Source organism: Pinus tabuliformis, chromosome X (assembly GCF_031772625.1).
Source record: "Pinus tabuliformis cultivar Carrire ecotype Pingquan chromosome X, CPIR1, whole genome shotgun sequence".
In the NCBI taxonomy this organism is placed as follows: domain Eukaryota; kingdom Viridiplantae; phylum Streptophyta; class Pinopsida; order Pinales; family Pinaceae; genus Pinus; species Pinus tabuliformis.
Genome location: NC_142308.1, coordinates 317,354,244 through 317,426,332, shown reverse-complemented (window position 1 = coordinate 317,426,332; position 72,089 = coordinate 317,354,244). Strand labels below are relative to the sequence as shown.

General features: G+C 36.9%; 2 protein-coding genes across 2 annotated transcripts; one reads left to right on the top strand and one right to left on the bottom strand.

The window, feature by feature from the left end:
- Positions 1 to 52,579: 52,579 nt before the first annotated feature.
- Positions 52,580 to 53,110, bottom strand: LOC149139703 (uncharacterized). The gene has a single exon (XM_089450794.1). The coding sequence runs from the start codon at positions 53,108 to 53,110 to the stop codon at positions 52,580 to 52,582; it is 531 nt and encodes a 176-aa protein (XP_089306920.1).
- Positions 53,111 to 57,615: 4,505 nt separating this feature from the next.
- Positions 57,616 to 58,275, top strand: LOC149139702 (uncharacterized). Its single transcript, XM_089450793.1, has one exon. It carries the CDS (start codon positions 57,616 to 57,618, stop codon positions 58,273 to 58,275), a length of 660 nt encoding a protein of 219 aa, XP_089306919.1.
- Positions 58,276 to 72,089: the final 13,814 nt, after the last annotated feature.

Genomic DNA, 72,089 nt, shown 5'->3' with positions numbered 1-72,089 from the left:
ATTAACTTTTATTACATGAAATTTTCAGCAGGGTTGTTACAAGCAATCTTTAAAATGAATATCAATAGGTGCACTACTAAAAGATGATTAGCTCCATGTCATTTCTCTCCATGCCATTTCTACTACAACAACCAAGAATATGATTTTCAGACTGATACTTCGCTTCAAAAATTTGAAACATACTTTAAATTTTCTCACTACTCTTCCATCTGGAGTCATGTACTAATATATCTCCTCTCATAACTAGGTCCGAAGCATCCTTCCTATTCTACAACCCTCTCACTTTCTATAACACTCAACCAACCAAATCTTATATCCAAAATGGAATATATATAATATGTTGGGAGAATTCCACTTTTGGACTAGGATCAAAGGTGCACAAAGTTGATGAAATCCAACCATAACCATCACTACTTGTGCACTAAAGGTTTTCAAACCCAATGGAGGAATTATTTAACCAACTTCGACCTTATCTTATTAATTTGAAAGCTTCTAGAAAATTCCAAATCGAAAAAATCCTGATGTGCAGGAGGAATGCAGAGAAATTCTCTTGAAGAAGCCTGGCCACTTCCATAGAACTAGCATATCTCGATTGCAGTCACATGCATAAGGTTTCCTCCATGTGGACAACTGCCTCTAGTCACATGCACATGCCTACCTCCATGCGGTTATGGAAGAGTATATGAAAATCATAAGACCTTCACCTTAGAACCTTTGCCAATTGCTTGCATATATTCTCCAACATTTGAAGACACCTCCAAACCTTTTCTAAGTCCTATGATACCTTTGAAAATAGGCTAAACATCTCAACCAAGTGGCACCACCAAGTTGACCTAGAAGCCAACAAGACAAGGGTTGACATAAGTGTCAATAAGTCCTCTACTCTTCTTTGACACCTACACACAACATTATAGCACCTCTGCAACATCATCATCATGAGGCCAATCATCCTTACGACAAGTTTGAACATGAACATGAACATGAAGACCTAGTCTAGCACACTCATTAACATGAATGAACACCTCTAACATCTTTCCATTATCAACAATATGTTAAACAACCTCCAACACATGTAGAAGAAAATATATGCATCAAAACATATCAATGCCATCATCTATACCAAATCACAATGTTGACACCAAGAATCATCAGACCAACATAAGGTTGACATCAATACCAAACAACCAGCTGCAACCAATCAAACCTATGCATGACTAAACACTGCAACACATGCCACCATGTTACAAGGTTTACATCAATGCCAAACATAAGCTAGTTGCAACCATGAACACAATTCCAACAATAGCTAGCTACAAACATGAAATCCATAATGCCAACAAGCATCCCCCCTTTTGCATTGATGGCAACCACACACAATCTCCAGATCAATCTCTTCTATCACTCCCCCTTTGACATCAATGGCAAAGGGTTAACACCATTTGATAAGGTAGTAAGAACTGAAGCACAAGAATTGGAGCATCTGATCTATACATGGCTAAAGTAATAATGCATATCAGAAAGCATCCACATCTCTCATATCAGTATCAAGCAACATATCGAGACAATCATCAAAAAATCTCCCCAAAGAAACATGTCCAACCATCAACCTCTAGCAACAACAACAATATGCAAACGAGGCAACCATAAGCATCAATATATACTCTCCATAATATCAAACAACAATGGTCAATCACATCCTCTTTGCTCCTGTAATGAGGTCAAGAGCCCCAACAATCAAAGAATAACATGAGGCACACCATGAACTTATCCAAGCATATCATAATTTCAACAATGGATGATTGAAATAAGCAACATTCCATCTCCCCCTTAACATATTCCATCTCCAACATCACTCCAAGTTGTAATGTACCACTTCTGCTGCAAACAATGCTTTCTTTCCATAAGCAGAAGCCCAATGTGGATCAAAACTCCACATGTCCCTAACTGAATGACATAAAAATTAAAATACATAGTTGTAATAGCAACATAGGACCTCATACATGACTCACATATGACCTCATGACTCATGACTAGAAGACCCAATGGAAGATATCATACAAGTACATGGCTTCATGAGCATTTACATGGATTTTACAATGAAATACATTGTTTCTATTATCATCTCCTGTGGACCAATGACTCAAAAACATAACATATCATGGTTGTTACATCATCATTAGCCCATACATGTGGCTGCAAAATGGCTCCATAAGAGTCCAAAACATGTCTATCACCATGATAACTCAACTCAATAATGATCAGACTCACAACCAACATAGGACAACAAATACATGGTTGCAATAAAAGTATATAACAACCTATAAATGGCTGGTCCAAGTCTCAAATCACCTCTATGCATGGTTGTATAATTTTTCAACCAACTATCAATGAAGATCATGAGCATATGGAGGGATGCAAAATGAAACCATTCACTCAAGAAAAACATATGTAAGGCTACTAAATATAACTAAGTGAAAACAATAAGAAAAATATCAAATAACTTAGCAAATCTCATACCCTGCATAACTCCCCCTGAGCCCAATATACTTCCAATAAGAAATTTGATCATATTGACCTAAATATGCATGAGGCTCAAATGAACTCATCATATGTTGTTGCTACAACTCATAATCATCAATTTTCCATACTTATACCATACGATCTCCCTTAGGTTATGCACCTCTCATGAACTTTTCACTCTACTAATAATATCCATGATGTAATCATGGACTACAGAGGGGGTTGATCTCACTACCTCACAGGATGTTTCTCCTGCTTCCTCCACACGATGCTATATTGCTTCTTTTCTTTATTTTTTGGTTTTTTGGTAGCTCCTCTTTGATTTTGTTTATCTTTCTAGATTTGACATGAATAATGGGACAACATGAATTCTCTCTCTATATGGAAAAATTGTGACATGTATAGCACTCCACATGACCAAGATAAGAAGAAAGAGGATTAAATTTCTTGATGCCCATGCTAGATCTATACCTTGCACGCAATGCACTTCTCCTCCATTGGTTAGATCTGCAATCAATTTCCTTATGGTCAAACGGGTTACATGAGTAATAATAACCATAAAAATCATGATTATTCCTGATGTCCAAACTCCTTAACTATTGATAATGTTGCAAGCTTTGTTGATTAGATCTATACATTATGATCCTACAGTTAGATGAAATATGTATAAACTTATGATAGTTGTAACATTCTATATTATGCATGAAAGGAACAAAAGGACTTTGATTCCTTTGAAATTTTACAAATCTGCCACAATTCTCTCTTGGAGAAAAATATCTTCTAAATGTAGATGTTCCTTGAGGTTTTCTTCGCTTTTGTTGTTGGATCTGTTGCTTGTTTCCTTGATCACTATGTTTGTTGTTGGTATTGTTCGCTATAGGTTCTTTTGGTTCTACTTTTTTATTTTTGTCTACATGTGAACTGGACTCACCCTTTTGAAATCCAAGGCCATATCTATCCAATGGTGATCTCTATATATCAAGAAAATTGGCCAAGACTATAGTTATCTTCTCCATCTTCAGCTACTTCCTCATGGACATTACTTCAGCTTCTAATTTTTCCCAATGTTCTTCCTTTTCTTTGTATTGTTTCCTCATACCTTCTTCAACTCTTTCTAATTCCACTAATTGAGTCCTTAAGATAATTATCTCCTCCTTGAGCTTTCCCCCTTATCATCATAGATACACAAAAAAAAAATCTTGAACCTTGCATGTAGTTGTTAGTCTTCTAATATGAGCTCTAAGAACCTTAATATCATCCCCATCTTCACTAGGAAATTTAGCATGACTAGAATCTGAACCATCTAAAGCATAACTCAAAATAAAATCATTATTGTCTATACCTTTGGATTCATTTTTTTGCAATACCTTTGGTTCCTAATCTTATGATTTTTTCACATTATTGGCTAAACCACTTGCACTAGGAATATGTGGCTCTTGTGGTTAAGCTTCTTGTTTTTGAAGGTCCTTCTTCTTTTTCTTCTTGTTTCTGTTTTTCCCATTCTCTCCATTGTTTTTTCTTCCATCTCCAAACCTGGTCTCTATCATGTCCCACATTTATTTAGTGTATTTCAAACCTACTAGCTTCTTCAAATCATTATCATGAAGATTCTGGTAGATTATGCATCTAGCTTGAGAATCCTCTATAAAACATCAGGTGCAAGTGGATCCTTGCCACATCCTTCACATACTAGTCTCCAAATTCTAGATCCACAAGAAAATTTTTGAGACTTAATAGTTTTGTGTCATACCTTTAAATTTGCAGTAGTGATGACAGATACTTGAGAAGTCATTCTAAAAAAATAAAAAATTTCGCCAACAAACCCTAGATCTACCCTCCAACAATCAAGCTACAACCAAGAGCTTCACTTTGATGCCAATTGTTGGAAACCTTGAGAAATGCTGGGGGGGTGAATCAATATTGTGACTTATATTTTTTTTACCATTTATTAAGCTTGCACTAAATCATAATGTATTAGCAACAACTCATTAATAATTAGCATATCTATGCATAACCATGAACCATAAGAAACATATCAATGTACATAATCATCAATTCATATAACCATGAGAAGAAACATGAACACAAAAGCATGCACACATAGGGACTCAAGATATTTGGTGGAAAACCCCTCTAGTACACAAAACCACCCTTGTTGTTATTGCACTACTTTGAATCTTTACTATGTCAAACAAATGTCTTTTACATAGATTAGTTGATACCTATCAACTAGGAGACTCAATCTCATAAACAATTAGCTAACACCCATCAGGCAGGAGACTCAATCCCAATGAATAACTAGGAATAATCTTCTCACACGACTCTACAAACACCCATCTGCTACAAACCACCACAACCAACGAACCTCGCCTAGACACCACTAAACTATGCAACCACCATTGAATGGACAAAATTCTTCCAATATGTTGTCACCACAAAATTGTTGCTCCAACTAGCAAACACCCATTTATTGAAGGCCACTTCTCCTCTACTCTATGTAGACCTCGATTTCATTCATTTTCAAACTGGATCCTAGACACTATGCTCAACTAGACCCATCTCTACAATCCAAATCTCAACAGCAAGAGAATCTCAACAAATCAAATCAAATAACCACAACAACATGCTCTCTACTCAAGCAAAATAGAAGCTCCAATACAGTTATCGAATCTACAACAACATAACTATCAACAACATAAATAAATATCACACTCATCCATAACATCAAATGCGCAATATATTTGCAATAGAAAAATAATCTTCCATATGCTCTATCAATCCTACAAAACAAATGTCGATAGGTGCACTGCTCAAACATGCTTAGCTCCATGCGATTTTCTCTCCAAACAAATTTTCTACAGAAACAATGAATTTGATCTACAAACTAGTACTCGACTTTAAAAATCTACAGCATACTTCAAATTTTCTTAATACTCTACCATATACATTCATGCAAAGAAGTATCTCCGCTCATAACTAGGTATGAATAATTATTCCTCTTCTGCAACCCTCTTACTCTCCATAACACCCAACCAATCAAATCTCTTATCCAAAATGGAGTATATATAATATGCTAGGAGAATTCCACTTTTGGACTTGGATCAAAGGTGCACAAAATGGAATAAATCCAGCCATAACCATCACTGCTTATGCACTAAATGTGTTCCCACCTAATGGAGGACTTAGTTAACCAATTTTGGGCTTATCTTATTAATTTGGAGGCTTCTTTGAAATGGAAAGTAAAAAAACTCATGATGTGTGCGAGGAATATAAAGAATTCTCATGAATAATCTTGGCAACATCCATATAACTAGCATATCTAGACTTCATCCTCATGCACAAGGCTTCCTCCATGCATCCAGAGGCATCCAACCACATGCACAAGCCTACCTCCATGCGGCCAGGGTAGAGTATAGGAAAAAAAAAGGCTTTCTCCTCATAACCTTTGCCAACTGCTTGCACATATTCTCCAACATTTAAACACAGTTCCAAACTTTTTCCAATTCCATTGACATGTTTTCAAATAGGATAAACATATCAACCAATTTACACCACCAAGTTGACCTATAAGCCAACAAGACAAGGTTTGACATAAGTGTCAACAAGTCCTCTATTCTCCTCTGACATCTGCACAAGTTGCAACACTTATACAAAACACTATAGAACCTCTACAACACCATCATCATAAGGCTAATCATCCCCGCAACAATTTTGAACATCAACATGAACATGAAGACCTAGTTTTCCACACTCATCAACATGGATGAACACCTCTGACATCTATCGATCATAAAAAATATGTCCATCAATCTACAACACCTATAGAAGCAAATATCTACATCAAAAAACATTAATGACATCATCTAGGCCACATCACAACGTTGAAATCAAGTATCATCAGACCAACATAAGGTTGACATCAATGCCAATAAAACTATCTCAATGGCAAACAACCAGCTACATTCAATCAAACATACACATGACTAAACACTACAACACATGCTACCATGCTACAAGGTTGACATCATTCCAAACATAAGCTAGCTACAACCATGAACACAATGCCAACACTAGGTGGCTACAACCATGAAAGCCATAATTCCAACAAAGAAGTAAGATCTAGAGATTACGTGGAAGCATGAGATGTTTTAGTTCTAGAAAGATGAATTTCAATCCTTCTAGTGACTTAATTTTAACCCCTATATTATTACATTAAAGATGATAAGTTAAATGTTTTAATTCTTATCAATAACTCTAACTATGAATCCAAATATGCATACCTTATTTCATCTTCTTCATGCAAACCCCTATCTAATAATCCAATCAAATTCATTACCAATTTAGTTACCAAAGGAATTAAATCATCATCCTTGAACCCTTCTATTTAGAGAAGTCTTATTCCTCAAAACCTTCAAACCCTAAAGATATATGGATAACCTAAAAGTTATAAAAATGGAATCCCTATTAGACTTATAATAAGCACTATAAGATCCCCCATGTATGACTTGGCTCACTTCCTTGTTGATAAATTGCAATCTTTCGTTGCAAAAAATCCTTCATTTATCAAAGATTCCTCTAACGTCATTCAAAAAACTCATGAAAAAGACATCATGGTAAGTTTATATGTGGTTTCATTATTCACTAAGACATCAATCTACTTTAGTCACCTTCAAAGGAGTTTTCTATGAGCAAATAGAAGGAACAATAATTGGGTCCTCCTTATCCCCTATGGTTGCAATATTTTTATGGAACATTTTAAGGCTTTAGAATTAAATAGCTTCTATCTAAAGCTAAGGTGTTGGTTCCATTTTTTTGATGATACTTTTGTTGTTTGGTCTCTTTGGGATACATCCATGAATTCTTTATTTTCCACCTTAGTAGTATTTCTCACAAAATTCAATTCACTATGGAAAAATGAAAGGAAAAACGTTTTTTTATTTTTATTTTTTATGTTCTCATCTCTCATCATCCTATTGGTACCTTCACATGCCAACTCTATTGAAAAAGGTACACATAAATCAATACCTTCGTACCCACTTCAAGCACTACCAAACCAAAACAATGTCATTCTCAAGACCCTAGTTACTTGAGTCATTGAAATATATACTCCCCATATCCTCGAGAAAGAAAAATAATATCTCAATATCACCTTTATACCCAATGGCCACTTGATCTCCTAAATCAACAAAAGCTTTCACTCAGATCTTCATTCTAGATCGAGAACATCTCATACCTTCACATAACTTCTGGATATTATATATCTTCCCTACATACAAGGCATTACATATCATATTTCAAATATTTTAGCCCAAAACAATATCAAAACTCTTTTTAAACCCCATAAAACACATAAACATATTTTTAGAACCACTAAGAATAAATCTAACCCTATTCCTAGTCAATGATTTCACGAAACTCCCTACTCTTGTGCAAAAGCCTACATTGGCCAAACTTGTAGATGCATTAGAACCCACCTCAAAGAGCATCTAGTTGAAACATCCCACAACTAGATATCTAAGTTAGTTAATGTAGAACAATCTAAAAATTCAAAACACCTTCTCAATTTCGACCAAACCAAAATTACATCAACACCATATTACTCCTCATGTACCCTTCAAGAAGTTCTTGAAATAATAAAAATAATATTAATAAATATGGATACAAACTTAGCCAATATTGAACACCCACTACCCATTACCTAATTCATAAAGTTCCCTCCTCACTCTTGTACCCCATGAATATTCATCTCTCTTCCTTATTTTATCCTTTCGTATGTCTTCTCCACCCCTACCTATCCTTCTTACTTCTCCATTCCCTTGTGTTCTTATTATTTTTTCACATCTACTATAACCCCCTTCTTCTAAAATTCAATATTTTAAATTAAATTAAATTAAATTTCTTCTTTAAACCTTCACCCCAACCATCCTTTTTCTATAACTTAATCATTATGCTATTTAATAATGGACATTTACATATTTACTAAGATTTATTTATTATTTCTTCGCAAGGCTAGCTTGATGATCCACAAATTTTCATCGATATTCCACTAGACAATTTGTCACAACAAATTTACTAGAATATATTAGAAAAACTAAAATCTACATTATGAGGGTGTATTTATCCTTATATTTTTTGATATGTTAATTAATATTTATTGTGTATGCATGAAAATTATAATTATGCAAAAATTATTGAACACTGAAATCGAAACTCACAAACCACAATTGACACAACATATATCCTAGGAAACCCTTTCGAGAGAAAACCCAACTAGAAGGCGAGGTCACTCTGCTCTCTTTTTCTAAATAGAAAATGGATGCAAGTACAAAGTAGTTATGCTTGTGGCATGTGGGCTACTCTAGTGCACAAATCCTCTTGATTACGCTCTCCTTATCCCTCTCATCTACTATGCTCACATATGGAAGAAAATACATTTGAATTGAATGGAACCCCTTTTCTCCTAGTGGCTTGGTTATAAAACATCCTAATAAAATACCTATTATAGCATCATTTATCACCCTTATATACTTGATGCTTTGAGTCATGGCCTTTGGCAACATTTTCCCTTCAGACTTGATCCAATTATTAAAAAACATTATTTTAAATTCCATACGGGATTCTGCCCTTCAAAAAGTGCGTGCACACGCGGGTCCAACTATACCCAACCCGCGTATATGATTTAAAATATGAAAAAAAATATAAATTCCCTATTTTATGGGAAGGTTTTATGGGTTACACCAAAAGCCTACCTACAAGAGCTCGTGGCCTAACTATATCCCAACTGAAAAAATTGTTTTGGGGTGATATAAATACACCTCATGGGAAGGCCTAAAGGGAGGAGAAAGATACGATATTGATATTATATCCAATTTAGTCCCAATCAAGTCTGATTTATCCCTATGCCTCTTTCACTCCCAGATATACGAAACCCTTCTTTCCTCATAGAGATGTCCATCTCCTTTGTATGGAATCTATGTGTATGCTTTTGAAAGAGCTTGGGTTGGATGGATCCGGAGGAAGGTCTCCCTTGGATCCATGAACAAATAAGGTTGTATTATTCCACATTCTTTTGCAATCATTAATAAAGAAGCTCTGTCTTGTTCTTGAGGTTATGATCTTAATTCTTTAATTCATGTTATGATCTATTTATCTATGATTTCATGATTTATACTTATATTCTTACATGATCTAACATTCATATCTTGAACATGCTTTGAACTACTACTAGTATATATGATTTTCTTGAATGAGTTGCAGGTTTTTGAGACATTGGAGGAAGCAAAGGGTTTGGACCCTACGGGAACATCCTCAAACGTAGGACCTTTGGGTAATATCTCTTCATCCTACTTTAGTAGCTTAAGCATTAGGATTGTTTGTTTGCTTGCTTCTTGTTGATATATGCCCTTTGATATTTTGGGGCTCTCAACCCAAACCCTAGGGTGTAATATTCCTATAACAGAATTGGCGACTCCACTAGGGATTACAATCTTGTATTTCCTAGTTTGGATTGTTTCTATTGATCTGGGCCTTCTTGTTTGGTTTCTTGGTTCCAGTATCTTTGGCTTGTTTTCAATTTGGGAAAAAAGTCTGATCTTCAGGATCATACCTAGATTTTTATTTTTCTTTGCTAACATTTTTATATGTGAGTTTTAGTTCACACAGTTCTATATACACGTGCTTTTTTCCAAAGAAACACTAGTATACATGAGTTTCCTTAGGTACATCCACATATACCTGCAGGTCTATCACTGCACAGTCGTGTATGCTTGGTTTTGAATGAATTTTTCAAATGTTGAGTCTAGTAAAGGGTTTTTCCTGATTTTTCTTACTCCTGTCTAGTCATTGATTGTCTGGGAGAGTCTTGCTTTTTGTAGTATTTCAGTTTCCTATCTCTCTTTGTGGAAAGACCTAGTCAACATAGGGTTTGTTTTTTGGTGAAGTTTTGGTTTCTACGTTTGGGTTCAAGTATTCTTAGTGAACTTATTGGTTGTTCTAAACTTTTGGAATATGGAATTGGTTTCAATTCATCTATAACTAATCTAAATTTGAAACTACTTGAAATGCTTAGCAAGGTATTCAATTCAGCAAATATACATGTTAACATGATGTACTTGTCTTGCAGTTAAAAACAAATGAAATTTTCAGCTGTTTATGACCCATTTAAGTATAGCAGAATTATTTCCTTTTTCTATTTAACACACTAAAACAAATTTTTTCTGCAAATAACTCAACCACATATGCAAAAGAAGTTGATGAAGCAGTTCACCCCTCCTGGGCTACATCTGTTGGGTCCAAGGCTCCCAAATGGGCATGTCCTTGATTTGATTAAAAGCTCAAAATGATTGTACAACTGAATACAAGCCTTAACAGGTGAAATGGACTGTAAAAATGGATTCAGAACACTCAAATCAATCAGGAATGACTACTGGTTCTCATCCAATGGGTACCTGCAACCCTATACAGCTCCCACAATACTGGGCCCTAATGGCTCCTAGAACTTCCACGGAGAAAATATACCTACAAACGACCTCTGATTGCTCTCTAACCTATGCCAATGGCTTCAGCATCATTTGATTACTCAAAATCAAAAAAGAAATCATCCAAAAAGGACCTTCCTAGCCAAAGTTATGGCTCCTTTATTGAACTGCCAGTTTGCCCGAAAAAGACTCCAGTTAACTATCTATAGAAGTGTAGATATTCCTGCCAAATATGGCAGGACCGCCCAAATTCAGTGCTCCACCAATATTCCTGCCAATCTAACTATGCTTTAACTGTTGTTGGTTTAATGGTGCATGTGAACATTTTATGGGTCGACGGTTTTACATAGGAGTTAGTACCAGAACATTCGGGTTAACTAGTCGTTTGATTTAATACAAACCTGCCAAACCTGCAATGTGACCACAATACACGATGACCGTTTAGTTTTTTTGGCGCGCGGTTAGGAGTTAGGCCCCAGTTCTGCGCACTGTGGTCATATGCATGGGGGCTGGCCCTTAGGGGCTGCCCCCCTTGGGCCCCGCCCTTAACCAAAATTCAAACTTTAACACAATTTTGTTCCACACTTTAAACAAGTCTGGTTCTCATGGTTCAATGGTAAAGCGTGGGAGTGTTATAGGGCAGTTCGCGTGTCCAAAACTCTCCGCTGCCAGCTTTTTAACGTATGCCAAAAAACTATACCGACGTCATGATGATGTCACCTGGGCCACGTGGTGGCCTCGGCCCTACCACATGGTAGCCTGCCATTCACTTCCCACAATGGAATATTTTATTTTAATTTTTTTTTGAAAAAATTCAAAATTTCAGTGTTATTGGGTAATTCTTCTTTTTGGCGTAACTTCCTCATACGGAGACCGTTTTTCGAACCGTTCACGGCACCAGAATTAGGAGGACAAGACCTATCCGGTCGTTCAGGTTTTGAAATAGTTCTAAGAATTTTCAAAATTGAGTATTTTTGACACTTGGTCTTGAGAGGCTTTTGGTCCCCAAATCTTACTGAAATGTTGAACTGAACTGTAGTACAGACAATGAGAGAATGAAAATCCTCTTCTCTTCAGCCCTTCAAACATTTTCTTTGCATGCCAAATGACTTTGAACCACAAATGGAAAGAAATTGACATTTCCCTTCCTGAATGCGCTTGTCCTCCTGTCAAGAATTGTCTTCCTTGAACTCATTTATGATTTACAGAAGGTAGCTGAACATCGCTTCCAAGCCACTTCCATGAAAAAGTCACAAATGTAACCATGGTGACTTTTGCTGCTGCAAATATTCTTTTGTAGATGATTTCAAAAGAAGATAATAACTTGATGAATAAATTCTTGTTTCGACAAAAGAAACATCTTTCACATCCTATGAATCAACATTGGATCTATAAATCATGTTTACAAATGATCGACTAAATCACAAGTCGAAAAAATCATGCCTTTCAAACATTTGACCCTTCAAGTCAAGCATGTACAAAAAGAATTTAAACGATGCTTTTACAAAGATGAAACACTTCATCATTTCTCCTCTTTACAATCTTGGAGATCAAATTAACTTTTTCCAAGTCAATATTACATTACATGCATGGTTAAAAACAAAGTAATCAACCCTTCAAGTTAATCACACATACATGTTTAAAATACAAGGAAATCATCATGATCCCTGTGCTCATGCATATCATTCTCATGCATGCAGTTTATCCTTCAACTTTCTCTTAAGTACAATCATAAGTACAAGATCCTCGATCACATGTACATGTACTTTCAAATCTGAAACGAATATAACTTTCACTACGATAGAGTGAGTCTCATACTCAACTTTTCCATCCTGCAACTTGCATTCCCTTAACAAAGAAATGCATTCAATCAAAATACATGCAAATTTAATTGGATAAGAATTCTAACCATTTCTTACCAATCCATTTCAAAGGCGCTTCCTTTAACTGCACATCGATATCAACATGTGTATCACCCTGACACATATCAATGATGGAAACTTCCTTCCCATTCTTACCATACTCTTTCTCCAATTTCTTCAACATTCGTGGAAGCATTGTTGTATTCAGAGTCCAACACCTTTCAGCAGTATGTCCTTACTTATGGCAATAAGTGCAACACATGTTCATCTTCTTAACAGCATGATTTGCATTGTTCAATGGAACTTTGTCTTCTTGCCTCCTTTCCTTCAAAATTTTCTTGTATGTTGCCATTCTTTTCCAACATCTAGAAACACTATGGTTAACCAAACCACAAAAGAACATGCAATTCTTTTCCAATGCTTGTGTGGAAATTTTCCATGCTCTACATGATTAAAGGAAGTGTGATGGAAATCAGATTTATACCTTTCTCTTTCACCTTCATTACCTTCATAAGGAGGTGAATCGAAAGAAGAAGAAGCTACCTTTGGAACACTATCAATCCCTTCAATGGTTTTAGAGCTTTCATCACTTTCTTGTTCAAGTGAATGCTTATGCACACCTTCTTCCTGCAAAGCATGTTTCAAACTATTACATTCCTTAAGGATACAACCTTTACAACATTGAGATAGAGAACCTGAAATGAAACTCCTTCTAGGAACTGTTTCAATTACCCCACCCTTAACCAAAATTCAAATTTTAACACAAGTTTGTTCCGCACCTTAAACAAGTCCGGTGCTCATGGTTCAATGGTAAAGAATCGGAGTGTTGTAAGGTAGGTCGCGTGTTCAAACCTCTCCTCTGCCAGCTTGTAAACATATGCCAAAAAATTGTGCTGACATCATAATGATGTCACCCGGGCCATGTAGTGGCTTGCGAACCTGCCACATGGTAGCATGCCATTCACTGGCCAAAACGAAATATCCATGGAATATTCTATTTTAATTTTTTTTTGAAAAGAATCAAAATTTCAATGTTATTGAGCAATTATTCTTTTTGGCATAACTTCCTCATATGGAGACCGTTTTTCGAACCGTTCACGGTGCCGGAATCAAGAAGATGAGACCTATTTGGTCGTTTAGGTTCGAACTAGTTCTAAGCATTTTCAAAATTGAGCATTTTCAACACTTGGTCTTGAGCTCCTGATCAATAACCCAACCTTTACATTGCTTTGCCTTGCTTTCTTGAAAGTTGACATTTTTGGTTTTTTCTTGGTTTTTTAGAACATCCTTCTTGCAATCTTGAAATTTTTTCATGGTCTTCTTGAAATCTTTCTTGTTTGTTGGAGTTTTTATGCTCCTATTTAGATCCATTTGTTTTAGTTTGTAGCCTCTTTTCACTTTAAGTCTTATCATTCTTATCATTCTTATGGATTGTGAAATTTGAGGTGCTTTATTCTTGAATTTGGTCTTGGAGTCTTTATTTGGCTTTTGCTTTCTCAAGAAATATTTGTGTCCTTAAAAAGAAAAAAGATAAAAACATCTTGTTGTTGACATTATTTTTCTTTTTGGTTTTGTTTTTGGTCTTCTCATCATTTTTGTAGAAGTGTGAAGTATTTTCATTAGGTTGAATTCGCTTGATTTTGGGGAGATTTTTTTGATTGAATTTGTTCCTCCTCGTTGTCAAGTTTTGGCCTCTTGATCTATTTGAGAAACAGATTTGATTATTTTAAGAGAAATCCTTAGAATATTTCATTAAGCATTTAGTTTTCATTAGGATAGTTGCATTGTAAGCATTTTTAGTCTTTTTGTAGATTTTGAGTGTGTGAGCGTGTGTTTTGAAAAAGGAAAAATAATTTTTTGCTTTCATAGTTTGTTCGTAGAACCTTGTAGAAATCTCTTTCATCGAAGAAAAAAAGTTGCATATACATGTAGCCAAGTTTTATATTGATTTCTTTTTTTGACGATAACATCATAAGTTGCACCTCCATTTTACCCTTGACTTAAAGAACAACCATTAAAATCAAGCACTAAAATTAAAATGAACTACAATTTTTTGATTTTTCATAGTTACACCAACTATTCTAGGTCATATTAGGGCCTCGGAATAGGTGTGTGGAGAGTTAACTCTCCGAAGCCACTCTGAATTTAAACATAGAAGTTGATTAAAAGAATGAAATCTAGTGTCATTAAAGTTGTCCAAGAAAGTTCTTCTCTTCTGGGAGTTAAGCACGAGGGCGAGTGAAGGCAGGGAAGAGAGATACCCCCTCTTCTACTTGTTGGATCCCAACCAAATATTGTTCCGCCCAAATTCTAATGCAAACTAGTGACCTTAGTTGTCATTCCTAGTGTTGTAGTGTTTTCTTCTCAAAGATGTATGAAAAGAACCCAATTAAGATTGTGGATGAAAAACAATCTCAACAATATAAATGGCTGCTAAATATTGAAGATTTGAAACAATTGATAGAAACAAAACCTTCCAAAGTTTGGATCTACGCCACAATCATAGCTAAAAAATAAAAAGAAAGAGTAATAACTCCAATCATCCAATGGAAACCAGGTATGTAAAGAACAATTTTATTATAACACCTGTGAAGGGAACAAATAAATGTTAACAGTCCCCCTCTATGGGATGGGTTCTTGGATATCCTCAAATGTTTTTAGCTTGTGTAGAGTCTCTCTCCTCTATGATGTGAAAACCCAGCAAAAATATGGTGTGCGACAATGAAAATAATCAGAGTTACAACAGTGAGTGCAACAATGAAAATAATCAAAAGTGAATAATGAATGGAAAACCCTTCTACTTATAACAAAATATTGAGTTATCCTCAAATAATGAGAACTAATCAAACATTATTGATCCCATTCTTGGAATAACCATCTGGAATATTTTATTATATTTGTTTAGGAGGGAAAAAGTATTTAAACTTTTATTTAGAAATAATAAATAAATGAATGATTTATTTATCGTCTCGAGGGATTAGTTAAGGAATAAACAAATAAGGATTTATTTAATTATTCCTAAGAAATTTAGTGAAATTTAATAAAGAATAATAATTAATTAGTGATTAATTAATTTCTCTTAGAGAAAAATAAGAAAAATAATGATTTATCTGTTTATTTTTCACGATTGGGTCAAATTTGACAAGGAATAATAATAAAACAATGGTTTAATTAATTATTCCTAGAAGAAAATAAATAAATAGTGATTTATTTAATTATTCTTCATGGGTTTAACTATAAATTACTTAATAAAGGTGGTTTAAGCAATTTCTCACAGTGAAAGCAATTTTACTATGTTAAAATTGGCTTTACATGGTGTACTTCGATCCATCTAGTAATTAGGCTACATGATCAATTTTTTGGTGATAACACCTAGGGAGCACATAGGTGAATGTGGAGGGGAATACCTATGGTACTTGAGCCAGACATTGTATCACTCTCATTAGTACTTCTGGAGGGTGCCCTTGCGAAGCTTGGCTACTTACACTAGAAAATGATTTTGATTAGAGGTCATCGTAACTATTTATGTTACCTTTGTTGGTAGGCTTGGGCCCTGATTATCCCAAAATATCTTCGGAAGTTCCTTTACTTCACTTTCTTGTATTTTGGTGTCTAGTCCTAATTACCCGGAGCAGAAATACCTGAAAGTAGCTTGATTGATTGTATCTTTAGAGACATTTTAGTGAGTGTTCTTTGCTCTTAGATTTCCATAGCTTTATAATTTTTTGAGTCTTTACAAAGTTCTCTTAATAATTAAAAGTGGTTGATCGACTAGTTTTTCAGTCCAAGAGGCTTCATGGGCTCTCACCTACAAGTGCCGAGCCTTCTTCTAGAATGTGTGGGAGCAATTCTGCTGGTGATTCTCGATCAGTAGTAGTGAATGCATCAAATATTGATCCTCCGCTTCAGGATATAGTTTCACAGGGTGGACCTAATGTAAGTCATGATTTGGATAGGAACACTCTTTTCCTTTCTAGGTTTCTCTCCCAGATGGAAGACGAAGTTGAGGTTGAAGAGATTCCTGCATCCACTGTGACTCCTTCTTCACCTCTTCCTCCCAATTATCCAGACATTCTATTATACGTTGGGACCTCGACTCATAGGCTAGCAAGTCCTAGTTTTTATCGTCCTTTTCATTTTATGGCCACTGCGAGGAGCACGAATCTTGCTACAAGTGCTACTAGTGAGCATACTCCTTTTTCAGTTCAAGGAGGAGGTACTATTGACATATCAATTATCACTCCTAATATTGCAATATTTGGCTCTACCTTCATTCCATCTTTGAGTGGGGACACCCAAGCTTTTTCTTCCCACATTGGTTCCTTCCCCTTTAGAATGCCTTCTAGTACAATTCCCTCAGTTCCTCTATTAGGTCCCTATAATACTAGTGATTACCCCATTACTATTATAGTTATACCCCTTATTTATATTGTTGTGCCCTTATTACCCCCATATTGTTATTTCTGTGCCCCATAGAATCCCTCTATTGTTATTTTTGTGGCTTTATATTATTATTGTTAGGTCGGCTGGATTATATTGTGACTCCTTAGACTTCTATATATAGAAAGGAGGTTTTGTCATTTGTATCATCCAAGAATTGTTCATTTATGTAATGTAAAGGAGGTTTCCCCCTCGAAGAGGCTGAATTCTAAGGCGTTGATCTTTCTTTTCTATCTTTTCTTGAGCTGGTTTCATAACATTTGGTCTCAGAGCTTTGGATTCTAGGGTTTCGCTGCTCCAAACAGGCCATCGTGGCATTTTCGCTATAACGTTTTTTCTTTGACGTTTCAGAAGTCGAAAAAAAAACCCATTTGAGAAGAAATCGCGCTGAACCTTGGGTCCGAATTTTATATCTTTTCGCGCGACATTTGCGGAGATATGCTCTGAGGAAGTTGGTCTTTTTGCAGACTCCTGAATTACATTCAAAACAGGTGACCTAGGTAAAATCGTCACAACTTTCTCTCTGTGGATCGGATTGAAATTTCGTAAGAAGGTACAGAAAGAGGACGGACTTTAGTTTGTTGTATATCTTTTTTAGAACCAAAGGTCAAATATTGTACACGTGGCACTTCATACAAGTTCACTCTTCTGGAAAGGTCTATAATCAGGTCATCTTGGGAGATTGTGCATAACTCTTTCTTGGAGAATCCAATTTGGATCAGACTGGTGGCATTGGAAAGAGGACACAGAGAGCTACTACAGGTCACAATTTCAGAACTAGATGATTGGAAAGTACAGAGATACATCAGAGGCAATATCAAGCTCCTACAAAGTGAAAAAAGGTGTGTAGATTTTTTTAAAATTTTTGCTTAAGCTTGGTTTGAAAATTTATTTTGAAGAAATTCAAAGGGAATAGTAGAGCATTATTATCGATAACTGATGCCCCGAGGAAAGAAAATGCAAACACCTAGTAAGGAACCTAAAAGCTCTAGCATGACTCATGAAGAAGAGGAAGAAATGCAACATGATATATCAAAATTACAAGACCAAGTGCAACAACTGTCCCTTGCACAAAAAGGAACAGAATCTAAGATGGATGGTTTAAAGAAAGATGTAGAAGCTAAGATGGATGGTTTAAAGAAAGGTGTAGAAGCTAAGATGGACTGTTTAAAGAAAGGCGTAGAAGCTAAGATGGATGGCATGGAAGCTAAGGTGAATGGCATGGACGCTAAAATTGATGGCATGGATGATAAGATGGAAGAATTGAAGATAAATATGAATAAGTTGCTACAAGAAATGGTCACTAAGGGTGAAAGAGTACTAAAGGAAACTCATGATGAGAACAAAAGAAATGTTAATCATGATTCCATAGACTCTAATGTTGGATCAAAGACTCACCAAGTTCCAAAAATCGATATGAGGAAGTTTGATGGCAAGGATCCCGCCACATGGATATTACAGATGGAGCAATTCTTCGATCTCAATAATGTGCAAAACACACAAAAGGTACGTATGGCAACTTTATATTTGGAACCAAATCAGTTTGTATGGTATCAATGGCTTTGTTCTCGTAAACAATTTATCACTTGGGCAATTTTTACGGAAGAATTGATAGCACATTATGAGGATACAAAAAGCAACACTTTTTTTAGCCAATTGATAAGTCTCAAACAAAAGGGTTCAATAATGGAGCACATTGAGGAGTTCCAAAAATTGAACATAAGGGTAAAAGATATTCCAGAGGAGCATAGGATTGATGTGTTCATAGGGTCTTTAAAGGATAATATCCAACATGATGTGCGCCTTTGGGAACCTGATTCATTAGAGAAGGCATTCAGGTTAGCAAGAAAAATGGAAAGCAAAATTATGGCAACTAGGAAGCATACCATTCACAACTATAAATACGGAAGTGTTGTTGCCCATAGTCTTCCACAACCTACAAGGTTGACACCACAACAATTGGAAGAAAAAAGAGCAAAAGGGCTTTGTTACAATTGGGATAGCAAATACACAAAAGGTCATAAGTGTGCTGAGAAGAAATTATTCTACATAGATTGTGAAGAGGAAGAAGAAAAGGAGCAAGAAAGGTCAAAAGAAGAGGATATATTCCAGGAACAAAGCCTAGATGAAGAACAAATAAATCCGACCATATCTTGTAATGCATTGGCGGGAATTACCACTCCTCAAACCATCAAGATAGAAGGACAAATCAAGAAGAAAAAGGTAATAGTGTTGATTGATTCAGGAAGCACCCACAATTTTATTCATTGTAGGGTAGCAAAAGAATTGAATTGCTTCCTATATCCAGCACCAGAGTGTCAAGTGATGATTGCAAATGGAGGAACAATAAATTGTTCTGGAAAGTGCCATAATATCAAGCTATCCATGGGAGAATATGTATTGACTAGCCCAATGCTTTCCATTCCAATGGGAGGTGTTGATGTTGTACTAGGAGTCCAATGGCTACAATCCTTGGGTACAATAGCTTTTAATTTTCAAGAACTTTTCATGAAATTTTCTGTGGAAAGAAAGGAAGTTGAATTAAGGGGTATTGCAGGGAAACCAGGAAAGATAATCAGCTCTAATGGCATGACAAAGCTTCTAAAAAAGGAGCAAAGAGGTGTAATTGCACAATTATGTTCGCTAGATGTTTCCACATTGGAATCATCTATTTCTCCAGATCTCCAAAAAGTCCTGGACAATCATTCCAAGGTATTTGAGACTCTCAAAGGTCTCCCACCTATGCGTGATCATGATCATGCTATTCATCTGATTCCAGGAAGTGTTCCTCCAAACATCAGGCCGTAAAGATATCCATATGTCCAAAAAAGTGAAATTGAACGTATGGTTGCAGAAATGCTAGAGGCTGGTATAATTCAACCGAATCAAAGTTCTTTCTCAGCTCCAGTAGTATTGGTGCACAAGAAGGATGGATCATGGTGCATGTGTCCAGATTATAGGGAGCTCAACAAGCTCACTATTAAAGATAAGTTCCCCATTCCTGTCATTGATGAATTACTGGATGAATTGCATGGATCAATTTACTTCACCAAGTTGGATCTTCGTTCGGGATATCATCAAATCAGAATGAAGATTGAAGACATTCCGAAAACGGCATTTAGAACTCATGAGGGTCATTATGAATTTTTGGTCATGCCTTTTGGCCTTACCAATGCACCTTCAACATTTCAAGGTTTGATGAATTCAATTTTCAAACCATTCCTTAGAAAATTTGTGTTGGTATTTTTTGATGATATACTAATCTACAACAAGTCTTGGAAGGATCATGTTGAACATGTTGACAAGGTGCTACAACTATTGGAGGAGAAACAATTATATGCAAAAAGATCCAAATGTTTCTTTGGAGTCCAGGAGGTGGAATATTTGGGTCATATTGTATCTCATGAAGGAGTTAAGGTAGACCCTAGCAAAATTAAAGCCATTAAGGAATGGAAAATCCCCACATCCATAAAGCATCTGCGAGGATTTCTTGGGTTGACAGGGTATTATCGCAAGTTCGTTAAGAATTATGGGAGAATAGCAGCACCTCTAACAACATTATTGAAGAAAGATTCATTTTCATGGACTCCGGAAGCAACAAAGGCCTTTAAACATCTTAAAGAGGCAATGTGCCAAGCACTGGTCTTAGCTACACCGAACTTCACAAAAACCTTTATTGTGGAATGTGATGCTTCAGGAAATGGAATTGGTGCTGTTCTAATGCAAGATGAAAGACCCATTGCTTTTGAAAGTCGTCCAATCAAGGGAAAATTTTTAAGCAAAGCTATTTATGAGAAGGAAATGTTGGCAATACTCCATGCACTTAAGAAATGGCGACCCTACCTAATGGGAAGACACTTCAAGGTAAAAACGGATCATGATAGCCTTAAATACTTTTTAGAACAAAGATTATCCTCTGAAGAGCAACAAAAGTGGGTCACAAAGATGTTGGGTTATGACTTTGAAATCATCTACAAAAAAGGGAAGCAAAATGTGGTGGCAGATGCACTCTCAAGAAAGGATGAGGATATGGAAGCATTGTTGTGTGCCATTTCTATTATCCAACCAGATTTCATAAACGAAGCAAAGGAGGAATGGAAGAATGACGAAGAAGCGTGGGCACTTATTCGAAAGCTACAACAAGATTCCAGTACTTCTGATACATTTAGCTGGCAAAATGATTCGTTATGGTACAAAGATCGCTTATACCTCTGTAAGAATTCCCAGCTAAAACAAAAGATTCTTATGGAATTGCACACTTCTCCCTTAGGAGGGCACTCAGGATTTTTAAAAACTTACCACAGGGTTAAGAAGGAATTTTTTTGGGATGGCCTTAAATCAGATATTCAAATGTTTGTGGCGGAATGTTTGGTTTGCCAACAAAATAAAGTTGAAACAATTAAGACACCGGGTCTATTACAACCTTTATCCATTCCAAGCCAATGTTGGGAGGAGGTTTCAATGGATTTTATCACAGGTTTACCCATGTCTAAGGGAAAGAGTGTCATCATGGTGGTAGTTTGTTGGGTCCCTATAATACTAGTGATTACTCCATTACTATTGTAGTTATACCCCTTATTTATATTGTTGTGCCCCCATTACCCCCATATTGTTATTAATGTGCCCATAGAATCCCTCTATTGTTATTTTTGTGGCTTTATATTATTATTGTTAGGTCGGCTGGATTATATTATGACTCCATAGACTCCTATATATAGAAAGGAGGTTTTGTCATTTGTATCATCGAAGAATTGTTCATTTATGTAATGTAAAGGAGGTTGCCCCCTCGAAGAGGCTGAATTCTAAGGCGTGGATCTCTCTTTTCTATCTTTTTGTGAACTGGTTTCATAACATTTGGTATCAGAGCTTTGGATTCTAGGGTTTCGCTGCTCCAAACAGGTCATCGTGGAATTTTCGCTATAACTTTTTTTCTGTGACGTTTCGGAAGTCGCAAAAAAAACCCATTTGAGAAGAAATCGCGCTGAACCTTGGGTCTGAATTTCAGAGCTTTTCGCGCGATATTTTCGGAGATATGATCTCAGGAAGTTGGTCTTTTTGCAGACTCCTGAATTACACTCAAAACAGGTGACCTGGGGAAAATCGTCATAACTTTCTTTCTGAGCATCGGATTGAAATTTCGTAAGAAGGTCACTGCGGGAGATTGGGCATAACTCTTTCTTGGAGAATCCAATTTGGTTCAGACTAGCAGCATTGGAAAGAGGACATAGAAGGCTACTACAGGTCACAATTTCAGAATTGGATGATTCAAAATTACAAAGATACATCAGATTCAATATCAGGCTTCTACAAAGTAAAAAAAGGTGTGTAGTTTTTATTTTTTATTTTTGCATAAGCTTGGTTTGAATGAATTCAAAGGGCATAGTAAAGCATTATTATCGGTAACTGATGCCCCGAGGAAAGAAAATGCAAACACCTAGTAAGGAACCTGAAAGCTCTAGCATGACTCATGAAGAAGAGGAAGAAATGCAACATGATATATCAAAATTACAAGACCAAGTGCAACAACTGTCCCTTGCACAAAAGGGAACAGAATCTAAGATGGATGGTTTAAGGAAAGATGTAGAAGCTAAGATATATGGTTTAAAGAAAGGTGTAGAAGCTAAGATGGACTGTTTAAAGAAAGGCGTAGAAGCTAAGATGATTGACGTGGAAGCTAAGATGGATGATTTGAAGATAGATTTGAAGACAGACATGGACGAATTGAAGATAAATATGAATAAGTTGCTACAAGAAATCGTCCCTAAGGGTGAAAGGGTACTAAAGGAAACTCATGATGAGAACAAAATAAATGTTAATCATGATTCCATAGACGCTAATGTTGGATTGAAGAATCACCATATTCCAAAAATCGATATGAGGAAGTTTGATGGCAAGGATCCCGCCACATGGATATTACAGATGGAGCAGTTCTTCGATCTCAATAATCTGAAAAACACACAAAAGGTATGTATGGCAACTTTATATTTGGAACCAAATCAATTTGTATGGTATCAATGGCTTTGCTCTCGTAAACAATTTATCACTTGGGCAATTTTTACGGAAGAATTGATAGCACATTATGAGGATACAAAAAGCAACACTTTTTTTAGCCAATTGATAAGTCTCAAACAAAAGGGTTCAATAATGGAGCACATTGAGGAGTTCCAAAAATTGAACATAAGGGTAAAAGATATTCCAGAGCAGCATAGGATTAATGTGTTCATAGGATCTTTAAAGGATAATATCCAACATGATGTTCGACTTTGGGAACCTGATTCATTAGAGAAGGCATTCAGGTTAGCAAGAAAAATGGAAAGCAAAATTATGGCAACCAGGAAGCATACCACTCACAACTATAAAGACGGAAGTGCAGTTGCCCCTAGTCTTCCAGAACCTATAAGGTTGACACCACAACAATTGGAAGAAAAAAGAGCAAAAGGGCTTTGTTATAGTTGTGATAACAAATACACTAAAGGTCATAAGTGTGCTAAGAAGAAATTATTCTACATAGATTGTGAAGAGGAAGAAGAAAAGGAGCAAGAAAGGTCAAAAGAATAGGATATGTTCCAGGAACAAAGCCTAGATGAAGAACAAATAAACCTGACCATATCTTGTAATGCATTGGCGGGAATTACCACTCCTCAAACCATCAAGATAGAAGGACAAATCAAGAAGAAAAAGGTGATAGTGTTGATTGATTCAGGAAGCACCCACAATTTTATTCATTGTAGGGTGGCAAAAGAATTAAATTGCTTCCTATATCCAACACCAGAGTGTCAAGTGATGATTGCAAATGGAGGAACAATAAATTGCTCTGGAAAGTGCCATAATATCAAGCTATCCATGGGAGAATATGTATTGACTAGCCCAATGCTTTCCATTCCAATGGGAGGTGCTGATGTTGTACTAGGAGTCCAATGGCTACAATCCTTGGGTACAATAGCTTTTAATTTTCAAGAACTTTTCATCAAATTTTCTGTGGAAGGAAAGGAAGTTGTATTAAGGGTTATTGCAGGGAAACCAGGAAAGATAATCAGCTCTAATGGTATGACAAAGCTTCTAAAAAAGGAGAAAAGGGGTGTAATTGCACAATTATGTTCGCTAGATGTTTCCACATTAGAATCATCTATTTGTCCAGATCTCCAAAATGTCATGGACAATCATTCCAAGGTATTTGAGACTCCCAAAGGTCTCCCACCTATGCGTGATCATGATCATGCTATTCATCTGATTCCAGGAAGTGTTCCTCCAAACATCAGGCCGTACAGATATCCCTATGTCCAAAAAAGTGAAATTGAACGTATGGTTGCAGAAATGCTAGAGGTTGGTATAATTCAACCGAGTCAAAGTTCTTTCTCTGCTCCAGTAGTATTGGTGCACAAGAAGGATGGATCATGGCGCATGTGTCCAGATTATAGGGAGCTCAACAAGCTCACTATTAAAGATAAGTTCCCCATTCCTGTCATTAATGAATTATTGGATGAATTGCATGGATCAATTTACTTCACCAAGTTGGATCTTCATTCAGGATATCATCAAATCAGAATGAAGATTGAAGACATTCCGAAAACGGCATTTAGAACTCATGAGGGTCATTATGAATTTTTGGTCATGCCTTTTGGCCTTACCAATGCACCTTTAACATTTCAAGGTTTGATGAATTCAATTTTCAAACCATTCCTTAGAAAATTTGTGTTAGTATTTTTTGATGATATACTTATCTACAGCAAGTCTTGGAAGGATCATGTTGAACATGTTGACAAGGTGCTACAACTATTGGAAGAGAAACAATTATATGCCAAAAGATCCAAATGTTTCTTTGGAGTCCAGGAGGTGGAATATTTGGGTCATATTGTATCTCATGAAGGAGTTAAGGTAGACCCTAGCAAAATTAAAGCCATTAAGGAATGGAAAATCCCCACATCCATAAAGCATTTGCGTGGATTTCTTGTGTTGACATTGTATTATCACAAGTTTGTTAAGAATTATGGGAGAATAGCAGCACCTCTAACGACATTATTGAAGAAAGATGCATTTTCATGGACTCTGGAAGCAACAAAGGCCTTTGAACATCTTAAAGAGGCAATGTGCCAAGCACCGGTCTTAGCTACACCGGACTTCACAAAAACCTTTATTGTGGAATGTGATGCTTCAGGAAATGGAATTGGTGCTGTTCTAATGCAAGATGAAAGACCCATTGCTTTTGAAAGTCGTCCAATCAAGGGAAAGTTTCTAAGAAAAGCTATTTATGAGAAGGAAATGTTGGCAATACTCCATGCACTTAAGAAATGGCGACCCTACCTAATGGGAAGACACTTCAAGGTAAAAACGGATCATGATAGCCTTAAATACTTTTTAGAACAAAGATTATCCTCTGAAGAGCAACAAAAGTGGGTCACAAAGATGTTGGGTTATGACTTTGAAATCATCTACAAAAAAGGGAAGCAAAATGTGGTGGCAGATGCACTCTCAAGGAAGGATGAGGATGTGGAAGCATTTTTGTGCGCTATTTCTATCATCCAACCAGATTGGATAAATGAAGCAAGGGAGGAATGGAAGAATGACGAAGAAGTGTGGGCACTTATTCGAAAGCTACAACAAGATTCTAGTACGTCTGATACATTTAGCTGGAAAAATGATTCGTTATGGTACAAAGATCGCTTATACCTCTGTAAGAATTCCCAGCTAAAACAAAAGATTCTTATGGAATTGCACACTTCTCCCTTAGGAGGGCACTCGGGATTTTTAAAAACTTACCACAGGTTTAAGAAGGAATTTTTTTGGGATGGCCTTAAATCAGATATTCAAAAGTTTGTGGCAGAATGTTTGGTTTGCCAACAAAATAAAGTTGAAACAATTAAGACACCGGGTCTATTACAACCTTTATCCATTCCAAGCCAACGTTGGGAGGAGGTATCAATGGATTTTATCACAGGTTTACCCAAGTCTGAGGGAAAGAGTGTCATCATGGTGGTAGTTGATAGACTTACCAAGTATGCACACTTTTGTGCATTATCACATCCATTTAAAGCCAGTACAGTTTCTACTGCATTTATGGAAACAATTCAAAAGCTACATGGAAACCCAAAGATTATTGTAAGTGACAGAGATCCCATTTTCACTGGAAATTTTTGGACACAATTATTTTCTTGTCTTTGTACTCAGTTAGCTCATAGCTCATCTTATCATCCTCAATCTGATGGGCAAACTGAGATAGTAAACAAATGTTTGGAAGGATATCTTTGTTGCTTTGTATCTGATAAACAGACACAATGGGTCAAATGGTTGCCTCTGGCTGAATGGTGGTATAACACTTCCTTTCATACAGCAACAAAAATGACCCCATTTATGGCACTTTATGGGTATCAACCACCATCCATCACATCATATTTAAGAGAAAATTCTAAGGTTCAGGCAGTGGAACATCACATCGAACATCAACAACAAGTCCTCCAACTCTTAAAGGATAACCTCGTGTTGGCACAGAATAGAATGAAACAACAGGCAGATCAACATCGCAGTGAAAGAAGTTTTGATGTAGGTGATTGGGTATTCCTACGGATACAACCATATAAGCAAATGTCCCTCAAGCAAGCTAAGAAGGATAATAAATTATCACCAAAGTATTATGGTCCGTACAAGGTGTTGCAAAAGATTGGTACTATGGCATACAAATTGGAGCTTCCTGCAGCTTCTCGATTGCACCCAGTTTTCCATGTTTCATGCTTAAAGAAGGTTATAGGCGACAAGCTCCCAGTTCAAACAATATTGCCAGAACTTGACGAGGAAGGAAAAATTATATTGGAACCGGAAGCAGTTATAGAAAAAAGAACTCGACAGCTACGAAATCGATCAATTTCAGAGTACCTTATCAAGTGGAAGAACTTATCCACTGAAGATTCCACATGGGAGGATGAGAATTTTATGCAGAAGTATCCAGAACTACTCAAGCGTTGAGGACAACACTTTTTTGAAGGAGAGGGGCATGTTGGGTCCCTATAATACTAGTGATTACCCCATTACTATTGTAGTTATACCCCTTATTTATATTGTTGTGCCCCCATTACCCCCATATTGTTATTAATGTGCCCATAGAATCCCTCTATTGTTATTTTTGTGGCTTTATATTATTATTGCTAGGTCGGCTGGATTATATTATGACTCCATAGACTCCTATATATAGAAAGGAGGTTTTGTCATTTGTATCATCGAAGAATTGTTCATTTATGTAATGTAAAGGAGGTTGCCCCCTCGAAGAGGCTGAATTCTAAGGCATGGATCTCTCTTTTCTATCTTTTTGTGAGCTGGTTTCATAACATAGTTGACAGACTTACCAAGTATGCACACTTTTGTGCATTATCACATCCATTTAAAGCCAGTACAGTTTCTACTGCATTTATGGAAACAGTTCAAAAGCTACATGGAAATCCAAAGATTATTGTAAGTGACAGAGATCCCATTTTCACTGGAAATTTTTGGACAGAATTATTTTCTTGTCTTGGTACTCAGTTAGCTCATAGCTCATCTTATCATCCTCAATCTGATGGGCAAACTGAGATAGTAAACAAATGTTTGGAAGGGTATCTTCGTTGCTTTGTATCTGATAAACAGACACAATGGGTCAAATGGTTGCCTCTGGCTGAATGGTGGTATAACACTTCCTTCCATACAGCAACAAAAATGACCCCATTTATGGCACTTTATGGGTACCAACCACCATCAATCACATCATATTTAAGAGAAAATTCTAAGGTTCAGGCAGTGGAACATCACATCGAACATCAACAACAAGTCCTCCAACTCTTAAAGGATAACCTCGTGTTGGCACAAAATAGAATGAAACAACAGGCAGATCAACATCGCAGTGAAAGAAGTTTTGATGTAGGTGATTGGGTATTCCTACGGCTACAACCATATAAGCAAATGTCCCTAAAGCAAGCTAAGAAGGATAATAAATTATCACCAAAGTATTATGGTCCGTACAAGGTGTTGGAAAAGATTGGTACTATGGCATACAAATTGGAGCTTCCTGCAGCTTCTCGATTGCACCCAGTTTTCCATGTTTCATGTTTAAAGAAGGTTATAGGCGACAAGCTCCCAGTTCAAACAATATTTCTAGAACTTGACGAGGAAGGAAAAATTATATTGGAACCTGAAGCAGTCACAGAAACAAGAACTCGACAGCTACAAAATCGATCAATTTCAGAGTATCTTATCAAGTGGAAGAACTTATCCACTGAAGATTCCACATGGGAGGATGAGAATTTTATGCAGAAGTATCCAGAACTGCTCAAGCGTTGAGGAAAACACTTTTTTGAAGGAGAGGGGCATGTTGGGTCCCTATAATACTAGTGATTACCCCATTACTATTGTAGTTATACCCCTTATTTATATTGTTGTGCCCCTATTACCCCCATATTGTTATTTCTGTGCCCCATAGAATCCCTCTATTGTTATTTTTGTGGCTTTATATTATTATTGTTAGGTCGGCTGGATTATATTGTGACTCCTTAGACTCCTATATATAGAAAGGAGGTTTTGTCATTTGTATCATCCAAGAATTGTTCATTTATGTAATGTAAAGGAGGTTGCCCCCTCGAAGAGGCTGAATTCTAGGGCGTTGATCTTTCTTTTCTATCTTTTCTTGAGCTTGTTTCATAACATCCTCTAACCATCCCATATGTTGTTTCCACAACTATGACTTCCATGCCTAATGTTTCAACCTCTTTTTAGGACTTTCCTTTTGGAAGTGGTCATATACCTCATTCTAATCCTTCTTTACATTTTCTTCTTTTCTCTACTCAAGGTCAAAATTATAATCCTTTTCAAGGATGGACTAACCTTGCTTTTAGTGGTTTAGGATCCGAGAATTAGTTTTATTTTGGTTAATAGGGAACATGCCTTACTCCTCCGTAAGTTCCTTTTAGGCTTATTCTCCCTTCACCAATGCATGGAACCCTTACCAAGGGCTCTCCTCTACTTTTAATACTTCGCTTGGGGGAAATATTCATGATTATGGTAACCTTTTAGCAAGAGGTGGCCAAACTCCAAATTTTTCGAGATCACAAGGTTTTCCCTATGGTTCAGTGTCCTTAGATGAACAAATCCTTGGCAACCTGGTGCCTTTACAAATCCAGGATATTATTTTCAAAATGTTGTGAATCCTACTTATGGTGGGTGGAATTCTCAAGCTCCTCCACACTTACCATTCTTGGAAACTATAAATTTTTGAGATCTCTCAAAATTGATGAACGATCTGATCTAATATAATCCAGCTTGGCCTCCGATTCCCACCAAACTTCCATCAGATATTCCAAAATTCGAGGGAAATTATGGGGAGGATCTGGCTGACCATATAAGAACAATCCATTATGGTTCTCATCTAACTCACTTATTGACGATTCGATTAGGTTGAGATTGTTCCAATGAACCTTAATTGAAAATGCTACCAAATGGTATATAGAACTTAGTGGGGGTGCCTTTGCTTCATTTGGTGAATTGGCTACTATGTTTTTGAACCATTTTCAGTTGCCCATTTGATATGATGTTGGAACTGAGCTATTGGCTACTTTCCAACAAGATAAGGAAACCCATATTTCTGACCATATTCAGGAATGCAAATGAAGGAAGAGGCTCATCAAAGCCTATATTCCTAATGAATTCCTTCTTGAATGGTTTTTAAAATCTCTACAACCAGAAATTTCTAAGGATGTATCACTCTCTGGAGTATTCATCGAAGAACAAGCTATATTTAGAGCCCAACAGTTAGAACTTATCTATTCTCAATCTAGGATTCTTGAAAAGATTTTACCTAATGCTCCTCGATCCAAAATTGACTTAGCCAAATTGAAGCCAGGTCCCCATGCCAACGGGATAATCATATCGATCAATAATAGCATGGCTAACTTGTTAAGTCAATTGTAGTAGTTGTCTTTACAAACTTCTTCTTCGATTCATGCATCGTCGTCAGTGCCTATGCCTTCTCAACCTTCAACTATTAACATTGTCCAATCTTCTAACCATAAAAGAAATCAAGAATCCAATAGGAAGAAAAAGGGACATGGTAAGAAGAAAGATAAGAATGGGAAGGGTAATGCAAAAAAACTCAGTAATAATACTGGGGAGGGTAAAAAGGAGTCCAAAAAGAAAGTTAAGTTTCCTTGTAAATTGTGCAATGGAGACCATTTAACTCATCTTTTCCCTAAGATTCAAGATGCTCAGCACTTGTTAGTGCAGTAGGGTTCTTCTAGCTCTCAGGCTATTCTAACAAACCCTTTTCCCCAAGGGTAGCAAATGTTTGATGGCATGAATGATAATATTGGAACCCCCATAGTGGGTAACCACAAAGGGGAAAATCCATCGAATGTATACATGATTAGTTCTCATGTTGATGTTGCTACAAGATCACATGATTATGGTGAACCGAAATACTTTAAGGCTAAGTCCACCCCCGATGTTCTAGAACCCCTCCAAATTGAGAGGCCTGTAGTTCACCCTATAACTCGGATGTCGAAAGGTTCTACAAAGTGTTGGACGATTAACCCTAATGACAGGGATGCCCATAACTATTCCATTGCTGAATATCTAGCTCAAATTCCTTATGCGATGTCTACATTAGAGAGACTCCAGTCGTGTCCACCACAAAGGAGTGCCCTGCTCACTGGGATCAAGGAAGTAGATCTGAAAAACTCTCTTATTGTTACATTTAACATGTCAAATATAAAGAAGAGACTACCTCATCATATGACTTTCTAGATTAAATCTACGTATAGAAAGATCAATATCTTTCAAATTGTAGTTGATGAGGGTGCTTCCATGTGTGTCATGTCGATTACATGTTGGAAATCTATCAGATATCCTCAAGCTATTCCTTCACCTACTCTCTTGACTGCATTTGATGGTCATTCTCATAGGTTGCATGGAATTATTCTAGCCTTTCCCATCTGTGTTGGGGGTTAATATCGAGGTAGAAACAGTTGATGCAAATTTTGATTATAATATTCTATTGGGATGAAATTAGATTTATGAAATGGATGCCATTGTATTAACATTATTTTGCATCTTATGCTTTCCCCGTGAAGGGAGAATTTTTACTATTTATCAGATGGATTGTTCTCCAAAATAATCTAATGCATCCTCTGATTCCTTTGTTCCCTTGTTGAAGAATTCCAAACATCCTGTTGAGAATTTAGGAGTCTAAATGTATTCTTCATTCATGGTTACTTTTGATATTGTTTCTCTTATTGCTCGAATAAATGCCATTTCATCATCCAAGGCCCCTTCTTGAAGAGAGTTCTTCAGAACTCATTATTTTTGGGATCCTTGGCCCTTACCCTCTTCTACAACCACATTTGAAGATGGGAAAGTGGGTGGAATGGAATTTCCCATGTCTACAACTGAAATTGCTTATCACCTTATAGTTAACATTGTACATTTTGATCCTACTCCTCTCTCACCGGAGGATTTAGATGGAGATGTGGCTTCGGCTTGGACTCTTGACTCTACTTATTCTATGGACTTTAAAGGTTTTCAACCCATTTCAGTTTGTTCTCAGTAGACGAGTGATTGGGGGAAAATATAACAAATGGATTTTTATTTTACAAGAATTCGATCTCAAGTTCTTGTCAGCCAAATCTAAGAAATCTTTAGTATTTTCATAATTAATCTCAGAGTTTCCTTGTGAAGAAGAAATGGTTTATGAGGAATCATTCTCTCATGAACATATTTTCCTTATTTCTTCATAAGATCCTTGGTATGGAGATATTATAATATACCTTCAGACTTCAAATTTTCCTCTCACTTTTTCAAAGGATGAGCGAAAAAAATTACGTCACTTAGCTAAAAGTTATATTATTATCGGTGACACTTTATATCGTCGCGGGGTTGATTCAATCCTTAGATGATGCTTAACCTTAGAAGAAGTTAAGTTAGTGCTGAATGATTTCCACAATGGAGCTTGTGGTGGTCATCTATCTGGTCTTGCTACAACCTACAAAATCTTGTGTGCATGGTATTTTTGGCCTTCAATTTTCAAAGATTGTGTTGAGGTAGTAAAAAAATGTCCACCTTGTTAGGTTTATACTCATAAAATGTGCGCTCATCCAGATCTTCTCTTTCATGTTATTACAGTCAGTCCATTCACAAAGTGGGGCATTGATTTTACAACTTGTAACCCGCCTTGGGAAAATGGCCATAAATATATTATTGTAGCAGTGGACTACTTTACTAAGTGGGCCGAAGTTATGCCCACTGTTGTGAATGAGGGTGAAACAACAACCCTATTTCTATTCAACCAAGTCATTTCTCGTTTCAGCATTCCAAAAGAGATTGTCACTAACCATAGCAGTCATTTCTAAAACAAGATGATGGCTAAATTGGCTCTCAAGTTGGGTTTCCAGCAAGAGCATTCATCTCCTTACTATCCTCAGGCCAATGGTCAGGTGGAAGCCATGAATAAATCCATGAAACTTATCCTATAAAGGAAAATTAATAAAGCTTGATCCAATTGGAATATCATGTTATATCCAGCACTTTGGGCATACTGGATAACGGTTAAGATCGCTACGGGTTTCACTCCCTTTCAACTAGTTTAAGGTTTGGAATCGATCTTCCCTATGGAATTTGAAATTCCTTCTCTTAAATTAGTTGTAGAACTTCTTCCAGACACTTCCAGTCTTGAAGAATGCCTTGTTTATTTGGAACATCTTGATGAGCAACGTCGAGATGTAGCTATAATTAACGAAGCTCATAAAAAGAGAGTGAAGGTCCAATATGATAAGGTTGTACGTCTTATGGTTTTATCTGAAGGTGACCTTGTCCTGGTATATGACCAAGGCAAAGACTCCTTGGGGGATGGTAATTTTAAACCCATGTGGTACGGTCCTTTTATCATTAAAAAGTTATTGAAAAAATGAGCTTACGAATTGGTTGGTTTTGATGGAAACAAGCTGGCAGAGCTCAGAAATGGGCTCCATATTAAGAAGTATTATGCTTGCTTGTAGATATTGTATATATTTTTGCATATCTGTCTGTAGGTTTTATACTGATATCGATATTTTTTATCTGCTTTGGTAGGTATTGATGGATGATCTAGTTTATCTAGGGTTCACTGATGGTGCTTGTCGACATACCTATAATTTGGCTTCCATGGCTTGGGTGATTTACTATCAATCCGGTCAGTTGTTAGTTTCAAGAGGCATATGTATCGACCCTGCTCCAAACAATTTTTCTGAATATACTATTGTTGTCAATTTACTGTCTGAAGCAATATATATTGGTATTGATTCGTTAGTAGTATACTTGGACTCACAATTGGTGGTGTCTCAGTTAAATAACTTCTATCATGTTAAAGGTCCTTATTTATATCGCCAATTTTTGTGAGTGCGTTTATTACAAATATCATTTAATTTTATCACATTTATTCATAGTCCACGATCAGAAAATTCATTTTTCTGATTCCATAGCTAATCAGGAATTAGATTGGCATATTAATCATTCATCACATTAAAATAAAAAATAATAAAAAACCATCTATATATATGATCATCACATCATGAAACCACCTGTATATAGATAGAAGTTTTATTCTCAAAATATTATACAAAATCGGGACAAAATGTCCTACAACATTAGGGATTAAGCCCAATCATGTCTATCAAAACAGTCTGGACATCTCTAATCTATATGTATGGGCCAAGTCCCGGATGTGCATCTCGGAACAAGATGATGGCACTAGCCACCCAACGGAAGAGCTGCACCCAATCTCATGGTACTCCTACCATGCGTCTCTGCATAGCCTCTGGTAGATCCTCTATCATTTCCATAAGTACTTGGTGAGTCAATCTATCCAATTTCCTCTGTACGGTATGGATGACTCTCTCAATCTCAGCTACGACATTCTCTGCGTCTCTTCCATGACATCTATGCCTTGGTAGACCCTCAGGTCTTACCGGTCCCACATCTGTCTCATGATCAAACAATTTTGTAAGAATTTTTGTCTTATAAAAAATAATTTCAACTCATAATTTTGAAATCCAAAAAAATCAAATAACATTACAAACTTAAAAATAATTTTACCAATGGCATGACATGCAATGCTGGGTGGAAGCACTAGATCGAGATCTGCTCTGATGTCCATCCTTGCATAAGGGTAGTCCTCGATGGTAATGACTTGTTGTTCCCACAAAAGGAAAAACTTGTCATCAAATGACATTCTAGGGACCTCACCACCCTTTAGTCTCTTCATCAAGTCAGCTCATCTACCTATCCATGGATATTTATCACTGCTAATGGTGGACATTATGTTGGGTCGAAGTCCTGGTAGCTTCTTAGGGAAGAAAGTGTAAAGGATAGTATCGTACCCAAAGTGTTTGGGATTACTCTTCTTAATATAAGTAAGTTGTTTTTTCATATTGATTAGGAGGGTTGTACACCAATCAAAGACTATGGTAAGGCAATCCATTGCTAAACTCATTGTCACACGTGAAGCTTGGTGAAATGAGGTTGATCCTGCTACCATCACAATGGTAAAAAGGAGAATTATGAGGGGCAGACTCTCCACATTCTTGATTGGGATGTGTGTCCCTACCTTCTCATTGTTCTTGGAGCAGTAAACGTGAATGTAGTCATCCACGGTAGGGCTTCCTCGGGTCTTGCCTTGAAAATTGGCTGACTCTCCTCTCCGAGAAAGTCCAGTGATGAATTATATGTATTCTACTTCAATGCGCAAGGGCATCTAATCAATCATAAAATCATATTATTCTGGATCTCAGTATTGGACAAGCATTTCTAGCAATCTTTTGTTAGTTTTCATATTGGAATTTTGAAATTTTTCAATAATCCACATCCTCTTAGTGCATCTAGTGCTAATGGATCATTCATCACTTCATTATCTACTGAACTGTGCTCTCTTTCCTTTCATGTAATAATCATCCTGCAATTCAAGCATTTTGATCCATTAAAATTCATAATTTAAAAAATTTCATTGTACACACGTGGGTCTACTTCAAACACAGTCGTGTATAGGGCTTACTAATACGTGACTTCGATATGGCCAACCCGCGTACGTGCAAAGTAAAAACCTAAAAACAATTTTTTATGGTGAAATTGTGGAGAAAATACTTGAAATACATAACAATTAATTGAGAAATCTAATTTGAGGATTACCTGGAAGTTTGGTAGTTGTTAGGGCTCAGAAATAGGGTGGATTGTGGTTGCCGGTTTTTTCTCCAAAGCTCTTTCAATCGATTTTTAAAAACACAAATGAGGTTTGGAAAGTCAAAAGGTCTATTTATAACCTGTAATTTCAAAAACTTTTAAAAACCCACTTTTCCAAAGTTTATGTTTTATATTTAATTTTATAAATTTTGTTACCTTTTGGCTTTGAGTGCTAGGATAGGTTGTTGTTTAGGTTAAATTGGATACTTTGAGATTTTTTCTACCACTTAGATTCCATGATTGTTGACCCATCATGACAGATATTGTTTTTGTCACTGGCATATAGGCTAGGGAAGATCACTTTTTCTATTGCATTATGCATTCTAGCCTGCATACTGCGATATGTTGCCATAGGATCGACCCCATTTTGTTATGATTCTTAAACCATTTTTACTCACCAATTTATAAAATCATGACATGATGGTAGATCCTTCCTTTACATGGGCTTCCTAGTTATATCCTCCCTAACATATGTTTCCTATGCTGCAAAGATTGAGTAGGCTCAAGATTCCTCTTTAGTCCTGCAATGAATTTTGCAATGAAGTTTCATTCTCCTTATTCTTTGATATCGTTTTGGATTCATACCCTAGAGTCTCCCACATGTTGACTTATACTGCTGCATTGCATGTTGACTATTTATACCTTTTGGCCTTAATTCGGCTTCACTTGGACTCATGTATAAGCCACTTTTTGACCATGTCTTTCTGCAAAATCAACCTTGCAATCACTTAGCCTCTACAACTTGACACCTTGTACCCATGGATAGAAAATTCCTTTGAGTGTCATTGACTAATTTCGTCACCTTACATTGAGCATATCAATGTCCCCTCCTAGGAACTAATGCATATGTATTTGGACACTCATTCTTTCCATTGTACCATAGACATTCTTTAATTCATTTTCATGTTTTCTAAATATGAAAAAAAACAAAAAAATTATATATTCCAAAAGAGTAGGAAAGAGACTTTACTTCCATAATTGATGGCAGCGAGTGTCAATTGTGTCTCCCTTGAACAAAGCACTCAGAGGAAGTCTTTCTTGCAATGGGATGGGCTTTATCTTGACTTAGGAGATCCATAACCTTGTCATTAAGTGAGTACTCCTCGGGTTGGTTATCTCTTCCAATCATGCAGAGAGTTTGTTTGTGCCTCCTACATGACAAAATTATACAAATTTATCATATGCTGCCATACAGTCACATTTGAGTCATGATTTCGTTCAAGGGAAGTAAAATCAAGTCGGCCTTTCTACAGTGTCTCTTGACTCATTTTCAGGCAGCCATACCCAATCTGTTAGAGTTATGTTCAATATCACATCAGCTACTTGGTCCTCTGCTCGTGTTGGTTAAGAAAGTCTCCATTTACTTCTTGTTGGCAGGTCCTCTCTTACCGAATTCGACAAATTTCCCTGTGAGTAAGCCTAGATCTGTGCCCTAGCCCTATTTCCATCATTGATAGGTAACCTTGTGCTCAACATCGGTCAATATCATGTGTCTTTGATTGAGTGGTTTGTGTTCGACATCAGCTTACACTATCACACATTGGGATTTGTGCAATACCTTGGTTTCCATTTGACCCTATTGGTGGATTCCTCACCTTTGTGTCAACTTTCATTATTGGTTAGTTCAGAGGGTTTCTGTCGTATGCTAGCTACATCTTGTGTACGCCAAAAATGTGTTACAGTATGGTTACTTCATCTTTCTTCATCCGATTCCTTCCAAATTATTAGCTTGTGGGTTACACTCACGCTGGATTGATGTGGGATGCCTTAATGCCTTCCTTCCAACAGATATTTTCCCATCAACTCCAAATCATTACTCTGGTAACAAGGTCTAGAGTCATTTTTCAGTACCTTAGGGTTTGTAGTCATTAGTGGCAGAATCCTTTGCCATCGACAGTGAGAATACATCAATGTCTCCTTATTGATATATCTCTCAAATGTTCGAATTCAACTCATTTATTCGCACTTGTTAGATTGTACTAGGGAACCTTCACTCTCATCATCATTATTGGTGAGTTGTCTCACGTTTGTTAACGGTATACATCAATGACCGGTAATCAAACGATTTATCACATGGTCGACTTCAGCTTATTTATTCACATAGTTTTGAAATGTACCATAGTGATCGGTGAAGACCTTGGGTTGCATCAAAATTTTGTTGGTTCACTTGTTAGTCCCTATAGTTTGTTGCCAGTGACACCATCCACCTTATATGTTGTAGTTCATCACAACAAAATTTTATATGTTTGCACCCAAGTTGCATGCAGTACCATTACTCCACTTTTTGACTTGGTACTTTTGAGGATCAATTATGTAACATCAGTGCTAGATATCTACTTCATCATCATTGATCAGTTTTTTTATATGTGATATTATGACATGGCCTTGATATGTACATTTGCAGCTATGATCAGATGATCCAATATGTATTTCTCAGTTTCCTTTGTACTTGTATACATATTGGATCCACTCTACACTTAATATGTGGACGTACTTTACCATCTCTAAGAATGGGTATGCCCACCTTTGACATGAGATTTATTTCTGATCTCTTCCATTGGTTTGGAAGGCTAGAATTTGGTGATCTCCTCCCAAGTCCTCGCGTGATTCTTTCTATACACTTAATACATTTCGTCCATCATGTACCCCTTCTAACCTCATATATTAGGGGGCATCTATTATAACATCATTTATCACCCTTATATAATTGATGCTCTGAGTCATGGCCTTGGGCAGTGTTTTCCCTTGAGACTTGGTCCAAGTATTAAAAACATTATTTTAAATTCCATACGCGATCTTCCCTTCAAAAATCATGTGCACACGCGGGTCTAGCTATACCCAAACCACATATATGATTTAAAATATGAAAAAAATATAAAATCCCTAATTTATGGGCGAGGTTTATGGGTTACACCAGAGGCCTACCTACAAGAACCCATGGCCTAACTGTTGTATGGTATTCTTATCGAGAGTGTACGAAAAGAAACCACTTTAGACTGTGGATGGGAAACAACCTCAACAGTAAAAATTGATGTAAAATAGTGTGGATTTGCAGCAAATGATATAAACAAAACCTGCCAAAGTCCTAATCTATGCAACAAAAATAGTTAAATAGCAAAATGAAATAAGGAATTAAGCGCAAATAACTCCAATAACCCAATGAAAACCAGATATAAAGAATAGATTTTATTATGTGACACTTTTCAAGGGAACAAATGATGTTACTAGTCCCCCTCTGTGGGGTGGGTTCTTGGCTATCCTCAATGTCTTCAGTTCTATATAGTCTCTCCTCTCTACAATGTGTAAACCCAGCAAAAAATGTTTGAGCTCAATGAGAACTCAAATGGAAAATGAAAATGGCAAGCGACAATGATAATAATCAGCACTGCAACAGTGAGTGCAACAATGAAAATAATCGAAAGTGAAGAATGGATGTAAAACCCTCCAATTTAGAACAAAATATTAGGTTATTCTCGAATAATGGAAAATAATAAAATATTATTAACCAAATTCTAGAATTAACTATTTGGAATATTTTATTATATTTGGTCGGAGGGAAAAAGTATTTAAATTGATTAAATACTTTTATTTAGAAATAGTAAATAAATAAATGATTTATTTATCATCTCAAGGAATGTGGTTAAGGAATAATAAAAAAATAATGATTTGTTTAAGTATTCCTAGAGGATTTAGTCAAACTTGGACAAGGAATAATAACTACATAATGATTAATTAATTATTCCTAGAGAAAAATAAGAAAAATAATGATTTATCTAATTATTTCTCATGATTGGGTCAAATATGACAAGGAATCTTAGTTAAACAATGGTTTAATTAATTATTCCTAGAAGACAATTATATAAATAATGATTTATTTAATTATTCTTCATGGGTTTAACCGAAAATAACTTAAAAAATGTGGTTTACTAAGTAATTTCTTATAGCGAAAGCAATTTTACCATGGTAAAATTGGCCCTACATGGTGTACCTCAATCGATATAGTAGGTTATGGCTAAATGATCAATTTTTGGTGATATCAAATTGCCCCCCAATGTACAAGTGTTAGGAGAAAAACATATGACTAAAGTACATTGTAAGGACACAATCACTAGACACCGTAGGGGAGTCAAAGAGAGAGAGAGAGACCAATGGAGCTGAATCGAAAGAGGATAGTGACTGAGAGGGAGAGACTAACTAAATGATGTAAGTATCCTTTTATTCTATGGTACCTGATATCAAATGAGGCAGGGAAGGCATACCCATACCCACCGAGATAACTGAGTACAAATAATAATGGTGTGCCCAGCAAAATGAAACTGAGCACTAAAGTACATGTTGAATGGTCCATGACATGCTAGCATAAATGAGTCAAGAAATAATACAATGTATCCCATACATAATGTGCCTGGAAAAACATGATCCAAGAATGAATACAATAACATTTAAGTACATGAGACATAATGTCTCTTCCCTGAAAAAATGGGTGGGGGGGAGGGTATAACAACCAAAGAACCCCTACTGAACAGGAAATGGCTCTGCAAAACTGAATGGATCATCTGAAGGAGACATGCATGCTATGAGTGTTGCAAGTGGCAAGAACCAAACCCAACAAATTTGCAGAACTGCATCTGAGGCTGTAGCAAAGTATGAATTCATTCGGGCATGTGGGGGGCTACCTGAAGGGCCACCCCCTCATGAGGTCTGAAACATCTCACACACAAACCTGGGAATCACTGGTACAATCTGTTGCATCACTGGACCATCAAGTGTATGAATCACGAGCATGAAACAATCAAGTCAAAGGGAAATGATGATTCCCTTTTCTTGATCCAAGGCACCAAACAAGAGTCGAAGATGGAACCAAAATACACCGCCCTCTAAGCCATTCTTCTAGAATAGATGTGTTGATGTTGATAGAATATGGCCCGCCATAGGTGAGGCAATCAGGATCCTCAACTAAGGCATGAGGGAAAATAGGAAGGTGACTGATGGACTTACACCATGGAAAATGGGGAAAATGGGATTGAGGGGCAAACAAATGACTTCCCTTGTCAGCGCATGAAGTGCATGGTTGACTTGGCAACGACTGACTCGACTCCAGAGGGGATGGTGGACAATATGACCGAAGGTCACAGGATGAATGGTATGCAAATCTGGATGGAATACTATGACATGATACAATGGGACACAAAATATACCCCATGGATGCAAAGGTGACTCATCGTAGATGCTCTGAACAAGGGTGACTCGATGATGTTGCCACATAGAATAGGCTCGGTGGGGACCATGAAAACATGAGAAAATGATGGCTTATCTTGATGAAAATTGACACATGAGATGACAAATTCCAAGGGAAGATGGTCCCCAAAGTACAAGTGTCACATATGAAGAAATTTGATTTTGAGAGGCAACGAAGTGACCCTTCTTGGAAAAATGACTTCCAGGTGAAGTGTCAAATCATCAAAAATGAAGAGAGACCCATTTATTGCTCAATCAAAGCTTTCCAATGGTGCTGATAGTTCACCAAATTGAGATACAGTTTGATCAGAATGGGTGACATAAAAAATGTGGGTTTTCCTATAAAAGGGTGTTTTCCCTCCAATTTAATTCACTTCATTGAGCTTTGGTGAATTTGGAGAGGAGGAAAATGTCCTAAATCTTGTGGAGATCGTAGTAGACAAACCAACCATTGGAATCAAGATATGCGAATTTCAAGCAAGTGGCCTTACTTGTCTAAAGATGGCCTTAATTCTTCTTGGAACGATGGTTCCTAGTGAAGAATTAAGGGAAGGTGAAAATGAGAATGAACTACTAGAGGAGGTCTAGAATAATCCTCACCCACTAAGTCAAGCATGGGGACTATGTGGTAAATGTGGTATAACATAGAGTAGAATATTTTAAGATATGGTATCAAACAATATGCGATGTGAATATGGATCATCGAAGAGGTCGGTAGGACAAACTATCTAAGGAATGGGAGGATAATCGACCATACCTAGATCCAACAAGATCTAGGCCGAGACCTATATTAATAAATTGAAGATGGCTAGGGGAAAACCATCATTCCCCCAATAATGGGATACTCTTGGCAAGCATATGTGATGGACTGATCTGGTATGAAAAGGTGCAAATGATGCTCCCTAGCAGGAGGAGTTTGTTGAGCGCCATTGTGTTCTGAGTGCCCGAAAAATGGATTCAAGCATCTTAGTCCAACTTGGCACTAGATCCTCCAAAGGATGATAAGGAGATGTAGGGGCCTATGTGCCTCCCAGTATGTTATGGGCGTACCGGATGTATTTTGAGTGGTAGACTCCAAACACATTTATTTTTATATGTCGATACATAACTTGGTTATGAATGTTTTATATGATGATTGTTGTTTGCCATGTGTTTTGTTTATGGTTGTCTTCTATGGTATACATGTGATAAATGCCAATCTAGAATGCTACTTTCAATGGTATCTACATAGTTATTTTGGGCTCGAGGAACATGACTGAAAGTAGTGGTTTCAAATTCACGTACCAACAACTTAACTCGTAGATATTTTCTAAATAGGACTTGGTTATGCACATGATACACACCATTCAATTGCATGACAAGCAGCAAAGAATCTAAAAAAATATGAATATGAAGGATGCGATGAGCAAGGGCATCGAATAACAAACCTATCACGACATCAGTTTCATCCTAGTTATTGGTGGAAGATCCAATGCACACACCATTGGAATGGACTAACATATGCAAGTGGGTGAAAATGGCCCATGCTATCGAGGCTAGATTCCTGAAGAAGCAACTTGCACTGTCGGCATAACTGATATACAGTGTGGATGGTGGATCCATCTCAAAGGTGTAAAAGACAACAAATGAGATGATGTAACCTACATAAATACATGCAAATCAATGGGATATGCTATGGGTAAAATTCCTTGAGTTAGAGTGCATTGTGAGGATTAGGAAGAAGTTGGCCTTCGAAACCCTTTAATAGATATGTCCCCTTACCCAAGTCATTATGAATGATGTAATGTCCTAACCATAATGATGAGTGAGACAATGACGAAGGATACAATCGACACCGTGACGATAAAGGTCATCATCGATGAGACGATAGCGAAAAGCTTGGTATCGGATACATTATCGATCATCACGAGTAAGATGGGGGGAAACTTCTGGGTTTGTAAATATGGAAAGAAGTATGCACAATGGTGCATATCATCCCAAGGGTAATCAGGGGTAGTCATGGCTTCCATGATGTCCTCATCAGAATGGAAGATGGGTGGACTCAAAGAATATTGACTACATGATGTGGTGGCAGTACTTGGTGCATCATCCTAAGAAAGAAGGTTGACATATGCATCATCTGAAATGGTAGACGACGAGATAGTAGATGGAATATCTACCGATGTTGAGGCTCGAGTTTTCGACGAGTGAGGTTTGACAGAAGCATGTGCAGGAACCTCAGAGAGGTTTTCCTACGAGGATCTCAAGCATGACAATAGGTAAAATATATGGACCACAGAGTCCATCATCTTGACATCACGTGAGGGATCACGATGGTGGGACTGGAGTCCCCTTCTTCTAGTGCAGGAGTGGGACTAGAACTCACAAGAAGAGGGGTAGATGACCCACTACGTGTGGCCTCGAAGTCATGAAGCACATAGAGGAAATCGTGAAATTCGTTGAGACGAGTGAAACAATGGGAATAGTGGTTCTAATGATCGTACAAATCACATAGGTGATTCATACGCAACGATTTAAGTTTATTGGTTGAATCAGGTAAGGTAACTTGGACCTTAGGTACATTAGATTTAGGTAATGTTTCGTCAACCAAGGGTTTGAGGCGAGGAAGTTCAGGATAATTATTGGTGGCATGCCCAACAATATCACACAAAGCACATAGAGGTGTTGACATTGGAGGCTTGGGAGCTGGAGGTGCTTGGGGAGCCTTGTCCTTAGGTTCCTTCTTCTTGGCTTTTCCCACCTGTCTGAATTATTTTGCAACAGGAGTGGGTTCCAGTTGAGGTTGCAATGGAACTCAAGCAATGACAAGGGTTGTAGGGACCGGTTGAAATAGGGTCAAAGCATGATATGGTCTTAGCTTACTAGGTGAGTGATTGTTGGAGGATCAATGTACTAGACTTGGATCCCCAAAGTCATATTAGGGAGACTTAACGAAGCCATGACAGGGACATAAAATATTCCAGGAGGAAGAAACAAGAAAGGTATTTGTCCTGCAGGATAATGTCCCAGCGGAATGGTTCTTGGATGGTTAAGACCTAGAGGAAAAGTTCTTGGTGGGAACAAAGGAGAGGCACCCACAAAAGGAGTAGGTCCTCGAGGGGTAGATCCTGATGTCTTGGTTGAAGTTGCAACAATAGGGTAGATTTTCCATCTGTTGTATGGTATTCTTATCAAGAGTGTACAAAAAGAAACTGCTTTAGAATGTGGATGACAAATAGCCTCAAAAATAAAAATGGTTGTAAAATAGTGTGGATTTGCAACAAATTATAGAAACAAAACCTTCCAACATCCTGATCTATGCAACAGAAATAGCTAAACAGCAAAATGAAATAAGGAATTAAGTGCAAATAACTATAATAACCCAGTGAAAACTAGATATAAAGAATAGATTTTATTATGTGACACCTGTGAAGGGAACAAATGATGTTACTAGTCCCCGTATGTGGGATGGGTTCTTGGATATCCTTAATGTCTTCAACTTTGTAGAGTCTCTCCTCTCTATAATGTGTAAACCCAACAAAAAATGTTTGAGCTCAATGGGAACTCAAATGGAAAAAGAAAATGGCAAGCGATAGTGATAATAATCAAAGTTGCAACAGTGAGTGCAACAATGAAAATAATTGAAAGTGAAGAATGGATGTAAAAACCTCCAATTTATAACAAAATATTAGGTTATTCTCAAATAATGGAAAATAATAAAATATTATTAACCAAATAAAATTAACCGTTTGGAATATTGTATTATATTTGGTTGGAGGGAAAAAGGTATTTAAATTGGTTAAATAACTTTATTTAGAAATAATAAATAAATAAATGATTTATTTATCATCTCAAAGAATGTGGTTAATGAATAATAAACAAATAAGGATTTTTTTAAGTATTCCTAGAGGATTTAGTCAAACTTGACAAAGAATAATAACAAAATAATGATTAATTAACTATTCCTAGAGAAAAATAAGAAAAATAATTATTTATCTAATTATTTCTCATGATTGGGTCAAATATGACAAGGAATATTAGTTAAACAATGGTTTAATTAATTATTCCTAGAAGATAATTAAATGAATAATGATTTATTTAATTATTCTTCATGGGTTTAACCAGAAATAACATAACAAATGTGGTTTATTAAGTAATTTCTTATAGTGAAAGCAATTTTACTATGGTAAAATTGGCCCTACATAGTATACCTCGATCCATCTAGTAGGTTATGACTAGATGATCAACTTTTGGTGATAACACTAACTATATCCCAACTGAAAAAATTGTTTTGGGGTGATATAAATACACCTCATGGGAAGGCCTAAAGGGAGGAGAAATATAGGATATTGATATTGTATCCAATTTAGTCCCTAATCAAGTCTGATTTATCCCTGTGTCTCCTGCACTCCCAGCTATAAAAAACCTTGTTTCGTCATAGAGATGTCCATCTCCTTTATATGGAATCTATCTATATTCTTTTGAAAGAGGATTATTGAGGCTTGGGCTAGAGGGATCTGGAAGAAGGTTTCACTTGGAGCTGTGGACGAATCAGGTTGTATTCTTCCACATTGTTTTGTAGTCATCAATAAAGAAGCTCTATCTTGTTCCTGATGTTATGATATTAATGATTTAATTCATGTTACGATCTACTTAGGTATGATTTCATGATTTATAATTATACGATTACATGGTATGACATTCATATCTTGAACATGCTTTGAACTACTGCTAGTATATATGCTTTTCTTGAATGAGTTGCAGGTTTTGAAGCAATGGAGGAAGTAGAGGGTTTGGACCCCATGGGAACATCCTCAAATGTAGGACCTTCAGGTACTATCTCTTCATCCTAATTTAGTATTTTAAGCATTAGGATTGCTTGTTTTCTTTATTCTTGATGATGTATGCCATTTGATCTGTTGGGGTTCTCAACCCGGACCCTGGGGTGTAATATTCTCGTAACACTACCAATGGTTAGGTTTGACTCTTTCAACTCTCAACTAAAGTTAAAATATGGAATCTTCTAGAATATTCTTCATCATGATCACGTTGTTATCCCATTTTCCATGAATAATGGGGGTTGATGTGGCATCCTCTCAAATTATGGTGATCAAAACAAGAAGGTCAACTTTTGATTAGTATAACTTTTGCATACTGACTTTGATTGAGGAAATTCTTGCACCATTAGAAAGGTATCTATGTTTAGATATGGAAAATAGGTGTGGTGCTTAATATAAAAAAAATTACCCCCAAAAAACATCTTTTGATGCCTCAAACTACTCCTAGAAGGTTCTAGACACCAATTTTCCAAATTTAGTCCCCCTAGTAAAAATTGTCGTGTGAGTTGATTCCTTCACTTTTTTCAATTTGAAAGCATTGAGATGGATGAAAAACAATATAATTATCCAATACTAATCACACCTCCACATTTTGGGATGCTTTTGGTCCCAAAAATCTTATACTAAATTAGGTGAGGAAATTTTTCCTCCACCTTCCCTCAAGTGTACCATTTAGCCTTGCCTAGAAGTTGTCCTTTCAACCTAATCTGCCAAAGGTCATGTTACCCCTATCCTATGGTATTAGATCTATTCTAAAAATGATATATTTTTTCAACTTTACATGATCATCTAGTGCCAAATCCTCTACAAAACATAGGACCACTTAGTCTGATCTAACATGGAAGTCTCATAGAGGTTTAGATTATCCACATTCACCACTTAGTAAATCCGCAAGTGTGAAGGTATACTAATTCTATAGGTGTTATCACCCACCTTTTTCTAATAACTCAAAGGGACCATATCACATTTTATTTTCTTATGAGGACCTTATAACCTCTCCTTATTCAATTGTAGCCATACTCTACCTCCCACCTTGAATGACTTCTCTATCCTTTGTTGATCATGCCTCACCTTATATTTTTCCTATGATTTATGTAGTGTCTCCTATACTTGTATCTATATTTTACTGATCTTTTCAAAAAATATTTCTAGCCTTAAGGAATCCCTTGTAATATCCTCCCTTACTCCTCCTTCCTGGCCATATGAAATATCCAAAGGTGAAGGTGGAAAATATTCAAAACACGATACAAATGGGGACTTACAAGTAGAAGGTTGGACTACTTTGTTATAACAATGTTTTATATATACCTGATTTTCATCCCAGATCTTCATATGCTTTTGATTGTAACCCCTCAAAAGATGTAGCAAAGTCTTATTGACTACTTTTTTCTATCCATATTTTTGAGGATGTAATGATTTAGACCTATTTAACTTTGTGTCCATCTTCTCCCACAATGTAGTCCAAAACGCACTAAGAAATCTTGTGTCCCTTTCTAAAATGATTCTCCATGGTGTCCCATAGTTCCCCTAGACGTTTCCAAAGAAAACGTTTGCTACTTATTTCTTGTTGATGATATTTTTACAAGGCATCAGAACACACATCTTGCTAGGGCCTATCAACCACTGTGAACAAGTAACTATGACCCTTTCTAGTTATTGGAAAACTCCCTAGAGAGACCATGGAAATGCTTTCCAAAGGATGAGTGGGTTTAGGAAAGGGAGGATATTAACAATGTTTCATGTTACTAGGCTTGTTAATACAACAAAGCATGCACCCTCTTATTAACCTAGCTACATTTTTTTGCATCTTGGGCCAATACACATACTTTTCCAAATTGGCCATTGTCTCCCCTACACCAAAGTGCTTTGAAACCTTGGAGGTGTGAGCCTCTCTAATTATCTGTAGTCACTCACTTTTAGGAACACATAACTTATCTCACATATATAATATTTGGTCTTACAGATTATATTCAATTGTGTTGTCACCATCATGCACCTTCTCTAGCTCTGCAACTGATGAAATATGATATGAAACCATCTCACAGAAAGATAGAAAAGATAGATGAACACCTTATAAATAAGCCTCTTTGAGGGGGCAACCTCCTTTACATTACACAAATGAACAATTCTTCGATGATACAAATGAGAAGACCTCCTTTCTATATATAGGAGTCTAAGGGGTCATAATATAATCAGAGTCGGCATAACAATAATAATGTAAGGGCACAATAATAACAATAGTGGGCTTCTATGGGGCACAATAATAACAATATGGGGACTACATGGGAACAACAATATAATAAGGGGGTTGTACTAATAACAATAAGGGGTTACACTAGTAGTATAGGGACCTAACATGCCCCTCTCCTTCAAAAAGTGTTGTCCTCAATGCTTGAGTAGTTCTTGATGTGTAACAACCCTGAAATAAAAACATGTAAGTAATAAGATTAATCATGTAATTTATAATCAACACACAATTTATTAACTAATTAACATAAAATTTCAGAAATATGAGTAGAGACAAGTTACCTATGGCGATGATGTTTCTCACTTGTGATTTTAGGGTTGAACGCTAGTTGAATTCTGCTAACTGCAACAAAGTCTTGAGGACGACTTTCCACCCAACCATAGGCTCAATTGCACAAAATCTTGCTACAACTGGCCACCCCCGAGCCCTCAATCAATGTACTATTATCAGGAAATCCTTTGTCTGACAACACTATTCTCCCAAGAGAATGGATGATGGAATCATGGAATGATGGAATGCCTCTCATCTTCCTCACTATCTATTAAATAGAGCAAACATTGGAAGGGGAACCACATGCACACACTCCAAGTGTCAACATGCAACTTTACTGCTTTCTTGTTTTATTTCTTTTGTTTTTACTTTTGATAGCTTTACTGGTTTTTACTATTTTTTTGTTTATTTTATTTTTATTTATTTAGAGCTTTAGTATTGTTATTTATTATTTTTTTACTATTACTATTTTTTATTTATGGTTTATTATTTATTTTCTTGTATTTTAATAATATATTATATTATTTATTATTTATTATTAAGGGACATTACATACTCCCCCACTTTAAGGAACTTAGTCCCAAAGTTAAGTTGAATTATTTAACATTTTATTTTGTTATTTATTACTTCATGTTCGCCGACACCCTCTGCTGAACTAGTATAACCAGCAAGCATCGAAAGTTTCACAACACTAGGGAAATATCAAGGAATCTCTATCCTTTTTCCCACTTTCAGAACCAGGCATAAGCCTCCTCGGTCTGTATCCTAGTCCAAGGCTAGCCCCAAGGCTCGCGCCTAACTCAGACCTCATTTGCCCCAAGGCAGGCATCTGGTACAATGCTCAATGTCTCTGGGCATCTTGCAAGGTTGGCCCACTCCCTCCACAACTCACTAAGGCACACAACCCTAGGCATCGAAGTCCTTACACTCCTACCAAACTTCGGCATCCCAATACAATACTAGGCACCTAGCCTTCAATATCAGGCACTTGGCCTCCTCAAGATGGTCCCATAGCCCTCAAGAGCTATCCATCAAGAGCTATACAAGACAAAGGAACCACTGGAATATGTAGTGTTGATTGAGTTTGTCCCCAACCCATATGGTGTTATTTATTCTCTCTCATGCGTATGGGCTCGCACAAGATCATCAAATAAACCGGCCCTCTCAGCCCATTTGTGGAGTCCTGTCAATCATCATACCTCAACATGCAACCAATGCATTAGCTATACAATCATAGTATCATAGAAAATAATCCACATGCCAAGTCTTGCATGTCCTCATGAGAACATTCATCATTATTAATCACAACATTATTAAATAATACAAACTACATGCTCATGCATGTCATAAATTTGTATGCAACTATCACATGCTTCACCTCATGAAATACCATCATAAGTTATAACATCAACATATTTTCATCAAAGACATATCATGACTTCACATAATAAATGAACCACATGTCAATAAACCTCATATTATAGCATCATAATTCCTATGCCACATTATGCATATCATATCCATCATGAGTATTCAACATTAAATACCTATCATCATGTAGTAAATGAATATGTCAATATACCTCGACATAACATCATAATGCCTATGCATATCATCATCATCATAAGGATACATCATCACTATAAGAACCACATGTGCATCATTATCCTCCTACCATTATATCACGAAACCTCATGTAACATTATACTAAACATCATAATAGTTAATTAATCTAAACTGAAATCATAGTGAACGATTTAGATGTATCATAAATTTTAAACAATAAAACATGATTTAGATCTCCATAAAAGTATCTGTCTTAGCTAAGTAAGCACTCCTAATTAGTTCACCACACATTTTAATCAAGTAAATCAGGAAAGTCATTAAAAATAACATCTACATCTTCCCAGGTAGTTGACCCTGGGCTATATTGGTCCCATTGGACCTTGACTTGCTCAAACTCACGGTTCTTGAGTCGACGAACCCGACAGTCCAGTATACAGAATGGTTCGACCTAAAGGACTCCCTCCTTGGAAACCTGCAAATTTTCAAATTTCAAAACATGGGGTGGGTCGGTTACATATTTTCTAAGCATAGAAACATGAAACACATTATGCATCCTTCTTAGATGGAATGGAAGCTCGAGCTTATAAGAAATTGGTCCAATCCTCTCTAGGATCGTGAATGGCCCAAAAAATCTAGGGGATAACTTTGCTCCCTTACCAATCCTAAAGTGACTTTTAAAGGGTTTGATTCTAATAAAAACTTGGCTTCCTTCCTCAAAGTTTCTATCAACTCTCTTTGCATCAGCATAACTTTTCTAGCGATGCTTGGCTTCTTTTAGTCTCTGTTTAATTGTGGCCATTTGTTCTTCCATTTCTTGGAGCATTTCAGGTCCCAACATGACTCGATCCTCTAATCGATCCCAACTTAATGGAGTACGACATGGTCTTCCATACAAGATTTTGAAGGGAGATCCTTGAATTAAACTATGATAACTATTGTTGTATGCAAATTCCACTAAGGGAAGGTATTTCTCCCATTAGTTTTGTTGATCCATGACATACATTCTTAGCATGTCATCTAATACTCGGTTTACTCTTTCTGTTTTCCCATGTGTCTCTGGGTGATATGTTGTACTGAAGTTTAGTTGTGTTCCCATAGATTGTAATAGGATTTTCCAAAATCTGGAAGTAAAACGTGCGTCTCTGTCAGATATTATCTTTCGAGGCACTCCATGAAGGCGAATTATTTATTTTAGGAAAATTTGAGCGATAGCTGATGCTTCAAAGGTGGTCTTAACTGGAATGAAGTGAGCACTCTTAGTTAATTTATCAACAACAACCATAATGCAGTCATGTCTTTGGAATGTCATAGGTAAGCCTCCAACAAAATCCAGTGAAACAACTTCCCACTTAGTTTCCGATATATCATGGGGTTGTAAAAGACTTATCGAGTGATGATGTTCAACTTTAACATGTTGAAATTCTAAACATCGGGCCACAAACTTTGTTATATCCTTTTTCATTCCTGTCTAGAAAAATAGTTGTTTTAAATCCACGTACATTTTCTGGACTCTTGGATGTGCAGCATATGGAGCTTGGTGGGCTTCCTTCATTATTAATTTCTGAAGTTCATCATCACCTGGGACGTACATCCTACCCTTATATCATAGCAATCCATCATTATCTAAGGTGTATCCTTCCCACCTGGTCGCCACATGTACCTCTTCTTGTAACAAAAATTTTATTTGTTGGTATTGCGGGTCCCCTACTAGGTGGTTTAGAATTCAGCTTCTCAAGTCTATCTTTAGTGACGATATTGAATGAAGTCTATGTCTCCTGCTTAAAGCATCTACAACTTTATTTTCTTTCCCCTTGATGTAGGATATCTTGAAATCATAATCACTAAATAGCTCACTCCAGCGTCATTGTCGAGCATTAAGGTCCTTTTGGGTGAAGATATACTCAAGACTCTTATGATCTGTTCTTAATTCAAATTGATGCCCCATCAGATAATGTCTCCATAGTCTCAAGGCCATTACAACTGCCTCTAATTCAAGATCATGAGTAACATAATTGATTTTATGGGTCTTGAGTTTACGTGAAGCATAAGCGATAACCCCTTCATCTTGCATCAAGACTGCACCTAATCCTTCTCTTGATGCATCCATGCATACACGAAAGTCCTTGTCCATGCGGGGTACCTTTAATATTGGAGTAGTTGTTAGTCGATGTTTTAGTTCATTAAATGCTTTCTCACACTCACTTGTCCATTCAAACTTAACCCCTTTCCTTTGGAGGTGGGTGATGGATTAGATATCTGTGAGAACCCTTCTACAAATCTTCTATAATAGCCTGCCAACCCCATAAAGTTGCGTACTTCATTGAAATTCCGAGGAGTAGGCCAATACAGTATAGTTTCAATCTTACTGTAATCGACTGCAATGCCTTTCCCACTAATGCTATGGCCTAGATATTGAATTTCTTTCTCAAAGAAGGAACACTTAGTAAGTTTCCCATATAGCTTATGTTCTCTAAGGCATTGAAGTACCAATCTCAAGTGTTCTAGATGCTCCTTCTCATTGCGGGAATAAATGAGGATGTCATCCAAGAACACTTGGACAAAGCGGTCAAGGTATTTTCGGAAGACACTATTCATTAAGTTCATGAAGGCTGCCGGGGTAGTAGTCAAACCAAATGGCATAATAACAAACTCATAGTGTCCATATCACGTTCTGAATGTCGTCTTAGGTATGTCTTCCTCCTTGATTCTTAGTTGATGATAACCTGACTGTAAGTCTATCTTGGAAAATATTGAAGCTCCTTTTAGTTGGTCAAAGAGGTCATCTATTCGAGGCATGGGGTACCTATTCTGAATGGTGGCCTTGTTTAGATCTCGGTAATCAATACATAACCTAAGAGTTCCATCCTTCTTCTTTACAAATATCACTGGTGAACCCCAAGGTGACACACTGGGTCAAATAAATCCTTAATCAAGACGTTCTTTAAGCTGTATACTCAACTCATTAAGCTCTGGGATAGTCATTCGATAAGGTGTTTTGGATATGGGTTCTATTCCTAGTTTCAAAGAAATGGAGAAATCGATTTCTCGAACTGGAGGCAAACCTGGTAGCTCTGGAGGGAATACATCTGCAAATTCGGAAAGTAGTGGGTGCAACTTATTCAAGGACTTCTCATCGACATGAACCATCTCTACCGCATAAATCTTGCACCCTTTCCTCATACACTTATTAACCTTCTTGGCTGATATGAGGCGCAACGTAACATCACGTCTAATGCCTTTTATTACTATGGTTTCTCCCTGGTCATTTTTTAGGAGAATTGTCTTATTATAGCAATCCAGTAGAGCTTGATGAGATTCATGCCAATCCATTCCTACAATTAAGTCATAAGTCCCTAGAGTCGTGCTATACAGGTTCATCTTGGTATCACACCCCCTAATGTTAACATTGCAATCTCTTACCATTAACCCTACTGATTCCTGAGAGCCTGATGCCATTTCTACCATTCTAAAGTTACTTTGCTCATGAGCTGTCAATCCACATCTAAGTATCGTTGAAGGAGAAATAAAACTATCAGTGGCACCTGGATCAATTAACATAGATAGAGGGATGTTATTGATCATAACTGCGGACTCCACCACTGCGGCTTGGTGCTTAGCCTGGCGATGGTTTGTGGCTGCATGAATTCGGTGTGGGTTTTGTGGTCTTCCTCATTTTGATTTGTGTCCCTATTGTTTAATCCCGATTTGATACCTTCGACAACCCCTTCTATAATGTGGACCTCCACATTGCCAACATTCTACTTGTTCTCGATTCTTATGTTGTACCTGTCCTTGGCCACCAAATCCTCTACCCCCACCATTAGTGTTTCTCAAGTAGGGTTGACCCCTACGTCCTCCTAGAGGTAGCCGAGAAGTTGCAATAGCGATTCGAGAAACATTGTTTTATCTTCCCTAGAATCTATATGGCTACCCCCCTGGTTTGTTTACCTTCATTGTGGGATGTTCCTTCCCTATATTTTCATCAACTACCATTCACTTTTTCATATTTATCTTCCTCAAGACTTGTTTGGCTAAACTAGTGGTTGCTGCCATAGTGGTGGGTTTCCACATGGTGACTTCCGCTCGGACCAAGGGATCAAGTCCATGCAAGAATCTTTCAGCTTGACATTGATCATCAGCCATATAGTCCACGTGATGGACCAACGCATAGAATTCAGCTTCATAGTCCTCGATAGATCTACCATTCTATCGTACTGTATGGAAAGCCCGTACTTGTTGGTATTTGTACACCTCTGATAGGTACCTAGTTTAGAAGGCTTCCTCAAACATTTCCCAAGTGACTTGCAATGGGGTGACTTGCATCTTCGTTTCTTCATTTACCCACCATAATAGAGCGTCTTCTTTTAGTAGACTCATTGATATTTGGGCTTGTTCCCTTGAAGTGTATGCCTTAAAGCTAAGTGCTCTTTTGACACCAATTACCCACGCTTCTGCTTTTGAACCCCCCTCTTGACCCGTAAACTCTAGTAATTTGGATTTTTGGACTTCTTTCATAATATTGAGGGTTGTTTGTCCATATTTGGCATTGAATTGAGAATTTAGGTCTTGCCTCTATTTTCGTTCCAACTCCCTTCCTTTACCTTGATCATTTCCTTGATCTTGTCTTTGGCTTGTGACCCAATCCTTAAAGATATTTGGCATTTCCCTAAGGGAATGTAATATATCTTGCTCAGCTGGGGTTCCAATCTCTGTAGTGGTGGGAGGTGGGGTTTCCACCTTAGGGTTGCTTTGGGTTTGTCTTCGATGTTTAGGAGCCATGATCTCCCCTGTGTTTAATCAAGTTGAATTTTACATCACTTCCATTGTTATACTTACTCATGTGCCAAAAGCTAAAATAAATCTAGAATATACCCTAATTTTAGAATATGAAATTAGTTACATCAACATATTCAACACACAATTTATTTTCCATTTATCCAAATTTATTTATTACAATACTTAAACCATAAATTATCAATAACCACTAATTTAATAGTATTATATTATATTATTTATACCATGGAAGGTGGAAACAGGTAATAATGATGTCCAAATAAAACTTAGAAAGTTGCCTCAACATAAAATCGAAATTCAAATGATTGTGAAAATAAAGCTTTAGAATATTGGTGGCATTATAGGAACGGAGATTTTTTTTTTATTTTTTTTTTAATAGGGTACTTGAATCCTGAAAAGAAAATTTATTCACCAACTGACTTTTGAAATTATATGTCACACCATTCACATATAAATTTGATGGACCATCACATTAATTTACATCTTAAAACTATAAACTATAAATCTTAGATTAACAATATTAACATTAATATTCATTAACATTAAAACTACAAAAACAAACATTAGAATTAAACTAGTGCTAATTAACATTAGATTATTATTAAATTCAAACTAATTAATTTACTTTGAATAATAAGAAAAAAACTAAAATAAAATCAAGTATGAAATAGGGTAGTAACAAACATAATACAATTAATCATAAATAAATAGACAATATATAAAAATAAAATTAAATAAATTAAAAACATTTTGATAAAAATAAAATAAAATTAAATTAATTAATAAAACTATATGAACATAAAATAAAAAATTAAACAATTCTATTACATAATTAAACATTTCTAAAAATAAATAAATAAACTAATTAATTAATTAATTAAGCAAGCAAGCTATATAAACATAAATTAAAAATGAAGCAATTCAATTACATAATTAGATATTTCTAACTCAATTTAAATTATTATTTTTATATAAAAAACAAAGTCGGCTTCCATTCCTTCTGCATTTCTCATCCCTATTTATTGAAACCCAAGGAGATTTGTCCTACACAATTACTGATCTATCTTGATGATGAGCCACGGTGGAGGGCTCGAAACATCGATACAAACAAATGATGGATGCGAAAACTCCAGAAGAAAACAACACACAAAGCACTGATCGTAGAAGCCTCAAAACAATAATATTAAGTCTACAAATTCATGACCCATATGTGCTAAGATAGATTGAAATTCTGTGCTGTAGAGTGAAATATTTTGAGTATCTAGTTATTATGTGCCCTCAACTAAATAACTTAGAGGTCGATGGTTCTTAGCACTGCTGTAACAACTATGTTTAGTATTTACAGAAATCAGCAAATGTTTTAATTTATTGTTGTTGATATATTAAAATAGTTTTACCCTATAGATCAAATAGATATACATAAAAAGACGGAGCGGAAGCGAGGTTCGGCAACACGACATTAGGGTTTCTGAGCTAACCTGCAACGGCAGGACCGGCGCACAGAGGCCATCAGATTCGAAAGCGGCAGAGCAGCACACCTAAGCCCGCAGGTTTTGGCAGGCGGGTACGATGAACCCCCATCAGGGGGAAGGAGGGGCGCCTCCTCCAACAAACGACAATCAGCAAGGGCATTTCGAGGGTTCTGAAAGGGAACAGGAGCACAATGATGGAGGCACAGACAAAACTCAGCAGAAGCAGACTGAACAAGCACAGCAAGACAAGCCGAAAGTAAGTTCGTCCACATGCAAGCCAGTAGCTACGTACAGGCCAAAAGTGGAGTTACCCAGTCATCGCATCAATGCCAGAATTCAATATATGAGAGATCATGCTCTCATAGGCAAATTTATTGGAATATGGCCAAATGAGAAAGCGTTGAGAGCCTGGATTAATGTTAAATGGCATCCAAAAGGACACATCACCTTGCATCTAGGGCCGAAAGGGTTTTTCACCGTAGTCTTCAACTGCTTGGAAGACAGAAACAGAGTTTTTGATGGAGGGTCGTACTTCTTTAACTCTGCTGGGCTATTCCTAAGAGAATGGATTGAAAGATTCAACCCTGATAAGGAAGATCTAAGTTGGGCACCGGTCTGGATCAGGCTGTACTCGCTGCCATGGGAATATTGGGAAGAGGAGTCTCTAAAAGCAATCGGTAAAGTACTGGGCGACTTCGTCAAGGTAGCAGAAGAAACAAAGACGCAGAGATATACCTCATACGCACGGATCTGCGTCTATATGGACCTGAAACAACCTCTGCCTGATACGGTAAGTCTCTTTCATGAAGATGTCGAATGGATCCAGTTAATTGATTATGAGCATGTACCCTTTAGGTGCAGGAAATGTCATGACCTAGGAAACCTTTACAGAGATTGCCCTTTAAATAGTAAACCCTCGGTTCAAGCTGACCAGGAAAACCTATCGTCAGATGGCTTCACTAAGGTGACAAATCGTAGAAGAGGAAATAAAAAATCAGTAGCACCTACAAAGATAACTCCAGGGGATCAATCAAAACCCTCTACTAGCAACAGCTTTGCAGCTCTGGCCAATGAAGATTTGCAGGATCAGGAAAATCTAACCTCCAATAAAAAAGGATCTAACCAGGAAAAGATTGAAGGATCTCATTCGAAAGAGGGGGAAAAGGATGCTGAACAAGAAGGTAATAAGATCAAGACTGCTTCAAAAACCTGGAGCCTCCCTGAAATGGAGATAGATGGCACAGACCCCAGTACAGGAAAAGAGAAGGAAGGAGAGGGAAGTTATCAAGAACCTCAAATCATGGAGGAGGATACGGAATCAATAGACATCGGCGAGCTAGACATACTGGGCCTAGAACAAGCATGCAAAACAGGTAATTTTGACAAAATACCTGACAGACAAGTGGACAATCTAATGGAAGTCCTCAACAAAGCCCAAAAAAAATACTCACTAGGGGTTCAAATCGGCAGTCAATGGGATGGGAAATTCATCACCAAAGACAGCAAAAAACGAGGAAGGAAAACTGCTTTAGAGAGAACCATCAAGATTGGAGAAGTATTGGTAGATTCGGGCAGATATGCTAAGTTATCCAAGTATTTCAATACCAACCCCAAACCTTCCCAATGAAGTTGATATCATGGAATATTAGAGGGCTTAATTGCCCAAGGAAAGGAAGACTTTTAAAAAATATGTTAATGGAGGAAAAACCCGCAATTCTCTTTTTGCAAGAGACAAAATGTACTTCGATAGTCTTGGAAAAGATAGCAGCAAAGGCCTGGCCAGGTGGGTTAGTCACAGCTGTTGATGCTCAGGGAGCCTCAGGAGGACTTGCAGTGCTCTGGGATGCAAGGATGATACAACTAGTTAACATACATGCAAACAAAAATTTCATTCAAGCTATCTTTCATATAATTGGAACCAATATCTATGGTCACATAACAAATGTGTATTTTCCTCAAGAAACCCAGCACAAGGTTGAGATCCTGGAAGCTTTAACGCAGCTTAATGCAGAGAGGAAATACCCGCTATGGGTTTCAGGCGGAGACTACAACATGATCGCATCAATGGAGGAAAAGAAGGGAGGACGCTGCAGAATAAACAGGGATGGCTCCATATTAAAAGACTTCATTCAAAACAATTGGTTGATAGACCTTCCTACAAACAATGGCCTCTACACCTGGAACAACAAAAGGGCAGCTCCAATGCAAATAGCTTCGCGTCTTGATCGATTTTTGATCTCTGATAATGCAGTTCATATAGGGGGAGAATTTACAGCCTCCATCCTTCCTTTTTCAGGTTCTGATCATTGGCCCATAGCCCTTCACTGGAATCGGCCTGGTAGCAGCATAAGGTGACCCTTTCGGTTTGAGGCTTTTTGGCTGACTCATCCGGACTTCCATGAATTTATCAGGACAACTTGGCAAAATTTCAATCCAATGGATGGAACAAAAATGTCAATATTCCAAAGGAAGCTGAAGCACCTCAAAGAGGAGATAAAACGCTGGAATAAATCCATTTTCGGCAACATTTTCAAAGCGAAGGAAATCCTCATTCAAGAAATGAAAGATATACAGCAAAGAATGATCTCTGAAGGACGTTCTGAAGAGCTAGCCCAGAAAGAGCAAGCTACAGAAAACAAAATCCTTGAAAGAGACCTACAGGAGGAAACTCTCTGGAGGCAAAAATCGAGAGTTAGATGGCTGAAGGAGGGTGAAAAGAATACGAAATTCTTTCACAAAACCACAGTCCAAAGAAGAATGATCAATCAAATCTCTTATGTCAACAATGAGCAAGGCACCAAAATAGAAACCCACGAAGGAATAGAACAGGAATTCCTCAACTACTTCAAGAAGATGAATCAAGAACCCAACATAAACAGAATAGAGGCCATTGATAAAATTATCAGACATATACCCAGATTAATTACGGATGATCACAACACTCTTCTTCTCAAGCCTATAAGTCTTCAGGAGGTTGAGACTGCGGTGAATCAACTAAAAGCAGGGAAAGCGCCAGGACCAGACGGATTTACTTCAAACTTCTTTCAGCACTTCTGGGATCTAATCAAATGGGAAGTTTGGCAGGTAGTGGAAGAATCGCGAACTCTAAGATGGATGTATCCAGGTCTGAACGCAACATTCATCGCATTAATCCCCAAAGCAGAGGAATCCAATACCCCAGACAAGTACAGACCAATCGCTTTGTGCAACATTATATACAAGATTGTCTCCAAGGTCATAGCTTCGAGATTGAAGACCATGCTTCCCCTCATCATATCTCCAGAACAATCTGGTTATGTAGAAGGAAGACAGATCATGGATGGGATCATTTTAACCCATGAAATAATCCACTCTCTCAAGCAGTCAAAAAAACCAGGTATGATGCTCAAAATTGATTTATCTAAGGCTTTTGATAGTATCAGTTGGGAATATATGCAAAAAATCCTCAAAGCCTTTGGTTTCGCCCCCTCCTGGATCAGATGGATCAGCAATCTTATTTCCTCGTCGTTCTTCTCTATTCTCATTAATGGAATACCGTCGCCCACCTTCCGCCCTTCTAGGGGGATTAGACAAGGGGATCCACTATCGCCTTTTTTGTTTGTCATCTTAGCTGAAGGCTTAGGCCGCAGCATTAAATCGGCTATCCACTCTCATAATCTCAAGGGCCTAGCTCTCCACCAAGCCCCTGCTTTCTCGCACCAGCAATTCGTAGATGACAACATGCTATTCGGTCATCCCTCTGTTCAAGAAGCTCGTTCTTTTAAATCTATTCTTGAAAACTTCTCGAATGCCTCAGGAGCCCTCATCAACAAAGTCAAATCTCAGATTTTCTTCTTCAATACACCTCCCACTACCCAAAGAGCTATAGCCCGCATTCTAGGCTTCACCATAGCTTCCCTCCCTTCTAAATATTTGGGAGCTCCTCTAATTGCCTCGGCTCTCAAGCATTCCTCTTGGAACAGCCTGTTAGAAAAACTGGAAGCTAGGTTATTCCTTTGGACTCACAGAGCTCTTAATATGGCTAGCAGGATAGTGCTAATTAAAGCAGTTCTACAGTCTATGCCTCTTTACCTTTTCTCCATTTTGGCGGCACCAAAGTGGGTGCTCAAAGCTATCAAACAGCTGCAGCGTAATTTTCTATGGGGAAGTTCGGGGCCAAATCGAAAGTGGGCACTTGTCAAATGGGAGAAAGCTTGTCTTCCTAAAAAAGCAGGAGGCATTGGACTAAGAGACCCAGAGCACAGCAACATGACAATGGGGGCTAAAATCTGGTGGAAGTGGCTTTCAAATCCCAGAACGCCTTGGGCTTCCTTATGGACAGCGAAATATGCTAGAAACTTACCCTTAGAGGAGCGAATTAGAATGTCTGAAGTCAGTAAGGGTTCGGTCATCTGGAACTCAGCCATTCAACATCGAGATTTAATTCAAAAGCACAGTTTTTGGGAGGTGAAAGATGGCCTTACAGCAAGGTTCTGGGAGGACTCATGGCAGCAGCTTCCAAACCTCAAAGATATCATTCAGGGAATCTCAGATCGAGACATAAACCAGCATGATAAGGTTAGTCACTTTTGGAGACCACACACTGACCAAGAACACAGAGAGTGGAAAGAAGCTAGTTACCTCACAGCTCGGAGCAAATTCAACTTTCTCTTTCCTCAGAACTTCAAAAACGAAAAATTCTAAAGTTGGAAGGCATGGACACTCTAAGATGGGGATATGAGGAAAAGGGTACCTTCACAACCAAGGAAGCCTACAAAATCATTATCAGAAACAGAGTAATCAAAGACAAATTATGGGACAATATATGGAACCCGCCCATTTGGCCGAAGGTTTCTACATTTCTGTGGCTTCTTTCACACAATAGAATTCTCACATGGGACAACCTTAGGAAAAGGAACTTCTCTGGTCCATCTATATGTCTCAACTGCAAACAGGAAGAGGAATCAGCATTACATCTTATGCAAACCTGCTCGCTTGGAAGGAAATTGTGGGAAAAGGTTATATTCCGCTGTCGGAAGGATGGCAGAGTGATGGGGGATATTAAAAGCACCCTTCGCAACTGGAGCCAAAAGCCATATCAAAGCAAAGTTTTAAACACACTTTGGCAAATCATACCGGGATTACTGATGTGGAATATCTGGAAGGAGAGAAACAGACGGATCTTCAAAGATCAATCAATGACAATTGAGCAGATATGGACTGGGTTGCACAATAACATCAAAGAAACTCTATCTATTAAAGGCTGGTCTCAAGAGGACTTTCCATCCCTCCCGCCGGAACGAGCTATATGGGATAACTGGCAGATACAATTACAGAGTCCGACCTCTTCTAACGAAAATTCCTCCAGACATCAAGAGACTACAGTCAGCTGGACTCCGCCGCCAATCAATGTGTTTCAACTCAACTTTGATGGTGCGTCGAAAGGAAATCCTGGGAGAACGGGATTTGGTGGAGTCATCAGAAATTACCAGGGTAATCCTCTCATCACTTTTTTTGGCTCAATCGGTTGGAATACTAATAATGCAGCGGAATTGGAAGGATTATGGAAAGGGCTCAATCTAGCGCAGAATCAAGGGCTCCTTCCTCTTATAGTGGAAGGGGACTCCCAAATCATCATTAATATGGCCTCAAAACTTCAACAGGGATCCCCGGTCCACAAGGTCAGCAGCAGCTGGAGAATGGCCACCCGACTTGAGCGACTACAACAATGGCTAAGTCATAATCAAGCTATTTCCTTCAAGCATATCAGAAGGGAAGGGAACAAATTGGCAGATTTTCTTGCTAACTTAGGAGTGGACAGTGGGAAGGAATTCTTTGAAGGATCACTACATTGCATAGCTTCTGAGAACCAACTTTCTACTTTCCATTCTATATTAACAAGAGATATGCAGACAAGGGAAGAATCACACCCGGATGCGGGTGTCTTTAATAGTTGTTAAAGCCTATGCATGCGCAGCCGGCAACTGGCAAGCACACACGCAAGGCAAGTCGGTTTAAGGCAGGTAATTAATCGTCATTAATGCAGCCACAAGCTCGAGGTACGCAGCTGGAGGTTAACAGGATGGCGCGCATTCTCCAGGCTTCATTTGTTCTGGTTCTTGCCGGAAGCATCGCTGTATGTCCGATCTTTGCAAGTAGAGGTCTCCTCTGGTGGTCTTGGTTTCAAAGTCTCAGTGTTATCCAGAGAATTAGGAAGTCTTCTTGGTCTCTTAACAATTCTCAGTTGGTTAGTCTCAGGAAAACAACCCTGAATCTCTTCGAAAGTGTTGGGCGCTCTTCGTCAATTTCTGCCTTTTGTGTCTGGTGTTTCAGGTCTGTCTTTGGCATTATCTCTATAAGGCCTTTGGTCTCTGTCCCTGCTGTAGGTGTCTGGTTGGGGAATTGGGTTCACTCAGTCGGGGATGGGAATGGTCTGGTAGCTGGGTCTATCTCACGTGAGCTTAGAGTCTGTGTCTTTCATATTTCAATCTGGTTCTCACTTTGGGTCCTATTAGTCTGTCAGTTGTTTTTCCCTTACCCTTCGTCCCTTAGTTTCATCACTCTACGTTTATACTCGATTATGGCCCGTCGTCGGGGCATTCCCAGGCGCGGGAGCAATTCGGGGTCCAGGGGAGGGCCGCGGGGGCGTGGGAGCTCTGCACCTCGTCGTATTTCACCATTAGCCACTGCCTCGCCTTCCTCTCTGCCCTCAGATGATTCTGGTCCCTCCCTTAATAGCTCTCTTCATACATCCAGGTTCAAATTCAAAAGCAGGCTCAACAGACCGCTCATCTCTGCCATAATCACGGTCATCTTCTCGGAGGAAGAAGACGAGGTTGCCAGCTTAGACGAAGACCCCAAGGAACAGTCGTCCTCTCAGAATGCCAGTGCCTCTCAGAGCAGTTTGGCGGATGCTGTCCTCAAGGTTTCTGCTGAGGTGCACGAAGAGGATAATCAGGAAGAGGCTGGCACTCAAATGAACTCTCCTCAGGAGCAAATCATTGCTTGTGAGTCAGGGCACCTTTACGAAAGTGTCCTGCACCTGGTGCCTCCGCCGGATGGCAAGTTGATGGAAGTCGAAGACGAGGTGATGGTTACCTGGGAGCGCTTACCGGACCAGGTCAATGATAAGGATGCAGGTGAGCATAAGCAGGTCTAATTCCATTTGCCTTCAGCTTCAGGACGGTTTATCAGTTTTCGGGTTTCAGGATCTTGTGGTTATTCTCAGTGCGCATGGTACCTCATGGACTTTATTTTGGATTTCCTTTTTGTAATAGGATAGTAATCAGTAGTATGGCAGCTCTCTCTGAAGAGTTATGTACTGTTTAGCTTCATCTCTATATAGGTCTGTTCAGGGTTTAAAGTTATGACTACCATTTTTGTAAGCAGAAGGAACAGCAATATCTGCACAGGTTTTTTGACAGAGGGCTGGCTACGGTCCCCTCAGAGGTTCAAACCTCTTTGTACATATTTTTTCTCCTTTTAATCTAATAGAATAGCCTTTACATAGAAAAAAAAGATATATTAAAACAGTTTTGAGACATTACAGTGAAATGCGTCAAAATGCTTTTAAAAAAAAAATTACAATTGCAACTATTTACGATTCAATCTGTTTCTATATAATTTATCTAATTTATTTTTTTCCACCAAATAAATAAAATATACATTCAAAATTAAATTCTATCAATATTCAAAACATTGTTATTAATAATATTCAAAATGTTATTCAAATTATTATCGGCTATGAAATTTATAAAATACATAAGTTCATAATTTTAAATATAATTTGTCAATTAATTAATATATATAGAATATTCCAAAAATAACTTATCAAATTTCTCTTTATGCTTAATTAATCCACTTATAATAAGAAAATAATATATATATATTGCCTAAAAATCTGTATATCATATACTTATTTTATTCTTTAATTAAATACAATTATTTAATACAATTTAATATATGATACCATCTGGAACTTTGCACCATGAAAAACGACCCTACGGTGATATCACACCGTTATTAATATAATTATTTAGAATGATGAACTCTGAGTACATCATACTATGGCCCTCAATACCTTGATTCTTGAGCATTGTTGATTTGTGATATGACGGTTCCCTTTAGGAGCTCTAATTGCAAAGTCTATGTAATTCCAAAATCTAATTTCAATGTGATGTGGAAATAAGCAAAGGATAAATATGGAATTCCAAAATAAATAAACATCGAAGCTTTTTATAATTAATTTTTAAGGGTTGACTTCCGACGACTTAAGGAAATTTTGCTTGCAGGTAAGGAGAATCTACCTGGAAAATCTTTTAGTTAAGTAAGAAAATCCTTAGAATTTATTTCTTCAAATTTTAAAACCTCAAACTCTTCAAAAAAAAATTTGCGTTGATTGCAGATCCTTTAAGCCCAAAGAGACCCCTCGCGCCAGGTAAAAGAGAGCAGCCCTTAGGGCTCTCGCTTAGAATTTCGCACCAAAGAAAATTCGGTAGCTTCTTTTATTTCTCAGTGTTCCACAAATTCGTTTTGTGCCTCTGAGAATGACTTCTTCAAAAGAAAAAGAAAAATCGGCTTCTATGAAAAGCCCTATCAAGCAAGCCTTCACCAAATCGATTTGAAGAAATTTCTATATAAAATTTTTTCAAATTAAATTTCCTGAAGTTAATTCTTTTTTCTGAGCAAGGATTAAGCTTAAAAGGACCTTTGAGACAAAGCCCTCAATGAGATTGACCCTTCGCCCTAAAAGATTTGAAACGTAAGTGAATACAAATATATGCATCCATGTAAACAAGAGCTATGTTGATTTCATATTGGAATTTTTTTAAATAATATTATAATAGTCCATGTAAAAGATATAAATTATTTTAAATAATATTATAATGGTGTTTTGGTTTGCATGCTTCCAATTTTATATATATATATATATATATATATATATATATATATATATATATATATATATATATCATTGAAAATAAACATATTGATAAATTATATATATATGTATATCATTGAAAATAAACATATTGATAAATCTATATATATATATATATATATATTTATTTATATTTATTTATTTATTTTTAACCTAGAAGTCATATAGAATTGAAACTCGCTCTGATATCATATGTAACATGCCCGAAATAAAAACATGTAATTAATTAGATTAATCATGCGATTTATAATCAACACGTAATTTATTAACTAATTAAAATCAAATTTCAAAAATATGAGTAGAGACAACTTACCTGTGGCAATGATGTTTTTCACTTGTGATTTCGGGGTTGAATGCTAGTTGAATTCTGCTAACTGTAACAAAGTCTTGAGGACGACTCTCCACCCAACCATAGGCGTAATTGCACAAAATCTTGTTACAACTGGCCACCATCGAGCCGTCAATCAACGTACTACTGTCTGGAAATCCTTTGTTTCACAACACTATTCTTCCAAGAGAATGGATGATTGAATCATGGAATGATGGAATGCCTCTCATCTTCTTCACCATCTATTAAATAGACCAAATATTGGAAGGGGAACCACATGCACACACTCCATGTGTCAACATGCAACTTTACTACTTTCTTGTTTTATTTCTTTTATTTTTACTTTTTGATAGCTTTACTGATTTTTACTGTTTTCTTGTTTTATTTCTTTTGTTTTTACTTTTTGATAGCTTTACTGATTTTTACAATTTTTCTGTTTATTTTTATTTATATTTATTTAGAGCTTTAGTATTGTTATTTATTATTTTATTATTATTTATTACTTATTTACTATTACTTTTTTATTTAGTGTTTATTATTTATTTTCTTGTATTTTAATATTATATTATATTATTTATTATTTTTATTATTATTATTATTATTTATTATTAAGGGAGATTACATGATGTTTTTGTATAAAATTCTTATCCTCCCATGTGAAATCTTCAACGAGTAAGTTCTTCCACTTGATGAGATACTCTGAAATTGATCGATTTCATAGCTGTCGGGTTCTTGTTTCTGTGACTGCTTTAGGTTCCAATATGATTTTTCCTTCCTCTTCAAGTTCTCGCAATATTGTTTGAATTGAGATATTTTGCAACTTTTGAATGAGTGGGCACACTTCTTTGTTCTTCTTCCATTCATCCATTGCTTTGTTTATCCAATCTGGTTGGATAATAGAAACAACACAAGACAATGCTTCCACATCCTCATCCTTTCTTGAGAGTGCATCTGCAACAAAAAAAAATTTCCCTTTTCTGTAGATGATGTCAAAGTCATAACCCAACATATTTGTGACCCATTTTTCTGTTCTTCTAAAGATAATATTTGTTCTAAAAAGTATTTAAGACTATCATGATCCATTTTTACCTTGAAGTGTCTTCCCATTGGGTAAAGTCGCCATTTTTAAGTGCATGTAGTATTGTCAACATTTCCTTCTCATAAATAGCTTGCTTGAGATGTAGCCATAAAAATACCCAATCACCTACACCAAAACTTTTTTCACTGCGATGTTGATCTACCTGTTGTTTGATTCGATTCTGCACCAAAGTGGCATTATCCTTTAAAATTTGGAGAACTTGTTGTTGATGCTCGATGTGATCTTTCACTGCTTGAACCTTTTTCTTCTTGATATGTCCTTCTATCTTGAAAGTTTGAGGAGTGGTAATTTCTTCTAATGCTTTACAAGATATGGTCAGATTCATTTCTTGATGCTCGATGTGATCTTTGACTTCTTGAACATTTTTCTTCTTGATATGTCCTTTTATCTTGATAGTTTGAGGAGTGGTAATTTCGGCAAATGCATTACAACATATGGTTGGATTCATTTCTTCTTTCTTGATGTGATCTTTCATTTCTTAAACCTTTTTCTTCTTGATATATCCTTCTATCTTGAGAGTTTGAGGAGTGGTAATTCTTGCCAATGCTTTACAAGATATGGTCGGATTCATTTCTTCTTTCTCTAGAGTTGTGTCCTACCATATATCCTCTTCTTTTGATGTTTCTTGATCATTTTCTTCCTCCTTTTCATACTCTATGTAAAATAATTTCTTTTCAACACACTTATGACCTTTAGTGCATTTGTTATCACAATTGTAACAAATCCCTTTTTCTCTTTGTTCTTCAAATCGTTGTGGTGTAACCCTTGTAGGTTGTGGAAGGCTAGGAGAAACAACACTTCCATCTTTATAGTTGTGAGGGGTAGACTTCCTTGTTTCCATGATTTTTCTTTCCACTTTGTAACAGAGCCTTTTTGCTCTTTTTTCTTCCAATTTTTGTGGTGTTTCTCTAAAGAAGGTGTTACTCTTTGTATTCTCATAATGTGCTATAATTTCCTCAGTGAAAATTGACCACGTAACAAGTGGTTTACGAGAACAAAGCCCTTTATACCATAAAAATTGATCTTGTTTTAAATATCAAGATGAAATACATACCTTTTGTAACAGTGGTACACCATGTAAATCAAAATATTTCTCCATCTATAGTATCCAATTTACCGGATCCTTGCCATCAAACTTCCTCATCTCGATTTTTCTTGATTTTAGAAGCTCAATCTTGAAATGACTATAACTTTGTACTTTTGGATCTTTAAGTTCTGAATTTGTGATCTATGGTAGCCCTCTGTGTCCTCTTTCCAATGCCACCAGTCTGATTAAAATTGAATTCTCCAAGAAAGAGTTATTCACAATCTCCCAGGATGACCTGATTATCTACCTTTTCAAAAGAGTGAACTTGTATGAAATTCCACGTGTCATAGTTTTGACCTTTGGATATAAAACCAATACAAAGAAAACTACAGTCCATCCTCATTTTGCGACTTCTTACGAAATTTCAATTTGATGCTCAGAGAGAAAGTTATGATGATTTTCCCAAGGTCACCTGTTTAGCATGTAATTCGAAAGCCTGCACAAACCCTAAAGGTCTCAGATTATATCTCTGAAAATATAGCGAGACAAGATCGGAAATTTGGACCCGAGCTTCACCATAATTTTGGTTCAAATGGGTTTTAATTTCAGAGTCTGAACCTTCGTAGAATAAATATTATAGCGAAAATTCCACGATGACTTGTTTTAGATGAAATTCTGGAGCTTCCAAAAACTCTAACTTCCTCAAATCATATCTCCAAAAATATAGCGAGACAAGATCTGAAATTTGGACTCAAGGCTCAGACCGATTTCTACTCAAATGGGTTTTATTTTTAGCTTCTGAAACTTTGTATCGAAAACGTTACAGCGAAAATTCCACGATGACCTGTTTGGAGGAGCGAAACCCTAGAATCCAAAACTCTGATACCAAATGTTATGAAACTGGCTCACAAAAAGATAGAAAAGATAGATGAACGCCTTATAAATAAGCCTCTTCGAGGGGGCAACGTCATTTATATTACACAATTGAACAATGTTATGAAACCAACTCACAAAAAGATAGAAAAGATAGATGAACACCTTAGAAATAAGCCTCTTCAAGGGGGCAACCTCCTTTACATTACACAAATGAACAATTCTTAGATGATACAAATGACAAGACCTCCTTTCTATATTTAGGAGTCTAAGGGGTCATAATATATTCAGAGCCAACATAACAATAATAATGTAAGGGCACAATAATAACAATAGTGGGCTTCTATGGGGCACAATAATAACAATATGGGGACTACATGGGCACAACAATATAATAAGGCGGTTGTACTAATAACAATAAGGGGTTACACTAGTAGTATAGGGGCTTAACATGCCCCTCTCCTTCAAAAAGTGTTATCCTCAAAGCTTGAGTAGTTCTTGATGCTTCTGTATAAAATTCTTGTCCTGTCACGTGGAATCTTCAGTAGGTAAGTTCTTTCACTTGATGAGATACACTAAAATTGATCGATTTTGTAACTGTCGGGTTCTTGTTTCTGTGACTTCTCCAGGTTCCAATATGATTTTTCCTTCCTCTTCAAGTTCTGGATTTTTTTTTTGAATTGGGATCCTCTGCAACTTTTGAACGAGTGGCCACACTTTTTCATCCTTCTTCCATTCATCCCTTACTTCGTTTATCCAATCTAGTTAGATAATAGAAATAGCACAAAGCAAAGCTTCCACATCCTTATCCTTTCTTGAGAGTGCATCTACAACAAAATTTTGCTTCCCTTTTCTATAGATGATGTCAAAGTCATAACCCAACATATTTGTGACCCATTTTTTTTTGTTCTTCTAAAGATAATATTTGTTCTAAAAAGTATTAAAGACTATCATGATCCATTTTACCTTGAAGTGTCTTTCCATTGGGTAAGGTCTCCATTTCTTAAGTGCATGTAGTATTGCCAACATTTCCTTCTCATAAATAGATTGCTTGAGATGTAGCAGTAAAAATACCCAATCACCTACATCAAAACATTTTTCACTACGATGTTGATCTACCTGTTGTTTCATTTGATTTTGCACCAAAGTGGTGTTATCCTTTAAAAGTTGGAGAACTTCTTGTTGATGTTGGATGTGATCTTTCACTGCTTGGACCTTTTTCTTCTTGATATGTCCTTCTATCTTTAGAGTTTGAAGAGTGGTAATTTCTTCCAATGCTTTACAAGATATGGTCAGATTCATTTCTTGATTGTCGATGTGATCTTTCACTTCTTGAACATTTTTTTTCTTGATATGTCCTTCTATCTAGATAGTTTGAGGAGTGGTAATTTCGACCAATGCATTACAAGATATGGTTGGATTCATTTCTTCTTTCTTGATGTGATCTTTCACTTCTTGAACCTTTTTCTTCTTGATATGTCCTTCTATCTTGAGAGTTTGAGGAGTGGTAATTCTTGCCAATGCTTTACAAGATATGGTCTGATTCATTTCTTCTTTCTCTAGGGTTGGGTCTTAACATATATCCTCTTCTTTTTATATTTCTTGATCATTTTTTCCTTCTCTTCATACTCTATGTAAAATAATTTCTTCTCGGCACACTTATGACCTTTAGTGCATTTTCTATCACAATTGTAACAAAGCCCTTTTTCTCTTTTTTCTTCCAATTTTTGTGGTGTAACCCTTGTAGGTTGTGGAAGGCTAGGAGAAACAACACTTCCATCTTTATAGTTGTGAGGGGTAGAATTACTTGTTGCCATAATTTTGCTTTCCACTTTGTAACAAAACCCTTTTTCTCTTTTTTCTTCCAATTTTTGTGGTGTTTCTCTAAAGAAGGTGTTGCTCTTTGTATTCTCATAATGTGCTATAATTTCCTCCATAAAAATTGACCACGTAACAAGTTGTTTATGAGAACAAAGCCCTTTGTACCATAAAAATTAATCTTGTTCTAAATATGAAGATTCAATACATACCTTTTGTAATAGTGGTACACCATGTAGATCAAAATAGTTCTCCATTTGTAGTATCCAATTTACTAGATCCTTGCGAGCAAACTTCCTCATCTCGTTTTTTCTTGATTTTAGGAGCTCGATCTTGAAATGATTGTAACTCTGTACTTTCAAATCTTTAAGTTCTAAAATTATGACTAGCAGTATCCCTCTGTGTCCTCTTTCCAATGCCACCAACCTTATCGAATTTCTATTCTCTAAGGCAGAGTTATGCATAATCTCCCAAGATGGCCTGATTATAGACCTTTCCAAAAGAGTGAACTTGTATGAAGTGCCACGTGTCACTGTTTTGACCTTAGTATCTAACAAATATACACAGAAAACTACAATCCGTCCTCTTTCGGTAACTTCTTACGAAATTTCAATCTAATTCTCAAAACAAAAGTTATGACGATTTTCCCCAGGTCACCTGTTTGGAATGAAATTTGGGAGTCTGCAAAAAGGCCAACTTCCTCACATCATATCTCCGTAAATATAGAGCGAAAAGTTCTGAAATTCGGACCCGAGGTTCATAGCAATTGCGGCCCAAATGGGTGATTTTTTTAGCATCTGAAACATCGGAAAAAAAAAGTTATAGCGCAAATTGCACGATGACCTGTTTGGAACAGCAAAACCCTAGAATTCAAAGCTCTGATACCAAATGTTATGAAACCAACTCACCAAAAGATAGAAAAGATAGATGAACGCCTTAGAAATAAACCTCTTCGAGGGGGCAACCTCCTTTACATTAAACAAATGAACAATTCTTAGATGATACAAATGAAAAGACCTCCTTTCTATATATAAGAGTCTAAGGGGTCATAATATAATTAGAGCTGACATAACAATAATAATGTAAGGGCACAATAATAACAATAGTGGGCTTCTCTGGGGCACAATAATAATAATATGGGAACTACATTGGCACAACAATATAATAAGGGGGCTGTAATAATAACAATAAGGGGTTACATTAGTAGTATAGGGGCCTAACAAACAATTATTGAATGATACAAATGACAAGACCTCCTTTCTATATATAGGAGTCTAAGGGGTCATAATATAATTAGAGCCGACATAACAATAATAATGTAAGGGCACAATAATAAGAATAGTGGGCTTCTATGGGGCACAATAATAATAATATGGGGACTACATGGGGACAACAATATAATAAGGGGATTGTACTTATAACAATAAGGGGCTATACTAGTAGTATAGGGACCTAACAAAATGCCTCCATGAAGTCCTCATCCTTTGAATATGATTCTTTATATGCATCATGAGTGAATGGACCATTTGCATAAGACTTCCCAAAGTTGTGATATTTTACATGGATGGCCTTAAAAGCATGTCGTCCAATTTATTTGTGATTCCCTTCTTATACTTGGTCACTAAATGAAACTGTTGTAAAAACCCCATGTTCTTGTAATTCATAGTTTGGTGTAACTTACTCTAGTCCTGCAAATACTATACGAATTGATTATCTATGTATATTACTATCTTCTTCCCCATTATATAGTGATTCCATTTCTTCAGAGATTGCGCCATGGCATAAAGCTCCTTGTCATAGGTGGGGTAGTTAAGAATTTCCTTATGAAATTCTTCAGAACTGTAGCATAAAATCCTTCCTCCCTGCATCAAGACCAATCCCATACCATACCCACTTGCATCAATCTCCACTTTAAAGGGATGCTGCAAGTTTGGAAATTCCAAAACTGGTGTTTGGATTGATCTTCACTTTTAACTCCTCAAAGGTCCTTTGTTGACGCTTTTGCCACTGGAAACTCTTTCCACTTGTTGTTATGGTGTGGAGTGGTGTTGCCACTATTAAGAATGAGGCTATGTATTTCCTTAGGTATTTTGTTTCCCCAAAA

What these genes read in the sequence shown, in the direction of transcription:
- LOC149139703 (XM_089450794.1), bottom strand. Translation starts at nt 53,110, where the DNA reads ATGGCATCAGGCTCTCAGGAATCAGTAGGGTTAATGGTAAGAGATTGC.
- LOC149139702 (XM_089450793.1), top strand. Translation starts at nt 57,616, where the DNA reads ATGGAGGAAAAACCCGCAATTCTCTTTTTGCAAGAGACAAAATGTACT.